Genomic DNA, 65,664 nt, shown 5'->3' with positions numbered 1-65,664 from the left:
TCAGTGCATGAAAAATTAATCCTTTATTGAATACATATTTTAAAGAAAATTATCTAGATAAATAATAGAATAGCAAAAACAAAATACTTTGGCATTTAAAATCTGAGTTGTAGGACTATCATTTGCCTTCTATGAGTACTCAAGGTTCTATGCGCACAATTATTAAACCCTTCTAATGTTTTAGAACTTCAAAATTTGCTTTCTTGATCACTCTTGAAGTATTGAAGCAACTGTTTGCCATTGTTTTTGCAAAATTAACAAGGCTACTTAATTGATCAGTTAGGCAAAGTTTTGTACATATAACTGTAGGGGTCATAATTGATCCCGAGTCTCAAGGAGTTAATCATGTCCATAGAGACTTTTAGGTAGGATGAGCTTAAGATTTTTTTTTTTTTTGGAAAGAAATGAGCTTAAGATATTTGAGTTTGGGTATTAAATGGGATTAATCTCAAAAATACCCAACACAAAATAGGAATACTTGGACATTAACTGTGATTCCCTTGGGACTGATAATCAAAGAAGTCAAGTAAACCTGGGTGGTATTTGGCTCTAGAGAAGTAGTCAAGTATCGCAATCAGGTGAATACAAATATTTCCACGCAATGATTTTAGGCATGCATGTTTTATAGAATGATGTATCTTTTGCCTTAATGTCTATGTCAAGTAAACTTGGCAAGAGTAGTTAAATTTAGGAGTTAAAATATATAAACTAAGGGCATAAGAGTGTTCTCCACGATTTATAGTGGTTGACCACCACAAAAATTATGGTTGATCCACAGGACAGTTAACTACAATGTGCTTACTCCAGTAATATTACCATCATCTTATATCCAAATTAGAAAAGTCTTCAACTAGAGATATTTCTAGGTTTATTGAAATAGTCAACAAATGATAGCCCAAATATATTTCAATCAGATGTATTTTCAACTGGGATCCAGTGTTGCTTTCACTTCTGATCAGCTGTATATATTTCAACAATTTTGCCACTTTTTTCCAAATAGATCAGGATAAAATGGTTGGAATTTTTGTGGAATTTTGGTATTGTAATAGATAGACAGAGATAGATCGTGCTTGGTTATCTAGGCAAAGATCAATGCCTGATAGGTTGCATTTTTGTCATTAATTTTATGATTATTTCCCTCTTTTATTTTACCAAATATCGTTTTAATTGTCGAATTCTACTTATATTTGATGTTTTATATTAATTGTAGGGCATTGGAGTAGAAAGTGCTAAAAATGGGTGATTTTCTTGGAGTTGATTGTCAAGCACAAGTTTTCCAAATCAAGATGGAGTCTACATGGAATATTGGTTGAAGATTTGGAAACTACCACTTTTTATTAGATGTCTTATTAGGAAGCAATTGACATTATTCTTGGAGTTACCTTAATCAATTAGAATTCTAGTCTCGATTGACCAAAAGAAACCGAATTGGTAGTACTTATAGTAGGAAAGCCAGCATCCCGCGTGATTGATACCTAGAAGGTTAATCTTTTGTTTCTCTAGTATTTCTCTTATCAAAGACTTCTGTGACTGGCTTTGGAATACTAGCGTGAATTGCTGTAATTGTCTATGCGTAACTAAGTTTCTTTTCTAGTCAAGGAGTTCTGAGGATTTGGTTCAGCTATCACTGTAAGATCTAATCGATTTTATTTATCTCTTCTATTCTTTGATATTTGTACGTTTTCTGCTTTATAGAGTATGATTATTGTGTGATTGAATAGGTGCACAATATTTAATTGTACACGTAATCTATCTACTAATTGGAATAGTTGAATCCGTAATTATTTGACTATTCTAATCCTAGTAGCAACTGGCATAATTGGATATGTGTCGGGGAAACGTATAGTCTAATTTAAATAAACCCTCGTAGCGTGTTTATTGATTAAAACAAGGTTTCTCTAGTTTCTAATGCAATTGGGGAATTAAATCCTATAGTCGTACCTAGGATTATTCCTAAATTAGGGCAATAGTCAATTGTCGTACCTTGATTATCGAAACAGTAAGGAGAAACTGACTGTCAGATCGTACCGGCAGTTAAAAACCTGTTTATTAATGAATATTGGAATTATAACTGTTGTAGACACCAAATTTTTATTTTTATTTTGTTATTATTTATTATTTATTATGTATTATTTTTATTTTTATTTTAGTTTTGCTTATTTTTATAAATTAGGTTCATAATTTTAAGGTATTTTACATTAAAATTTTGAAAAAGGAAAAATATGTTTTAATCATTTAAGATTCGATTTCTTTAAAATAAATGTAATTTCTATTAGCAATTAATTTTGTTTGTTTAACCTAAAAAAAACACTATTCTGAGCACGCGCGCCATTTTCTTCTTTCATACAAGAATGCTGCTCTTTACATGAGTAGTAGGTGCATCAATTTTAAAAAAAATAAATAAAATAAGAAATTTAAGTGCATGTTGTACTTTGGTAAGCCCCCTGTGCAGGTATTCATGGGTGAAATCGATGAAGAAGCATCTAGTGATGTGGAAGGCCGGTACCCAAAAAAAAGAAGAAAGAAGGAAAAAGGGTCCGACACTGGGGCAAATTATTTTTGAAAAGATTCTCTCAATAAAAAAATTCCAAAAATCAAAAGATCAAAAAAAATCAAAAATCAAAAAATTCCAAAATCAAAAAAAATCAAAAATCAAAAATCAAAAATCAAAAATAAAAAAAATCAAGTTTAAATTCTTGTGTTTTGGAAAATCAAATTTCATTTCTTGTAGGTAAACTCTCAACGGCCGCCGCGTACCCTTCTATCCCCCATTCTTGAAAAATCAAATTTAATTTCTTGTTGGTGACGTCTCAACGTCCGCCGTGCACCTTTCTACCCTCTTCTTGACAATCACATTTAATTTTTTTTTGACCAATTGAATGGCAGGTTCGGGTATTATCCCACTGACCAATGGAATGGCAGGTTCAGATATTATCCACTGGCTGATGCTATGACAGGCTCGGAAATTATCCCACTGATCAATGGTATGATTGGTTTGGGTATTATCCCACTGACCAATTGAATGGCAGGTTCGGGTATTATCCACTGGCCAATGCTATGACAGGCTCGGGAATTATCCCACCGATCAATGGTACGGTTGGTTCGGATATTATCCCACTGACCAATTGAATGGCAGGTTTGGGTATTATCCACTAGCCGACGCTATGACAGGCTCGGGAATTATTCCACTGATCAATGGTACAGTTGGTTCGGGTATTATCCCACTGACCAATGGAACGGCAGGCTTGGGTGTGTCCCACTGACTGTTCTATCATATTGTTCTATCATGTTAGAGTTGGGATCTCGACAGGTTTGGGTGTCCCACTGAACATTCTATCATGTTGAATTTGGAATCTTGGGAGGCTTGGGTTGTATCCCACTGATCGTTCTATCATTGGGTTTGGGTCTTATCCCACTAATATCGGCAGGACCGAGTTTTATCCTACTGACCTTTTCATGTTTCAGTTCAAGGCAAAATAACTGGAGGTAAGTATTTGATGTCTACGTCTTTGTCTCAAGTTTCTCTGAAATTCAGACAAAGAGGGGCAAGCTGTAAACGCCAAATTTTTCCCAGAATTTTGTAAATTTTATTATGTTTTGTTTATATCATCATTTAAATTATCATTTTTATTTTATATAGGAAAAACAGAAAAAACAGAAAAAAGAAAAGAAAAGAAAAATCATCAAAAATCTATTTTGTTATTAATTCAAAAAAAAAAGAGGAGGAAACCAAACATTTCCTTGGTTTTGTATTAGAAACCATACGCGAAGTACAGAAACGAAATGCAGCTCGATTCCATTTTCTTTTCCTCCATTTTTTCCACTGTTTTTCCTTCACCATTAGACCATGCTAATCCCTGCCCACCTGGCTTTCATCTAAGAACTAAGAAATATCTAGGAGGAAAACAATCCAACGGCCTGTGAGGTTAGTATCAGAAGTGAGATTCTATCGGAGCCCTTGAGCTGAGGGTTTTGGGAGTTTGATTTGCTATAAAAGGCTAGCAAAGGGAACCGAGAGAAAGGGGGGAGCAAAAAAAAAAAAAAAAGGTGACGGCAGAGGTTAGATAGAAAGTGAGGAAAGAAAAAGCTGAGAGAAAGTGAGCGAGAGAAGGCGAGTGAAAACGGGGGAGTAAATTTTTCTGCCAAAGAAACCAAAGGAGAAGAGCTCGAGAGCAAGAAAGATTGGATTTTGTGGGTTGAACGAAGGCCCTTTTGTCGATCATCCCAGCCCTTGTCTGGCCCTTGAAAGGGATAAAGGTAATATCTTCTACCTGTTCTTAGTTGCTTGACTTATGAAGCACTGAAGCTTTCTTTTTTTATACTCATTTCTGTGCGAATCTGGTTAGGGGGGGAAGGGTAGGAGATCTGATGAGTTGGACTGGGGTTTTGAGGTAGAAGCTTAGATCATCTATGAGGTTGTATTTAGATCATTTTGTTTAAGATTCATGGTTATAGAAAGTTATCACACAGTTTCGATGCTTCATCCGTTGCTATTATGTATGTTGCTTGTTTGCATTGGTTTCTTAGCAGTGATAAGTATAAGAGGTGCATATTTTGTTGACTCGGACTTGATTTGCATCATGATAATGAAATCCAGAGTTGAGAAATGAAGACACAAGTTGCAAAAGAAAATTTCCAGATTGGCATGCTCCTGTGTTTTGACCCTTTTATGTGTTTAAATCCCAGGTTTTTATGTTGAGAGTTGAAAACCTTGTTGGGGAAACCGGGTAATTTCCCACTCAAAAATACAACTAGTGAATAAACCGATTCAGTAATTTCCAAGAAAGATCGTCGAAACAATCTCCTTAGACAGAATTATCATTCCAAGTAAATTTCCAGGAAAGGCTGGAGGGGTCACAAGCGGTCCCACTTAAAACCCAGTCTCCTAGACAGAATTTACGTGTACGGTGTATTATCACAACTAGACCCGTGTATACATAAATAATACGTACACACGAATAATAAATAAATACACCCAAATGAATCGTATAAAACACTACAAATAAACCCGACAAATATATTGAATACTATACTACTACAGAAAAGAAACTACTAAATAAATGCGGAATAAATAAAAGAGATATGGAAAGAACGCACCCGAAATATTGATAACGGAGTTCGGCCAATTTTGCCTAATCTCCGAGCACCGCTCAAGCGACCTGCTTTTATAATTTAGGAGAGAAGAAAGAATACAAAGAATTACAAAATCCTTATGCGTAATTCTTTGTTGTTCTTGGTACAATTCAATTTGAAGGCTTGAGAGCTATTTATAGCTCTCAAGCAATCCTACAACTCCTAAAACAACCGATGTGGGATTAAGAATTAAGCCACCTATTTCAACAATTGTTGGCTTGTAAAAGTAAACAATTGAGGCTTTGAATTCAAGACTTTGAATTCAACAAATCTCCACCTTGGCATAATTTTTAGTCCCACCCAAAAAAAAAAAAACAAACGGTCCTTGCGGTACTTCCAAATTTTGGGCCCTCAGGCGCCAATTCAAATGTGCAGGATGTTGACCAAGTCTAAACAATGTTCAAACTTGGACCTTGTAACCACCTTGGTCAGCATATCTGCAGGATTCTCCGTAGTCCGAATCTTCTGGAGAAAAATCTCCTCTTCTTCGAGAATTTCCCGCACAAAGTGATAGCGAACATCAATGTGCTTCGTTCTTGCATGAAAGACCTGGTTTTTTGCTAAGTGAATAGCACTCTGACTGTCACAAAACACGTCAATGTGTTTTTGACTAACTCCCAAGTCTTCAAGCAATCCTTGAAGCCAAATTGCCTCCTTCACAGCTTCTGTAATCGCCATATACTCTGCCTCCGTTGTAGACAAAGCCACCGTTGACTGCAAAGTAGACTTCCAACTAACTGGCGCCTTAGTAAATGTGAACAAGTAGCCAGTCGTAGAACGTCGCTTATCCAAATCACCTGCATAGTCAGAATCACAATATCCAACTACACATTGACCAAGTGATTTATCCTGCTCAAATACTAATCCAACATCTACGGTATTTTAAATATACCGTAGAATCCATTTCACAGCTTGCCAATGACCCTTACCCCGATCATGCATAAACCTGCTTACCACACTAACTGCTTGTGAAATGTCGGGTCTCGTACATACCATTGCATACATCAAGCTACCAACTGCATTAGCATACGGGACTTTTGCCATGTATGCTCGCTCTTCATCCGTCTTTGGAGATAATAAGCTGCTAACTTTCAAATGAGGAGCAAGTGGAGTACTTACAAGTTTTGAATTTTCATTCATGCCAAAACGTTGTAGTACTTTCTTCAAATACTGCTTCTGTGTCAGACAAAGCTTGCCTCTCGTTCTATCCCTGCTTATCTCCATGCCGAGAATCTTCTTGGCTTCTCCCAAATCCTTCATCTCGAACTCTTTATTCAACTGAGCCTTCAATTTGTCAATTTCAACTTGGCTCTTTGATGCTATCAGCATATCATCAACATACAAGAGTAAGTAGACGTAGGACTCATCTCGTAACTTGCGCAAATACACACAGTGATCGTATTTGCTTCTTGTGTACTTCTGGCTCATCATGAACTGGTCAAATCGTTTGTACCATTGTCTCGGTGATTGTTTCAATCCGTACAACGATTTGCTCAGCTTACAAACCCAATTTTCTTTACCAGCAACCTTGAATCCATCTGGCTGAGCCATATAGATTTCCTCCTTCAAGTCACCGTGAAGGAACGCGGTCTTCACATCAAGTTGAGCTAGCTCCAAATTCAACTGTGCTACCAAGGCCAACAAAATTCTAATAGAGGAATGTTTAACAACTGGAGAAAATATCTCATTATAATCAACTCCCTCCTTCTGAGCGTAGCCTTTAGCCACCAATCTTACCTTGTAGCGAACATCAATCTTGTCAGGAAATCCTTCTTTCTTTGCAAATAGCCATTTGCATCCAATTACCTTCTTGCCCTTCGGTAGTTGTGTCAACTTCCACGTCTTGTTCTTCTGAAGAGATTGCATCTCTTCTTCCATAGCATCTTTCCATCTATCATTTTCTGTACTTCGAACTGCTTCAGAAAATGTGGATGGAACATCGTCAATAACCGGAAGTGCATAAGCCACCATGTCAACAAAACGAACAGATTTATGAATTTCTCGTCTTGCCCTATTGACGGCAATTGACTCTTGCTGCTGTTGAGGTTCTTGGGTTGAAACCTCTTCCTCATCTGACTCTTCTTCTGTCATGGGAGAGTCACTGAAGGTGCTGTTTGTTGGATTCACCATTATCTGCTCAAACTCCACCTGTTTCGGCGTACACTCCACCTGCTGCGGAGTACCACTGGTCCCATCTTGTGTTACCTTATTCAACATGACAGATTCGTCAAAGGTAACATCCCTGCTGATAATGGTCTTCTTTGCTTCTAGACACCACAAACGGTATCCCTTAACTCCAGCACTAAGGCCCATAAAGAGAGCCATCTTTGCACGTGGATCCAATTTTGATTCATTTACATGATAATATGCAGTAGAATCAAAAATACGCAAAGAATCATAATCTGTTGCAGGTTTTCCAGACCATACCTCTAATGGAGTCTTGTCACCGATTGCAGATGATGGAAAGCAATTAACGAGATGTTGAGCGTATGTCACAGCCTCAGCCCAAAACTTTCTGTCTAACTCAGCATTAGACAGCATGCAACATACTTTCTCCACTAGTGTTTTGTTCATACGCTCTGACACCCCATTCTGCTGCGGTATTTTTCTAACTGTGAAGTGCCGAACTATGCCACATTCTTGGCACATCTTCTGGAAGGGATCACTCTTGTATTCTTCACAGTTGTCTGTTCGGAGGATCTTGATCTTTCTTCCCGTCTGGTTTTCAACCTGAGCTTTCCATTTAAGGAAAATCCCTAGCACCTCATCCTTGCTCTTTAAAGTAAACACCCAAACTCTTCTGGAAAAATCATCAATAAAAGTGACAAAATAATACCTGCCACCAAGGAATGGAGTCTTGGCAGGTCCCCACACATCTGAGTGCACATAATCCAAGATACCCTTGGTATTATGGATACCAGTGCCAAATTTCACTCTTATTTGTTTTCCAGAACACAATGCTCACAAAATTCTAATTTGCAAACTTTCGTACCTTTCAATAATCCTTGTTTGGCAAGATTTTGCAAGGATTTTTCACCAGCATGTCCCAATCGCATGTGCCACAACTTTGTTGCCTCTGCATCCTTCTTGCTACTGGAAGATGTTGCTGCTGCTGCTGTCCCAACAACTGTACTACCTTGGTAGTAATACAGATTATTCTTCCTCATACCTTTCAACATCACAAGTACTCCCGAAGTTACTTTAAGAATTCCATCTCGCATCTTCACTTCCAGGCCTTTTGACTCCAAGAGTCCCAAGGAGATGAGATTCCTCTTCAAATTCGACACGTACCGAACATCCTTCAGGATTCTGGTGGATCCATCATGATTACGCAGCTTGATTGAACCTATCCCACATGTTTTACATGGATTGTCATTTCCCATGTACACAACTCCACCATCAAGTTCTTCAAATTCAAAGAACCACTCCCGCATGGGAGACATATGGTATGTACAAGTTGAATCCAAAATCCACTCATCTGGATGGGATGTTAAAGGTGATACAGCCAAAGAGAAATCTGATTCCGCATCACTTTTGTATTCTGCAATATTTACGTCTTGCGGAGCTTTCCCTTTCTTTTTAAATTTTGGACAGTCTTTCTTCCAGTGCCCTTTCTCATGACAGAAAGCACACTCATCTTTGGCAACTCTACTTTTCGATTTGGATCTTCCTCTTCTCCCCTTTGATTGGCTTTGTTGACGACCTCTTACCACTAACGCTTCATCTGCTGCAGCTACTTCCTTTTTCATTTTATCCTGCTTTCTCAATTCACGACTATATAAAGCAGAACATACAACATCTAAAGACACATTTTCCTTCCCATGAAGTAACGTAGTTTCCAAATGTTCAAATTCATCAGGAAGGGATGACAATAACATCAAAGCCAAATCTTCATCTTCAAAATTTATATCTAAGTTTAACAGGTCTGCTACTAACTGATTAAACATAGTGATATGTTCATTCATAGTAGTACCTGATTGGTAATCGAATCGGAACAATCTTTTCTTCATTAGGAGTTTATTCTGACCACTCTTCTTCAGAAATTTCTCCTCCAATGCCCTCCACAATTTCCATGCAGAAGTCTCGTTTTTGAAAGCATATTTTTGCTCTTTGGACAAACACGATCGAATAATTCCGCATGCCAACCGATTTATGGTACTCTACTCATTCTCTTCTATGTCATCTGATTTCTTTTCTTCAATGACAATGTCAAGACCCTGTTGGAAAAGGGAGTCCATGACTTCGCCTTGCCACATGCCGAAATGGCCAGTACCGTCAAATGTCTCCACCGCCACCTTCAAATTTGACATTGGAATTCTCGACCATGTGGACGAGGAAGCTGATGCCCCAGATATAATTCTTGACGTGAAATTGTCAGATGTCATTACAGACTCAAATGATAGTATTCAATATAACAAATTACAAACAAGCCAAAGGATGAACCTTCGGCTCTGATACCACTTGTTGGGGAAACCGGATAATTTCCCACTCAAAAATACAACTAGTGATTAAACCGATTCAGTAATTTCCAAGAAAGATCGTCGAAACAATCTCCTTAGACAGAATTATCATTCCAAGTAAATTTCCAGGAAAGGCTGGAGGGGTCACAAGCGGTCCCACTTAAAACCCAGTCTCCTAGACAGAATTTACGTGTACGGTGTATTATCACAACTAGACCCGTGTATACATAAATAATACGTACACACGAATAATAAATAAATACACCCAAATGAATCGTATAAAACACTACAAATAAACCCGACAAATATATTGAATATTATACTACTACAGAAAAGAAACTACTAAATAAATGCGGAATAAATAAAAGAGATATGGAAAGAACGCACCCGAAATATTGATAACGGAGTTCGGCCAATTTTGTCTAATCTCCGAGCACCGCTCAAGCGACCTGCTTTTATAATTTAGGAGAGAAGAAAGAATACAAAGAATTATAAAATCCTTATGCGTAATTCTTTGTTGTTCTTGGTACAATTCAATTTGAAGGCTTGAGAGCTAATTTATAGCTCTTCAAATCAAGCTAATTCCAATAACCCACCCGATGTGGGATTAAAATTGTGCCCCAAGAAGTCAACAATGTTGCTTTTCCCCAATTCAAGAATTGAAGGCAGCCACATTTTGTTGAAGTATTCAACAATTATCGCAAAGTCAAAAGAGAATTTCCATTTCCAAGAGTGTAGACTCTGGGCAAGTAGCATGCTCTCAATTCTTTTGCACAAACTTTAGCATAATTTGAATGAGAAGGGGAAAGAACCCAAAACAAAAAGCCGACAGATGCATTCTGCCAAAACGATCAATTTCTGGTTTGAACAAAGTGTTTTGGCAACAAACAGTAACCCGTTTACCATTTATCGATCGAAGGGGGGACGTAAGAAAGAGCAGCATTCTCGCTTCGAAGTTATTTGGAAAGCAAGTATGTTAGACGCAGAAGGGTCCAGGCTTTGCAACTGAAGTTTGTTGTAAAAGACAGTAAGTTTGGTTCAATAGTGGGCGATTGTTAGCTCAAACATTTGTGGTGGGCAAATTGGTGAGCTGTGTTTGTTGCTGTGAGGAAATGTAAGTGGGGGAAAAGGAGAAAGTTCCAAGACGGAATAATGGGGAGAGAGAGAAGGAGTTGGGCTTACCACCCACGTCCCCACGACCTCTTTGCTCACCACGGGAGCTAGTGCCAGAGCAGAATTTTTGGCGTTTAGCGATTGTGAGTGATATAAAAAAGTAGGTGGCGTTGTGGGTTTAAAAACCTGGGTTGGAAGAGGCCCATGTTGTCTGCAGAATTTTGCTTAGAGAATTTATCAAACAGATGGTGGGTTCTAGACTTTTGGATGTAGGAGTGAAAGACAGACAAGGTAAGAAAAGGATGAAGTTTGGGTGGTCTTAGAATTAATCTGGGGATGGTTCAGGGATGGCCATTGCTTTCGAATTAATCTGGATGTGGGCTACTACTTTCTTTATTTGCTCTCCGAACGCAATGAAAAACCAAGGATGAACATATTGGACAGGCGAGATAGCTCTAGGGGTGGCAATCGGGTCCAAATCGGGTTGGCGGGTTGGGTTGAGACCCAGATATAACAGAAAACCCGCTGACCTAAACCTGGCCTGCCAACCCAAAATGGGTCAGGATACCTGACCCGAATCCGAAAATTTCGAGTTGGCGTGTCGACCCTAAATAACCTGAAACTTAATTTTAATTTATTAATTTACCACTGTAATTTCTAAGAAAACCAATTTCGCACTAGACTAATTACATAATCAAGTAATAAAAATTTAAATAAATAATCCCAAACCAAATCTAAAATAAATTAAAACACCATAAAAGTGTTTTATCTCAAGCCAAATATAAAATAAATTAAAACAGTATAAAAGTAAAAAATAATATAATATATTATATGTCCAAATATAATAATTTCAACTTCACACGAGTTAAATAAATTCATTTAGGATTAAGTGATTAATGCCTTTGGAAAAAAAGAATAACTTAATTTAGTTAGATAAAATTATTTTTATATTTATTAAATTATTTTTAATTCGTAAACGGGTTATGGGTCATATCGGCTCACCCACGGGTTGACACGAATTCGACCCGTTTTCTTTTCGTGTTCATCGGGTTCCACCGGATTCTGACCTGAACCTGCGAAATTTCAACCCAAACCCATTAATTTCGTATTAGATTCGTATTGTGCTTTTAGATCGTGTCGGAAATTGCCACCCCTAAATAGCTCAATCAAAACAAATACTTAAAAAAGCTCGTGGAGTTGTCACTATAAGTTGTTCAACTGCACACTTCCGTTTTTTTTTTTTAATCAAATGTAAACAATCTACACCTACACCTACTCTTGGCTAATTTCTCAGATTATAGCCAAAAAAATAAAAAGTCCGTGAATTGTTGCTCTAACAGAGTCCGTGTGCTAAACTACGCACGGCAGTATAGTTAATTTTTTTTAGAATGGCTAAGCTACCGTATTTACTAAGCACGGCAACCAATAATTAAGGCACAATGCCTTCCGTGCTTAGTAATGGCAGTACTAATGGTAGTTGAAGAAGTAGAGCGAGAGTTAATGGCAGTACTAATAGTAGCACCACTAGTATTGAGATGATAAGAGAAGAACCTTTGGGATTTGGTGAAGATTGAAGATGTTGCTGCTAGGGGTGTGCATCGAATTCGAATTCGGTAATTCGGAAGTTTGAATTCGGAATTTTTCGAAATTTTGGTACCTGGTAATTCGACCGAATTCGATTTCGAATTCACCAATTCCGAATTCGAATTCATACCGAATTCAATTCGGAATTCGGTAAATTCCGATTTCACCGATTTCACCGAATTCGGAAAAATTTATATATTATTATATAATATAAAATTTATAATATTATAAAATTTTATATTATATTATATATATTTATAAATTTTATATAATATTATATAGTATAAATTTTATATTACATGTATAAAAAATATATTTATATATTAAAAACGAATTTGAAATCGAAATCGGAATTCGAATTCCGATTTCGAATTGTGAATTCGAAATCGGAAATTCCGATTTGAAAAACTCCATTACCGAATTCGAACCAAATTCGAAATATATGAATTCGGAAAATCCGAATTCGATTCCGATTTCCGATTTACCGATTTCGAAAATTCCGAATTCAATTCGAATTCGGTCGGTAAATCGGAATTTTTCGATTTTGCACACCCCTAGTTGCTGCTGTTGTGGAGATGGAGTCGGGCATGCCTCCTTTCTTCAAACCGCACAACGAATTTACTCTGGCATTCTGTTCCTTCCTCCTTTTGGGTTGTAATTAGGGATAATTTTAGAAACCTCAATTTGTGATAATTTCACTTGACTTCGTTTAAAGTTATAAAAATTACACCTCCCTCCCTTGCCAATTTAAAATGACGATACTAGTTTTAATATTTTAATAAAACTCCATTTTTTGATAACTTTTAATATCGTCCAATTTTTTTTATAACTTTTAATTCCTAATATCTATCCAAATCAAATGTTAAACTAGTAATTTTTTTGATAACTTTTAATATCATCCAATTTTTTGTAACTCATTTTTTTTTGTATCAAAATTAAGAATAAATCAACAATAATTAAAACTAAATGGCCCAAAATTATTACCAAACTATGGTAGTTCCATCATTAAAATAGTCCATAAAATTTTATTAAAAAAAGTCCATAAACTTAAAAAAAAAATGATAACACTTTCTTCTCTATTTAAAAAAAAATCTATATCCCCAATAAAGCACTATAAAAAAAGTCTATTATAGCAAAAAATTTATTGTTATAGTTAACTATTAAATAATAAATATTGGCGTGAAAAATTTGAGACTTTTTTTCTTTTACAATTGTGCCAAATGACTTTACAATTGTTTAGAAGAATAAATTTAAACTTTATAAGATAAGGGTATTTATTACATTTTTTATCCTATTTTAAGGTTTGGTTATTAAAGTATCAAATTAAAGGAGGTAAGTATAATTTTTAAAACTTCAAGAAAACTAAAAAAATAATAAAAAATTTTCAGGGAAGGCTTCTGAAATTATGCATTGTAATTACTTGATCCTGTCTTCACGGCTTTGCTGCCTAGTACTGCCAGACTGGACTAGACCGGAATTCAATATTCTTTACTGTTTCAACGGCCTAAAGCCACGGCTTCCTGGCTTCCTTTTTTGGTCTCCTGGCTTCCTGCTTGCGTCCCTTTCTGCATCCACAGAAAAAAAAAAATGGTTGGCTCCCATTATTGCATGCCGTGCTAACTAAGCACGCTAGCTTTTGTCATTAAAAAAAAATTTAGAGTACCCTGCCATATTGGGTCAACACGGCAGGTATAGTTCAAGTACATGGACTCTGTCAGAGCAAGAATTCATGGACATTTTATTTTTTTGGCTATAATCTAAGAAATTAGTCGATTTGAACACTAAATTTGATAGTATGAAGATTCTAAAAGTCCATGCCTGACCACTAGATCGAATGTAAATAGGCTAGTGCTTCTGCTTAAGTTGGTGAAAGTACAAAGACTGTTAATTGAGTGCTCGTGTATTAGGTTGCCACAAGAATCATGCACAACGCAATCAATCACTGCTCTCTTCATTGTCTATTATTGGAAAGATCGAGAGGCTGCGTTAAAGACAACAAGAGGTAGATTTGCAGCCATTGTGAGAAACGTGTAGAGTAGCTTTTTGATCGTGAAACTTGATTTTATTATTACTACGTAAAAGTGAACCAGAACAAGTGGCTTCACGAAATGATAGTAAAGAAGACTTCAAAAGTTCTTGCTTGACTACTAGATCGAATCTAAACAGGCTAGTGCTTCTGCTTGAGTCACTGCTCTCTTCATTTTCTATGACCCGAATGATCGAGGAGGGTGCATTAAATACAACAGGAGGTAGATTTGCAGCCAATGTGAGAAACGTGTAGAGTAGTTTTTTTATTGTTAGCGAGATTTGGATTGTTAGCAATGTTTTGAAACTCGAACTGTTAATTGAACCAGTGAAACATTCGAGTCAAGGTTCAATCAGTCGGATCGATTCAATCCTGATTCAATGAATTTTTTTAAAAATAATTTATATGAATATATACGCACACAATAAGATATGCAATGGACTAATTTAAAACTTTATGTGATAAAAAGTTAACAATGCACGATTAGAACATTACAAATTTACAATAATTTTGTGTCCACTTGAATTTAAATAATTCTTGTCCCTAATTTTGGTCACCCTTTTCCCCCGATAAAAGACAAATGCAAGATTAGAGCATTACAATAATTTTGAGCCCAATTCAATATATATATATATATATATATTGTTTTTCTAACCTTTCCATCCTTCTTTATATTCTTCTCATCTTTAACTAAGTATAGGATTCGAATACTAAATCTAACAATAGAGAAGATTTTAAAAGTGGCTGCTTGGCCGCTGGATCGAATCTAAACAGGCTAGTGCTTAGTGCTTCTGCTTGAGTTGGTGAAAATACATTATTCCAAATAATATTTCGCTTGCATCATAAACACATTTTTCAACCTATTTTTTTTTATTCCCAACCACCTTTTTATCTCACATACATCACATCACAAAGAGTGCTACAGTAATTATTTCAAATAAAATGTAAAATAATACTCTATCCAAACAAACCCAAAGACTGTTAATTGAGTGCTCATTTATTGGGTTGCCACAAGAATCATGCACTACCCAATCAATCACTGCCATCCTCATTGTATATTATTGGAAAGATCGAGGAGGGTGCGTTAAAGAGAACAAGAGGTTGACTTGCAGCCATTGTGAGAAACGCGTAGAGTAGCTTTTTGATCGTTAGCCTTGATTTTATTATTACAAGGTAAAAGTGAACTAGAACAGGTGGCTGGATTGTTCCAAGAAATTCAGAAACTTTAATCAAGAAGATACGTGTAATTAACAACACAATAAAATGAGAGTTTATTCGCGAGATAGTAATAGCATATCTGGTGCAATATAAATTGGCTTACATTTATTTCCACTGATTTAGTTATGGGAAATTTGCCAAATTGGTCCCTAACATTTACCAAAAACACTTTTTTAGTCCTTTACATATAAAATCAGCCAAAATGGTCCTTCACATTTAAATTGTGAGCCAATGTGGTCCTATTGCTCGTTTTTGCTCATTTCTCCGGCTAAAAATAGCACACCTCTCTCACGTAGTCATATTTTTAGGGGCAAAACCGAAAACACATTTCATTACCTGTTAAAAGTAAAAAGTGTGGACAACCACCAAAATACACATTTCACCTTTGGCCCTCAAAGTTTCAAGAAACCTGAATTGCATCCCCGAATGGTGGCGAAAATTATTTTGTAATTCTCCTGTATAAGTGATGTGCTTGATGAATCCATAGATCTAGTTCTTGTTTACTTATATCCGAAAGTCCTAACCTTTCCATTCTAAGTGAGAGTCTAACAAGTCCAGGACATTTGTGCAACATCGATCCCACGAATCCAATTTGGGCCTTAGCTGGAACCCTAAGCCTCAGCTCCTCCGCCGCCCGCCAAAGCCGCTTACTCGTGTCCCTCCATCCTTTGCAAACCCTGGCCGTCGACAACAGTGTTGGAGGCGGGAGCCTCCTCAACACCTCCCACAGACAACTCATCGGCAGCTTCCCGGACCCGGCAAGATCCGATTCGGGGCTCCAGCTCGAGAAGCTCCTCCTCGTCCTCCTGGTGCTCTTCCTCATCCTCTCCCTCGTCTTGCGAGTCCCTCGCATCAATATCATCGTCGAAGGAGAGAGCTTGCCGGAGGTTGGAGAAATGCTGGCGATGAGGAGGGGGAGGGGAAGGACGGACAGTGGAGAGAGGAGAAGGGATAGCGAGGGAGGAGGCGGCTGAGTCAGTTGAGGGCGTGGCGGTGGGATGCAATTTAGGGTTTCTTGAAACTTTGAGGGCCAAAGGTGAAATGTGTATTTTGGTGGTTGTCCACACCTTTTATTTTTAACAGGTAATGAAATGTGTTTCCGGTTTTGCCCCTAAAAATATGACCACGTGAGAGAGGCGTGCTATTTTTAGCCGGAGAAATGAGCAAAAACGAGCAATAGGACCACATTGGCTCACAATTTAAATGTGAAGGACCATTTTGGCTGATTTTATATGTAAAGGACTAAAAAAGTGTTTTTGGTAAATGTTAGGGACCAATTTGGCAAATTTCCCTTTAGTTATTACATCCAATTCCATAACTGTCAAAGCCAAAACAGATTGAATCTTATCCTTCGAGGAACTTTTTGTACCACAGCCCTGATTTCTTAGGGGTTCTGGTTAGGTTATTGTTGTAATCCACAAAGGTGATGCCGAATCTCTGTGTAAAACCTGAGCCCCATTCAAATGTGTCAATAAACGTCCACGGAAAGAATCCTTTTACCCTCACGCCATTGCTGAAAAGAAATGAAAAGTTTAATTAGAAACTAATTTTTTTTTAAAGACATAATAGTACCTTATACTACGTCGATTACTTCTTTTTTTTCATATGATTAATGCATAAAAACATCTCTAATGCAAGAACAATCAAATGGCTCAAAGAGCAATTAAGTATTGCGCTATTGAATATATTTAGGTTAGATAAGTGTTTTAAAAGGCGAAAGCGTTGGGTAAGGCGTTTTGCTTTCACCTAAACGGAGCGAAAGTCCTGAGATGTGGGGCATAAGCCCCACAAATTTTAAATTTTTAATATATAAAAAATATATAAATTGCAAAATATGTTATAAAATTGCAAATAAACATTATTAAAATACAAATAAATGCACCAAAATCATAGAGAAACTATATAGTGATAATAATAGTATTAGAAAACATTGTAAAAATTCATGATACAGTAGTTGTAGGTATAAAATATGATTAAATTTAATAAAGGACAATGATATTAAAAGTAAGTTTAGATATTTGAATATTATGGCATGTAATAGTACTATATAAAATGGTGAAAATAAAAATAAAATAATTTTTTTTGGGTTAAAGACAATTAAGATCACATGTGAGCTAAAGTTTAAAAGTGAGCCAAAACATAAGTGCCAAAATAATAATGACTAAAAATCTAATGGGTCAAAGTGCAAATCTCAAGACTTGTCATCTTCTCCAATCCCTTGGGGCTTAAATAAAGCCTAACAAATCTTGCGCCTCACACCCACTGCTTGAGGCATTTTACTTAACCCCCGCCCCAGGGCGAGTCTCAAGGCGCGCCCCATGCCCCCATTAACGCCTTTCAAGACGGTGGGTTAACTTTGAAATCAACTAGAATTAAGAAATAGGTATCTTGGGATAAAGAACAAAGTACATCAAATTATGCATAAAAGCTACAAGCAACTCTCTCTCAAGTCCATAAAGTATCCACCAGCATTCGGCTCTTCATTGGTTGAATGATGGAATTGATTATAACAAATTGCAATTAATTAGTTAACAAAAAAAAATCCAGATAAGGGACTAGATGAACCTTGAAACAACAGTACCTCATTACAATTTCCCTAAAGCAAGTTAAATACTTTATTTTTGCATCCCTCTAAATCATGATAAACAAAGAGAAAGAAAAGAGTGGATTTGAAAGCTAGCAAAACAGTAATGCGTGTTACCACATAAGATATTAAACTTTATGGTGCAAAAGTTACATAGTTTTACCAAAGTTTTTTTATTGAATTTTTGTAACATTGAATATGTAAAAAGAAAAGGCCATTTTAATATATATTGATTTAGTTTTCCTAAAGGTGGCCAAAAGTTGGTCCAAAATGAAAGATTTGACTTTAGGATGACAACGGGGGCACAGGGGCAAGGGAGGGGTCCAAAATGAAAGATTTGACTTAAGGATGGCAACCCTGCCCCGCTCCGCTTTCCCGTGGTACTAATAAAATTTTGTTATATAATTTTATTATAATTAAATTTTAGCAAATAATCAAGTACTAAAATATCAACACATCACCAAGTTATTATTCATTGTAAAACCACAATTGAAACTCATAAAAATAATCAAACAAAAGTTATTTGAATACAATCCAATATAATGAAATAAATACAACTAAAATAGTCAAATTTTCGTTTTTGACACAAATACAATCACTAATTCATTATTGTGCTTGTGTTTTTTTTTTTTTGAGAAAAAGTGTTATTGTATTAAGTGTAATTAGGAATTTAGTATAAATGTATTAGTAAATTTAGTATAACCAATTAATAATTTCTATTAGTAAACATATATAATTATTAGTATAATTGATAATATCTATTATATTACATATACTATTATACATTGTATAATACATATAATTAATAATATCATTATCATAAGTTTATAACTAATTAAATTAAATATTATATATAATTATATACATATATATTTATTTATATATTTACCCCGCCCCATTTCTAAACAGGGGGAAAAAATTCCCTCTGCCTCAACCCTGGCCCCATTAGCCCCCAGTGGGACGGGTGCCCGCCACCCACCCTATTGCCATCCCTAATTTGACTCACTCTATTGCGGATGGATTTCACAGCCAAAAGCCAAAAGGTGGCGATGATTTTGTGGAAAAATTGCATGTGGGCTCGAATTCATGAATTTAAGCATTTCCAATGGTTTTAGCCCACAAGGAATTGGTGGTAACTTTTTCAAATGATAATTAGTTTTTAAATGAGCATATGAAGTACATAATTACTATTCCTAATAAATATTAAGGATTAATTTTTCTTACATCCAATCAGTGTAAAGGTTTTCTAATAATAGTAAGTTTGGATGCATAATACATAATTTTCATTCAAATTTTATTTTGTGTATATCTCAAATATGGGTGCACTCATTTATATCTATAAAATTTGTGTTAATTTTACAAATTCATTTTATAAATAAAATTAATATGTATATATATGATTTTGCATCCAAGTGCCAAATATATTAGATTGACTTTTAACATTTTACAAATGGGATTTAAAAGACCATTTTGTCTATGGTAAGACAGATGGAGAAATTGAAAATTAGTAGCCATTAGAAGTCTAAACTTGTAATGGAAGATCAGGGGTAGTTGAGGAATTTAAGCTTGAATGACCTCTAATGAATTATTTGATCAGTTAATAATTCATTATAATAACTTATAGTGAAGTTGGTATGGACTAATTAAATCACATAAAATTTAAAGAAGTTTTCTTACCACACTCCAAGATATTTATGACAGGATTATTGTACTTGTGCTTTGTGTACACAAGAATCTCTCGAAGCCCTCTTGGATAGACATAGAAAACATTTACACCCGTCTGCAAAAACCATTTTTAATGAACAATGATGGTTAAAGTACTTGAGAAACTTCGGTCTAATTCCAAGGGGAGACTTTGTTTTGTCTTTTGCCCTTAATTAAGATCAATGAAATTTCCATTGCTGGTGCGCCAATAAAATGCCCATTCCTGTCGGCTGCAAAAACCCAAGAAAAAAAATATAAAAAGGGGTAAATCAGCTGGACATTAACAAGAAAACAAATCTATTTTTTCACATCTCTAATTGATGAAAAACCTTGCAAAAAAAGATCTTACGTGGCAAACTCTAGGCCAAGAGATGGAGAGTCTGAAAGCATCCAAGCCATAGAATTTCATAAGTTGAATGTCCTCCTACATTTCAAGTTGAATTTCATTTGCATATGAAATTAAAAAAAAAAAATCTTCTATCATTGGAGCAAAAAAAAAAAGGAAAAAACAAAATCGTTTTCACTAATTTGTAAAGTTTTCTAGGATAATTGTTTTCAGTTTGGATTGCTGAATAATTCATTTGTAAAGTGTTTGGATAATCGTTTTCTAGGATAATTTGTAAAGTGTTTGGATTGCTGAATTATCCCAAATAATATTCCGCTTGTGTCATGAACATATTTTTCAAACCACCTTTTTATATTTTCAACTACTTTTTTATTTCACATACATCACATCACAAAAAGTGTTACAGTAATTATTCCAAATAATATTTCAAATAATACTCTATCCAAACACATTCCAGCAAATGATATTTTTGAGTCTTTTTTAGTTTCTCAATTTAATTGTCAATTAAAACAAGTTTATTGATCTAGATTTGAGGTTCACGTCTCCTTTTATTATAATATTTCTCCAATTTTTCATTAACGAACGAGTATGGTTTTTCATGCGAGACCCCATATTACCACAGAGGGTATCTTTTTATCTCGATAAAAAGGTTTATGAATATACTACCTTATGACGGTAGTAAAAGTCATCCCCAACATCCCCATCCGATCCATCAGTAATTTTACGTGCAATGAAGTAAGAAAACCACGAAATTCCTTGTCTACCTTCCAACTAAATCCCACTTTATGTTCCTCAGACTTAGGAATTCATTAACAAAAGAACACAATTGTTAATTTTGAAGGCTTACATTTTTTGCAGACAATATCTTTTACTGTATTTTAGTATATCTTGTTCTGATTGCATAATAATGAACTTGTCATGTTATCAGTTGACAAACATTTTGGATAATATATAAATCTAATGCATTATGGAGTAAGTTCATACCATTTTGATCTGTATACAATCCATTTATACAGAGGTTCTAATACTTTTCATGGCATGACAATATAATGAAACGAAAAAAATTGAAAAGATTAAGTTGCTGTTTCTATTACTATCAAGCAAACGATGAGGCTGAAAGACTTCTTAGTGCTGAACCCACATCTGCAAAACAGGTTCCAGACAGATAATGGCCGACATTTTCTAGCCAGGTACTCTGATTATTATATGGTTACACATCCACTTCCCCATACTTGGCATGCAATAGACTGCTTTATATGGAATTTGGTATCAGGTCCATTCCTGTTTACAATGGCCGACGCATTACAAACATTCTGCCATGGCACCAAGTTGAGCATGGTCGTGTGGAATGTAAGTGATGGCATCACAAACCAATTGTTTATGCTGGCTAAAGGCTGCGGGCTTCATTGCCCAATGCAGACTAGTTCTAAGGAATTGCAAAGCAGTTGTATCCTCTTTAAATTCAAGTAGCATTCTTTTCGGTTCCTGTGGACAAGTCCAAATTTGAAATTTTGAATGGACCAGCATGGAATACTTGATTTTATGCAAGACAAATATTGGATTCAAGTTCTTAGGGGAATTTCATCAAGCACTTCATAAACATAATAAGCATAGTGCTAGAAACAACGCCTTCATGAATAGCTAAACAAATTAGTCTTGTTTAATGAATCCCGACCCCAAATAGATTAATGATCACTAATTCATGTAAATTATTCTTATGATGCTGGACCTGTGCTTTTTTACCTGCTGATTAGAGGTACAATTTTTTTGTATGATGTCGTAAGTGAGAAGTTGCGTGAAGAATGCCACTGAGATTGAGCTTGAGCGTCTTCTGCTGCCAAATAGGGGTTTCCGCTGCAGGCCTTAGTATTGGATCAATAATTAATCAGTTCTCGAGGGTTGACATGAGATGGGGTGGTAGTTTCGTTGTTGTGTGATAGCACGGAGGAAGTTCAGGAACGTCTGGCAAATGAAGTTCTACTAGTCTTAAATTGTCAGATGAGCTTTCACCTAAATTTTTCTTGATAAAACAGAGGTTAATGGCCGTAGAACATAAGTATATTGGAAATTCTTTTGGGTCAGTTTTTTGGAGAGTTGCAAGAAGGGAGAGGTGCCCATGAGCTAACCATGGATTTAATATAAATGGATATATGTGATTTTTGTGGATAATTCATATAAATCCATTTAATTTAATGGTTTTATTTTGATCAACCATTTAAAACCAATACTATAAATGGATAATCCAAATTCATTTAATTATGAATTATATGGATGGATAAATGGATCTCAATCCAAATTGCCACCTCTACTATCAATCATCTTCAGAAACCCCCAACAAAAAAAAAAAAAAAAAAACGGTGAAAGAGAGAAAGGTAGAGGCCTGGATATTTGTGCGTGTAGGTATCCCAAATACTGAGACCTTTTCCATCAGCAAATGCTGCGCCTTCATTCTGAACAAAAATGGCACAAAAAGAATTTATTAATTTTGTCGAATACTGTACATTTCCATATTGCATGGTTTGTTGGATTTTGTACATGTAGTATTGTTGGCATGTTTCTTGAATTTGAGTTAATTACTTATCGGACGTAAAATGTCTTCGGATCAAAATTGTATGAAACTAGTGATGGTTTAAACAATTTTTTTGGTGTTCGAATCACAATCTAAAGCTTGATGGCTCTACCATGGTCGCAAGTTGCCCCATAATAGAAACAGTTGGTAACTTATCTGGCCCTTGGAAACAGATTACAAGAACACACGTAGGAAGTGAAAAAACCATATTAAAGTAGTGGATACATGACTGGTGGACTTGATGTGGCTTAGATTTGGACCATTAATTTTGTAGATATGAACAATACATTTATTATCTAAGCATTTTATTATTATCTTCAACCAATGCCACTTTCCAATTTAGAAACCAAATAATCACATCAAACATCGATTTGCTGTAGTGATATTAGACGTGAAAGAGTACACTGGTTTTTTCACCTTTAGCTGTAATCGACAACTTTTTGCTCATAGTTTTGGTCTTTGGCAAAGTTTGCATAGCATATGAGGAAATATTGCTATGCATATAATTATTTTTCATATGGAAAATCAAGTACATCACAGGAGCTTGTCAAAGCTTTCGATTCCTAGCTATTGAGGACATTATTTTGCAATTATTGGCAAATATATATATATACACACACAATCATCTCACAAAGCATAAGCGATCTGTGTTACTTGAGGAATTGCTTCAACCAAAGGGCTGAATGCTTGGGGTACCTCTTGAGTTTATTCTTGAAGTCAACATAAGTGATGCCAAACTTCATTGTGTAACCTGAGCCCCATTCATAAGTGTCTAAAAACGTCCATGCGAAGAATCCTCTCACATCCACGCCCTTCCTGCAAAAGAGTAACAAAGTGTTTGAGGAGATCTCTTTCACAATTTAATTTGATTCCTTGACGGATGGTAACCAAATTTCTGTGTTCATTTAAGGGTCCTCTTTATTATTATTATTATTATTATTATTATTGAGTGTGCTTCGATAGAGTATTATTTGAAATATTATTATTTGGAATAATTACTATAGCACTTTTTGTGATATGATGTATGTGAGATAAAAAGTAGTTGGGAATATAAAAAAGTGGATTGAGAAATATGTTTATGATGCAAGCAAAATATTAATTGGGACAACTTAGCCTTAGAATGTGTGTGCCTCTAGACCAAGTACTAAATGTTAGAATATTAGATGTTAAGAAAGTTGACCAAGTGCGAAGGAAACTGTTATCTATCCCGTTTGGATAGCTATTTTGTGGAGTTTTTTGTTGTAAAAAATATACTGTAGCAGTTTAATATTTGTGAAATAAAGTGGCGATTAAAAAAATATAGTCATAGAAAATGTAAAATTTTCTTTTTTGGAAAACTACAATCCAAACAAGACATAATTCACCAAAACTTAAACATGGTTCACAAAATCAAGTGTGGCAACTTGAGAGAAAAATTAATGAAACAAACTATTAGCTAACTATAATAGGTTACCTTAGTATCTGCTTACTGAAGAAAAAAAAAAAAGGAAACTTTACCATCTCAAATCTACTATTCCACCTATATACATTAAGAAAAAAATCAAAATAGCGATATTTATCTAAAAAAGCATCGATGACTTATGGCGTCATCTAATGGGGTGCCTGTCAAATAAAAGGACTACATGTATTCTGAACTTAATTTATTAGTGAAAACAAGTGAAAATTTTTTAGATAAATATCGAAATACATAATTGTATTCATGCAAGTTAAGAATCAACTGATGTCATAAATTTCAGGAAGCCTGAAGAAAACAACGAAATTTTTAAGCTGTATCATGGACTTCTGATTGCATTAGACCTTGACTGAAGATTGACATAATCGAGAAACATTCTATACATTTATAGACTCTAATTTGTAGGAAAGCGTGATAAACGACTCTACAGTTAATGTGGAAACAAGAAGAGTACTCACTCAATGGCTGCCTTCAAGGCCTTGAAATGACCACTGTAGAATTTTATCCTATTTGTATCATGGATCGCTTGCTCAATACTATTGATATTGGTTTCAGCAAGTCCTGGTCATTGTGCAAACGAATTTGAGTTATTTAAGTGAAAAAGTGAACATGAATCTTGCGCTAGAAAGTACTAATTATTGTCTATTTAGTTTTCTTCCTCACCATTCTCAGTAATATAGATTGTTGGATTGTGGTAGTTTTTCTTCAAATAGACAAGAATCTCAGTAAGCCCTTTTGGATAAACATATAAAAACCCTGCTCCTGTCTAGAAATCACCACAAACGAATGAAGGAAATATAAACACAAAAGTAAATTGGGTTAACGTCAAGAAAAGAAGAGTTTTCTTGCTAGTCTTATAATATATATAAAATGGCATTATTTCTCTGATAGTTTCAAATAATCGTAGCATAAATTAAACTTACCGGCGCACCAATAGGCTTGCCGTTTCGTATTGCTGTCAAACAAGAAATAGAGGTTATGTAGGTAAAATTATATAAATTGCACTTATAGTCCCCTATATTTGGGTTAGTTTTAGGTTGATCCCATTAAAGTATAATTATTTTTGAATTTGACCCCCCCCCCACACACACACACACACAAACACACCCACACCCCAATATACTATTTTGATTCATTTGGTATATTCTCTGTGTCAACAGAAAGCTACAACTGCAAGTTGATGGACATAAAAAGACCCTAAATTTATGAAAAGTCAACAACAAGCGACTAATAGTAGAAATCAGCATATTTTAAGAAACCAGCCGCGTTAGAATTAAATTTTAAAATTAGAAACGAACAATGATAATGTTGATTTTCTAGGGACTTACATGTTATATTAACTTGAAAGTCTGATGTGTAGCTAATATTAACGGTAGTAGCATGGGAAATATCCTCAGCATAACTTGAACTATAGTAGTTCAATCCCAAGAAATCTAAGGAGCCCCTGATTAACTTTGATTGCTGTTGAGTGAACTTTGGTAAGCGTCCCCCTAGTTTGTCACGCATGCTTTTTGGATAGTCACCAGAAGTTAGTGGATCTAGAAACCTGTCAAAACCATAGAATTGTCAAAGCTATATTTTGTCTTACATACACTACTCAACATGTAATAAACTGAATGTTTTAGCTCAATGATATAGTTATTTTATACAAGTGCATTTGCAGCACCTAAAATTGTACTCACCATCCCAGGAAAAAGTCTAGGACTCGTTGGGCAGCTATTGCATCAGACTTGGCATTGGAATAAGGCAACATCCAATTAGTTACAAGCACTATTCCTATTTGCCCCTTTTGAGATGGCTTCAGAAAAAAAAAATGCCAAATGTAGATTTATTATTGTTTCACGTGGGAAACATAAGTGATATTATTGTTGTCAACATATTCAGTAGTAAGAAGTACTTTATTTAAATTGTAAAGACAGTTAACTTTTTTTAGTGTAGTAACCTTGTATTTCTCCCTGTATAGTTTAGCTGCTGCTGCATGGCTAAGGATGATGTGGTGGGCAACCAAATAAGGCTCAGTCGAAGAATCCCCAGCAGGGCATCCTTTGTTCATCCATGCCGAACATCGTCCAGGGGCTAATGAACCTATAAAGGTGGTAGAGTCATAACCACCTGTGGAAAATGTCCATGGCTCGTTGAATGTGCTCCAATACTTTACTCTGTCACCAAATTCTTTGAAACAAAGCTCTGCGAAATCTCGAAAATCATCCCTGTCAATTAAATTAAATTTGTGACAATCGACCTAATAGAAGAAAGTTGATCTAGATTATGATGTGGATGCTCTCACTCACCATTCTACCCTAAAAAAAATAACGTATCTTTCAAAGAAGCTCCTTTATTGGCTTCAAGATGTACCCTTTTTTTTTTAAGGAAAAAAAATCATTAAATTCTCCATCTTTCCATCGTTCCAAACATGCCGTCCAATGTTCAGGTAGATTGCACTTACACTATACTAATGTTTAGAAAGCCGCCATATTCATCTTCTAGGGCTTGAGGAGGATCCCAATGAAAGAGTGTCACAAAAGGTGTTATGCCTGTTTTAATTTCATAATCAGTGTTAGTTTGAGATAGAGAAAGAAATAAATGGCTAATTCTTTGAGTTCCTTCTTTGCTATGACTCCGTATTCCTTCTAAATTTGCCTAACCCTCACTTATTTTCGAACATTAAAGAGTAGACACATGCCTCAAATAGACAAGAGAATTGATAATCAAAGTGGTTCAAAAGATCGGAAGTTGATGGAAAAATTGAAATCCTAGTTTTTGATTATTTTTATGACTTTTTTTGGCATGCAGCAGTAGAAGGTATCGGACAAAGCTAAATAGTATCATCACAAAGAATGATTCCTTATACTAAGGGACACGGCTAGAAGGTATCATCAAAAAATTGATTCCTTATACTAACGGACCAAATTATTCCACATCCAAACTACCAAAGTCTCCTCATCCAAATTGTCGGATTTGAGATAGGTACGGTTATACTTTCCTTTGATTTTTTTAATAATGAATATATTGTTACATTATTTGATTACAATTATATTATATTGCTACATTCATGAAAATGTTAGTGTATATGAACAAAGTATTCCACATTTATTTGTTACATTAATGAAATGTGATTATGTACTAAACATCGTAGTAACCACAACAATCAGATAAAACTGGACATAAAAAAGCAGTATATGCCCCAGGTTCGAAATTGACTCCCAATTTATGTCCTGTATGCAAAACTAATCTGCAATTTGTTACAACCTCAACTATAATGCACTTTCGGAAAGCAGTTGGTAGCATAGGAGTTCTAAAATGTTGAGAGCAGAATTTCAATTGGCTGGAGTTATAATCAAATCCTAATACTACAATTAAATATTGCATTGCAGAATAGGATGTCGAAGTAAATATTATTTTGCGTTTGAGAGAGGATACTGGCCCTTTGATATTAAATCATTGATGAGATTGTTGTAAAAGGCTATGCCTAGCTTGTTCACTCCTTTGCTTAGCTTTCCATCTGATCAATAGAATTACATGTTAATCATACTAAGTATCTGCATAAATTACACTGACAATAAAGCACTTACTATTATATAATTCTGGAAATAAAAATATGAAATAAATAACTTGAAAGAAATTGGTGAATATGGAGAAATAATATTACGCTGATATGCATAAGGGAGCTGAGGGAGGATTGGATTGGATGATAAGGCGGAAGAAGTTATAAGTAGGAGATTTTGGATTTAAAACCTTCCATTTTAAAAAAGAAAAAAACATCCCAATTTTTTTTAAAAAAAGGGATACTGTAGCTTATTTTCCTGTGAAGCTCATATATATGTCCCTTGGTTTTTTTTTTTTCCCCTACCCTTGCTTTCCGTTCTGGATTTTCTGTAGTTATGCCATATGGATGAAAAGACAAATAGCAGAACATTTTTCTTGATGAAGTTAGAATACTGCCTTTAAAGGATTGATTAGAAGATGAAGAAAGACTAAACTAAATACTCACGATATAAATGTTAGATGCATGAGTGGATAATAGATATATAAATAATTATCGTGTAATATGTTTCTGAGTAATAAATAAAAAAGAATCATCTTACGAGGCAATACTCTGGACCACGAGATGGAAAATCTGAAACCATTTAAGCCTATGTATTTCATTAATTGTACATCTTCCTGCATGTCACATTGTCTTCATCAATCATAGAAAAAAAAAATCTTTAAAAATAGTTTTTAACAAATAAACAAATTGAATTCAATTGTCAGTAGGATTCACCAATTGAATATGGTCAGTTGGTGTACTACAATTAATTAACTTTTAAAGGTTAGGACATCTGATTGGGCAACAAACCTTGTAAAGATGATAGAAATCATCTGCTACATCTCCATTGCTGCGATCTATCGCTTTCTCTGCAGAAATCACAAAAGAACCAGCTTCATCATGTGATTGACAAAATTTGTCGTCATTCTTTTAATGCATCATTTAATATGAGCTACTTTTAGTTTATATTTTATGAAGTTTAGCGTTGCTATTTAACAATCCTAGAGGGTGGTATGGTGCAGAGGGAGGTAGAGACCTGGATATTTGTGGGTGAAAGTATCACATATACTTGGTCCTTTTCCATCTTCGAATGCTGCTCCTTCGTACTGCATGGAATAGCTTAAAGGCATGAGTATTTCAGGTAGGGATATAGCAATTTGAGTGCTTATTCTATAATAAGCTCTTGGAGCCTAAGGTCTATCTGGGGTTGCAGTGTTTTTGGTAAGGGTAAAATACATAAAACCCCCTTGTGGTTAAGGAAATTGACACGAAACCTCCTCATTGTTTAGAAACTCCCACTTAACCCTCCTGTGCTTTGGACTTGTTTGGATTTTACCTGCTAACCGGCTGGGGAGCTAGCGAGTGATATTTACGCGACTTAATGGTAACTTGTGTCTAGCAGAAACTCATTTCATTCCAATTTTGTCCTCCATGACTCTTCCAAGCTTGCACCCACCATAGTTGTAGATCTGCAAATGAAAAATTTCGACAGAGATGCAAAACGAAGACCCAAAAACCCCTTTTCCTCCAACACCTCAACATATTTCCCCAAATACTCCAAATCCCACTTGTATTTCTTAAGGAATGGCTGCTGCTGGCTTGTGCTACTTTCCCATTTAGCTGCCTGCAGACGCTGTTCTGTGTGTCAAAGTAAAGTAAAGGGAAGAAGTGGGAAGGTGATCGATGTTGGTTGCGTTAATTGCACCGCTGGTCACGGAATTTATGGATATCGCTGATTTAACTTTCCAACGCATTTAAGAGTGGAAATGATCTGAGAAATTCCTAGTGCTGACTTCTCTACGGCACTGACGACTCTCTTTTTTTTTCTTTTTTTTTTTCTCTTTACTGCACTGACGACTGGTGGGAAATGATACTGGTGGCCTCTGAGTTTTGTTGGGACTTGGTGGTGAGACTGCGCGGACTAATGACAGAATTTCCAGTCTTGCGGAGGGGAGTAGAATATTACAACTAACAATTAAATTCACGCGCGGCCATCCTGCCCATTAAATAGGTGTTATGTGACAGTAGTGTAACTTGAGCAATTAAATTCGTCCACAAAACTAGTGGCTAAGTGCTTAATCAAGGACGGCCCAGGTAGGGCTGAGAGGGTTGCTAAAAAGGGTTTCGGCTTTGGGGTTCTGGGTTTTTTCTTCATGGTGGAATTTGGACCGTGGGGTTTTGAAAGATATGGATCTGGGAATTGGGAGGTAGAAGGGTTGAGGTAGTTAGAGTGGCTCCGAATTGTACTGTACTCGTGGATGCAGCAGTAGAATGGTGTCGGAAAAAGGCTCCGATAAGAGGTGGATCATGACGGGTGTGTATGGAAGAAAGAATCCGAAGGAAAGAAGGCGACTTTGGAGGAGGGAATTGGAGAGGATGGCATCCAATTTTTATGAACCATGGATAGTCGCTGGTGATTCTAATGCAGTTAGCAGCAGTGAAGATAAATTGGGAGGTCTGAGACCCCCTCGAGTCCCAACCTTGGAATTCAGGACAATGATCAGTGACTTCCATTTCATGGAGCTTCACAAAGGAAAGAGGAATTTACCAACCTTGCTTCTCTCATGGTACAATCCTCTTCTCGCTGAGCCCCTCTGCCTTCATCTTCGGGAGATAGATCAGATGCGGAAAACCTTCTAGAACGAGATTCTATCTCAGAGGGCCCTCGCTACCATCACATCTTGGTCTTGGAGAGGGAAATTCATCAGCGAAAGATTTTCAATCTGTGAAATTCATTCTCAAGTGAAAACATTCTTCCAGCCCCCAAGAGACAGGGAAAGTCAATCACAGTTGATGGATCCAAGCTGACATTCTTCAAAGGCTTTCCCGGACTTAAAGAATTGACTCATTGCATTTGTAACTTTTCACATATTATATATGAGGGTATTTTTGGTATTTCATATTATTACCGGCTCATCAGCCGGTTAGCAGGTAAAATCCAAACAAGTCCAAAGCACAGGGGGGTTAAGTGGGAGTTTCTAAACAATGAGGAGGTTTCGTTTCAATTTCCTTAACCACAAGGGGGTTTTATGTATTTTACCCTTTTGGTAAAAATGTACTTTTAGGTGTAAAAAGTACTTTTAAAGCGTTTGATAAAATCATTCCATAAAATTAGGAGTAGAACTTTTAGTGTGAAAAGTGCTTTTAGCAAAAGCTCAAATTTGGTGCTTTTGGAATAACTTTTATAATTTAAAAAAATAAAACATTAAATTTAATCATTTTATCCCATATTATAAACTAAATAAAGAGATAAATACATTTAAAAATTTTTAAATTACACATTATCCAATATAATAAACACTTATTGAACTATGTCTTCAAATAGTATATTTAAAAGTAGTTAAACATTTAATAAGTATTTTTATTAAAAACTCTATTGAGGAAATATCTTTCAATAAGCTACCGCAACTCCAAACGTACCCTAAATCAGCCTGAAATGTCCAGACTCAACTTGCTAGTGGAAACAAAATCAAGGACATATATACATGAGTCATATGCCTAATATGTACAAATTGCAAATTAAATATGACGAAGCCTCATCAAAGAACTTAATGTAACAAAACTGTTAGTGTGAAATAGCAGACAAAACTAGTTTGGCAAATTCACGCGTAAAAGATTGACTTATGCATGCACATTTGCTATTTTTTTTTACTGTGCTACATGGAAATTTTCTTTCTTGCTTTTAATCTGAAGTCCGCATTATTATTATTTGCATGTACAAAAACAAAATGATTGTTCACACAAGAGATTGAATTCAAGAATTGGAGGAATTATGTTGTGAACCGAGTCTCATGGATGGTGATGGAGCTAATCATCTGATTAGCTACAATGATGATCAAATGAAAAGCAGGTGTAAGTTAGTTACTGCCAGCAAGCAAGAAGTTAACAGTTTGTTAGAATAATAATATGTTAATTAATAGAGGGAATTGAGCAGTGTTTATTGCTACATCTTCAGCCCACTTTCTATATATAAATAGAGTATTGATTGCATCTGAGGTAGTGATGATTTGAGCTGTAATAACTTTTCCTCTCTGAAATAATAAAATCTTCCCATTCTCCCTCAACTTCTTCTCTGATTCTTTCCTCTTTCTCAGTTCTCACCTCTTCTACTTTCTCCCTAAAATCTCTTTTCTGAACCAAATCATTACAATTGGTATCAGAGCTTCCGATCCTTGGACGGAAACTTTTGGAACCCAGCAATTGCAAGATCTTTCTTGGTCTCCATTTCTTTCTTCCCTTCCCCTCCCTCTATTCTATCTCTGCTCCTTGCTGATTCTTTCTTCTCTCTCCTGTTCAATTCTTCCTCCTAATCCTCCTAATTCTTTCTCCGATTCCTTCTATGAAATTCTTTAACTGACACCATTAATCCACCAACATTTTGGATTGATTTCCAGATTACGGACTTGTCAGATTTTACCAATGGATGATAACATCATCTATCAACTCTTGGAAGATCAAATCCAGAGAGGTGATCTAAATATGGATGAATTGGAGGGACAAATTGAATTACAAGCTCAAGGATTCCATGATCAGTTGGCTGCAAAAGGAAATTAAGGCTATCACGAATTGGATGTGTCAATGTACAAATGCAGATGTACTTTCAATGTTATGTTTCGGGTACTCAGTCATAAACAGGGGTTCACACTAGAAGAGCATCAAAAGATTATTGGGAAAATGGGACAGCATCCTTCATCCAATCAAGGCAGGGAAATAGTTGAAGAATCTGTAGTAGGCATTGAAGGGGCTTTTGAGAATCAAATTCTTGAAGAAACAGAGGAATCAAATTCCAAGGAGGTCCATCTTTCAACATCTACCCCAATCAAGAAGTGGACTGATGCACATTCGACAACGGTAAAAACAAAAAGTTTGAAGTCCTCCATGGTGAAATGGAAGAAAATTTGGAAGGTGACTATGGTTTTGCAATTGAAGAACACCACCTGTTTGGTGAAAGGTCAAAACTTAATTCTTCAGCCATTTCAATTCAAGGGGAGTTGGAACATTCAACGTTGAGCAATGAAAGATAATTAGAATTCAAGAATCAACTTCTTGAAATTGAGATCAGTAATTTCAATTAGATGTTAATTGAGGAAAAAGTTGGTATGATTTCTTTCCCGCAATTTTCAAGTACTGACTTGGTTATGTCTTCTAAGGGAAATTCTAGAAAAGCTAGAAAACATGATGAATCATATCTAGTTTGTCAAGTAATAGTCAGATTTTGGTAAATGATGAAATGTCTGTAGAAGAGAACGGTGACTATGGTGGGCTCCAAGCCTCGCACATGGTTCATGGGAAAATAAATGGGACAAAGTTCTGTGATGGCCCAAATAGTAGTTTTGAATTAGATGTTGAGAAGTCCCAACTTGAAGCCAGCTTTGGTGACATTAAGATGTTTGGCAATGAAACTTTTCATGAGGTCAAAAGAGAATGATATGATTCAAACTCAAGGATTGCATAAACTGATTCATTTGTTGTTATTGAATCTGATACGGGCTTCACTCCATTATCTGATGTTGGTGTTGGAATGATAGAAGATTTTGGAGTGAAATTGTGTCTGGATTCAAGGGAAGTACTCTAGCAGAAAGTTTCATTCTTGAATTTGTTGATCCCAATAGAAACCGAATCAAGATGAGAAAGATCCAATCATTGGATTTTGTTGATACTAATTCCAGAGGAATCAATCTTAGGAAAGTAATGGAAATATCATCATGTGAGCGGGAACTTTCTGGCTTGCAAAAATGGGGACAAGACATTCTTATTGAAGTTTATGGGTTGCCAAAGATCTTGATAGTTGCAAGAACTTGGCCTGCAGTAGGAAGTTCAATCCAGGGTTACAAACTTTTGGAACAGAATTTTCCGTGGGATCCAGGAGGCCAGGATTTTCTACTAGACTGCAACTTCCCAAATTGACTACAAGCCTTTTTAAAAAATTATGCAGGCTGCTCCCTTGGTCATATTCTTTTAGGCCAAGCCATTTAGTATCATTACTGATCTCAATCCTTGAGGACAAGGATTCTTATAAGGGGGAACTATTGTTATGAACCGAGTCTCATGGATGGTGATAGAGCTAATCATCTGATTAGCTACAATGATGATCAAATGAAAAGCAGTTGAAAGTTGGTTACTGCCAGCAAGCAAGAAGTTAGCAGTTTGTTAGAATAATAATGTTAGTTAATAGAGGGAATTGAGCAGTGCTTATTGCTAAATCTTCAACCCACTTTCTGTATATAAATAGAGTATTGATTGTATCTGAGGTAGCGATGATTTGAGCTGTAATAACTTTTCCTCTCTGAAATAATAAAATCTTGCCATTCTCCCTCAACTTCTTCTTTGATTCTTTCCTCTTTCTCAGTTCTCACCTCTTCTACTTTCTCCCTAAAATCTCTTTTCTGAACCAAATCATTACAAATTAAGAAGAAATTGCCATGAGATCACCAAAAAAGTGAAAAGGTAGCATACCTGATAGGCAGAAGAAGCAGTACCAAATATAAAATTAGGTGGAAAAGTGCAACGGTTGAATGGAACAGCTATATTATGAATTGGTGCTTGTGCAGTAGAAATCTCTCTAAAGAACAAGAAATTCAGCAAGACTAAGAGGCCTAGGGAAAGAGAAACTTGAACTGCCATAGCTGACTACTGTTAAGATTTCCTCTGTCAATCCTTTAAATAGAATGTGAAGCACTTGAACAGGCATGTCTATTTTACTAAGCTATTTTAATAGAACATTTAATTGAGTCCTTATCTACCTAGAGGTTAGCGGGTTGCTATCACGAATTGAATTCATCAATTAATGCCAGAAGTGCACTAAAGAATACGATCAAGTAAAGTACTTAGATTATTCTCACTAGTAAACTGAGAAGAATACTGTTTTAGTAGCTAATTATTTGGGGTAGATGGATGGTTGTTGTTACACATTAATGGAGGATTTTTTTGACCAAAAATTATGGGGGAGCATATAATGCAATATGAATACGAATCAGACAACAAGAAAACTACAAATTGAGGTAAAATAAATCAACTTATGTAGCCAAACAAATTTATAGTATTACATGTCAAACGTCAAATTTAACTTTTTTCTTTAATTTGGAAGCTAAATTTATTTGAATTAAACGGACATCTTCTCAAGAAGAAAAATAGCTGATTTTAGATGGAATTTGTACTTAGTGAAATTTTCTCAGTTGTATCTGGTAGAAGTTTTTCTTTTTGTTTTTTCCCTCTTTCATGTTAAATATACTCAAACTTCAATTTCAATCGTTTTCTAAATCTCTCAAACCACCTTAAACAATTAAAACATCTCTAATATTAGCAGGGTTTCATGTTCCAATGAACTGTTTTTGATAATTAGTAGCATTTCTTGAACAAAACTTGTGAAGCATGTGAAAATGAAGGAATTTAGACGTGCGTTGGAGTCATAAACCAGCTTCTTCTAGGGTTTTGTAGAAATGGAGGGAAAAAGGAGAAATTGTTCCCCTTTTGCTTAGAAAATGCGGACGAAAATGCCCTTTGAAGAAGCACACAGGCATTCGTGTGAATTAGCCTTCCGGTTGCAAAACCGGAGAAACTGGCTAAAAGGGTCGCGGGTGTCCAATTTTACAAGTTCGAGGGTTTAAAGTCAGCAAAAAATAGATGAGGGGCTTATTTTTATTTAGACAAAAAGTTCAAGGGCCAATTGGATAATTTGCCCTTTTTAATATAAAGATAGCCTTACGTGTTAAGGATCTGCACCAAGTTTATTTATTTTTGCCAAGAAGATCTGGATTTAGTAGTTACAATTGAAGTCTCAAGAATTAGAGTTCTTGAGTTCTAATTCTCCTGTCCTCTTTGTGTTTCTTGAATTCCATCCCTTCCCTACTGAAAAAATTAAAAGTAAATTTTTGATATTGGAACGAGAAAATACTGATAGACGGAGTGACTTATAGAGTTTGTATAAGATGGATTGATTTATCTCCCACTAAAAGCAACGCAAAACAATAGACAATCAGTTTTAGAATTTGCAAAATTTTCCTCACATAAAATTGAAAATAAAATGGAACAAGTTCATCAAAATCCTCTTGCTGATTTGATCAAATGGTTGAAATTAAGAGTTAATTTATTAGTTAAACTATCTCTTATGAAATGATAATCGTTCCTCATACTAACTATGCCCTCGAAGTATTTTCTCTTAAGAAGTGATTTGCACAAAAGTATTATTATAAATTTGAAATTTAAAAACACCTGATGCATAGTTATTTATCTTTTTAATTATTATGTGCGTATGTGTTTATTGATCATCCACTATTGGAAGACCAATTTTAATTAATTCAGATCGTAAATTTCTTTGGCAAATGATTAGTTTTGTACTTGCGTCTCCCAATCGTTTCGTATTAGTTAATTACTGAAAATGACCCAATTGTTAAATAAAAGAATAAATAGTTAAAGTTTTTCTTTAAAAAAAAATTGGAGTTCTTGTCACTCACTTTAAGACTATTAACTATTAAGTACTGAAAAATGCACCAATTTTTGGCTTCATAAATCAAAGTTCAAATACATAAAATTTGGCTACCACATTATTGGTTATGATTATCTAAGAGTGCGTTTAATAAAACTAAAGTTTAAAATTTGAATCAATTAAATTATTAAATTATTAAGTATCAAATATGATACATTTAATTATATATCATATTAAATATTAAGTGAATAACTTGTCACTTATTTTTAGAACAGATTTTATCTAGAAAACTCAATAATGCTATTTAATTAATTCACATGTACTATTTTTTATTATCAAACGCATTTAAACATGATAATATCTAAATTCATTAAATTTAAATATTAAATAGGATAATCAAAAAAGGTCTAAGAATATCATGTAAACTCCCTTGAGAACTAGGAATTCCAGTGACAACATTGCGCTTCACGATTTCAAACCAGCCTACCCCATCAAACATCAACAACTCAACTGAATTTAATTACTAAACTACTATTACTTTCATTTGGGAGCTGACAGAATTTCAAGCCTCTCAAGTAGTAATACAAAACTTCTAGCATAAAGTTTACATAGCTTGTAACTATGCATAATTATTTTCGATACGTACAACTAAGTAACACGAGCCTGTCTGTCGAAGCCTTACTACTTGCTAGGGACATTATTTTGGAATGAAAAGTAGGGTTCAATTTTTGCAACTGATTATATTACTCGAGGAATTGCTTGAACCAAAGAGCTGAATGCTTGGGGTGCCTTTTAAGTCCATTCTTAAAGTCAACATAAATTAAGCCATACTTCTCAGTGAAACCTGCATTCCATTCAAATCCGTCCAACAACGACCATACTAAGAATCCTCTTACATCAACTCCCTTCCTGCCAAAAAAAAAAAAAAAAATTGTAAGCATATTTAAGATATATATATTCTCTTTGTCCTCACCTACTAAATTTTGCTAGGCATATTTATCTAATTCCTAAAAATTAAAAGATATTATACTAAGAACAATAGTTCTGTTATAGATGCGTTAAGTTACAAATGTCAGTAGCAACGGATGGTAGTAAATTTTTTTTAAAAAAAAAAAAAAGAATAAATATTATATATACTGTATATTATTACCGTTAGACTCATAGTACATGTACAAAAGTTAAATTTCAGATTCAAAATTTGTTGTTATATTCATCCAAAAGTGACACTATACACATATCAGAAGATTAATCCAAACAACCAAAAAAGTAAAAATAAAAGGACATCAAATAAGACATGGAAATGACAAAATGGAGTTGGTTAAGGCGACTTTACAGTGCAACCCAAACCTTTCTATTACAGCAATATGACATGAAAGGGCCCGCTGTTTTAAAGAACGAGAATTGAGTGGTCTTTTTCTTTTGGCAATATTGTCATGCAACCAGATAAAAAAAAAATTGCAGATTAGCTAACTTTGGCAACTTGTGGCCAAATTTTTGGGGGTTAAGAATTACCATCATCAGTTTTCCTTTCACTAGATAAGGCCATGAGCTTTCTTTCTTTCTTTCTCTTTATGAGCTTTCTTTCATTATATTAGTCACTTGAAGTTTCTATTTGGTAAAGGGTCGTCCCTTTTGTATCAACTATCAAGCCATTTTAGTCTTCACAATAGGTCCTTGTGTCAAGTGGCAATGTTAATTAATCGGTCCAAACAATATTATGTAAAAGATTAACCTTCTCCAAAGTTACTTATGAAAAGTTAAACATAGTTCACAAAATCAAGTGTAGCAATTGAAAACAAAGATTAAAGAAACAAACGACGGATTGACCATAAAAGAATACTTTACTATCTCAAATCAACTATTCCTCAACACAAGATATAGCGTCTTCTATGAATATATGCAATCTCTTCAACAAAAGAAATTGTTCATAACTTTCTTAGGTTATCGATCTGTTTATTAAGAAAAAGAAGATGAAAGCCTTTTTTTTTTTTTTTTGGGTTTCTGTGAATGCAACTAAAGTACCCACTTGACCTGTTATAGAATTTGAGCAAGCTTGATAAAAACATGGAACCTTTGGAACGATTTCAGGAACTTCTTAATTAGAGATTTAGCCCTTGAAATTTAATGTAGACATGGGCAAAAAGATTCTTTAATTAATTCTGCAAACAAGAAGTGCACTTACTCAAGGGCTGCCTTCACTGCCTCGAGATGGTCGATATAAAATTTGATCCTCTTTGTATCATGGGTCGCTTGCTCAAGACTATTTATATGGCTTTCAGCATATCCTGGTCGTTGTGCAAATCAATTTGAGCTATTTGAGTAAAGTGAATTTAGGTGATCATATGCTAGAAAGTAATATAGTAATATTCTATTTGTTCTCCTTCTCACCATTCTCGGTAACATAGATTGTTGGATTCTGGTAGTTTTTCTTCAAATAGACAAGCAGCTTAGCAAGCCCTTCTGGATAAACAAACAAATATTCTGCTCCGCTCTACAAATCAACAGAAATTAATTGGGGAAAAAAATAAGGATATAGGTTTTTTTTTTTAAAAACCAAACTGTCACTTTCCATCGATTGAGTAAAAATGTTAGCACAAGAGATGAGAGTCAGCTACAAAAATCTATACTATTTACATAGTTACAAACAAATTCAATAAAGATATAGGTTAATTCAGCGTTCGTAGGTTAAAAACAGAAAAGGACTTTCCTTCCTTAAAATGCCATCTCTTTTGACATTTTTAGCTCATATAGGTGCAAAATGAACTTACCGGTTCCCCAATAAGTCTTCCATCCCGTATTACTGTCAAACAAGAAATAGAGGGTCATTTAGGCATAATCAAATTGAATTGAAAATCTAGTCCGTACTGAAAATCACTTTTGCTCCCTTTGTTTAAGTTTTACCACATTTGATCTATTAACAAATGTTCCTCTCTTCATTCCCCACATTTATATTTTGGCAAGTTCATTTCTTTATATGTCTCAAACAATACATTTTCGAGACTACTCTAGAGATGCAAATTTGATAAACATAAATAGTCATGTTAATGGATAGTGTTTAGATTGGATTCCTTTGATCCAGATCTAAACTCATTAAATTTAGCTAAATCAAGGCTCTTATGGGAACCCTAATGGATTTGAGTATCCAATGGGTATCCGTGGATTTTTTTTTTAACATAATATGAAAAACTAAAGTAAAAATATTTTGAAAATAAATAGAATTCAAAGATAACATAAATATCATCCAATTTTTATTTTCAAATAATAAAATTAACATTCAAAATGTTAAATGCAATATTATAAACTCAAAGAAAGAACTACTATCAACTAAAACTATTTATTTTCAAAACTTCATCTGCATTTATATTCAATATTTTATTTGTTTGCTTTTACTTTTCTCCTCTTCGTGAAAAGGTTTATACCAATTATGCTAACATAAAATATTAGATTATTTTATAAATAAATAAATATACATACATACACACACACAAACACAATGAGTTTGGTAGTCTAGTATGGATTTGAATTTGGATTTGGATCATGAAAAACCAGACAAGACCCTATTCAAACTCGTAAGATTTAGGTCTGGATAGGGTTCATGTATGATTAGTTAAATCTAAATCCTATCCAAATATATAGGGTTTGGGTTAGATTTGGGTAAGATCCGACCTACTGATATGCCTAAACATAAGGGACTAAATCTACGAAAGTTGAAAGGTGAGGGACAAAAATTGGAATTGTTCATAACTTAAGGAACCATATGCATAGAAATGAAGCATGAGGGATCAGCTCAAAAAGTCCTTCAAGATGGGAACCAAATACTTAATTACTATTAACTCTCGCACTTATTTCTTTTTTTTTTGTCCACAATTAGTTATAATGATAATATTAATTCCAAAAGAGCAAGGCTTCTCTTCCCACTCTAGTAATCTTTGAATGTCTAAATAAACAGGGTGAGGTCTATACCCAACCTCACCACTTTAAAAAAAATATTAATTTGAGCTATTTACCAGTGATATTAAAAAGGATATTATTAATTTGAGCTATGTACCTGTGATATTAACTTGCATGTCGGTTGAATAGCTCATATGAACACTATTATCCTGGGGGGCATCATAAGCAAACATGGAAGTATAGTAGTTCAATCCCAGGAAGTCTAAGGACCCTTTGATCAACAATTTCTGTTCTTCAGTAAATTTTGGTAAGCGTTCCCCCACTGAGCTACGCATGCTTTTTGGATAGTCACCAAAAGTGAGTGGATCAAGAAACCTATCAAAACCATAAGACTCGTGTTAAAAATTTTGAAGGTTAGTACATTATGCAAGCAAGATACTAATTGAAGAGTTCATGTTAATAAATATAGTCTTGTATATCATATCAATATTATTCATTTCAACTCTCAAGGGAATAATAATACTAGTTGGGAGAACAAATTAGCTCCTAAAATGGTACTCACCATCCAAGGAAAAAGTCCTGGGTTCTTTGGGCCGCAATTGCATCAGCCTTCGAATCGGAGTAAGGTACCCACCAATTTGCTATCAGCACTATTCCTATCTGCCCCTTTTGAGATGGCTTCAGAGTAGAAAATCCAACTAAATATTTAATATCTCTCATTGAAAAACCAAAAATGTTTTTCTTGCGGAGAAATTATAGTGTAAGAAGCATAATAAATACAAACACTAATCAATTAATGGTTGTAGTTACCTTGTACTTCTCTCTGTACAGTTTAGCAGCTGTTGCATGACAGAGGATAATATGGTGGCCAACCAAATATGGCTCAGTTGAAGAATCCCCTTCAGGGCATCCTCTGTTCATCCATGCCGAACACCTTCCTGGAGCTATGGCGCTTGGAAAGGTGCTACCGTCATAACCAATTGTGGCAAAAGACCATGGTTCGTTGAAGGTCAACCAGTGCTTGACCCTATCACCGAATTCTTTGAAACAAAGCTCAGCAAAATCTCGAAAATCATCCCTGCCAGTTAAATTACAAATGTTAATGGAATCGAACTCTGTAAAATAAATTTGATTTGATTACGATTATCCATTTGTAACTTTCTTCGTTTATTTTTAAAAAAAAAAAAGAAAAGGAATCTTGACTTACACAATGTTAATATTTAGAAAACCACCATATTCATCCTCTAGGGCTTGTGGAGTATCCCAACTAGATAGTGTCACAAAAGGTGTTATGCCTGTTTTAACACAAAATCAATGGTATCAGTAAATGAAGAAAGAATTGTCATGGTCCCCTCTGTTTTAGTTTGGCGAAATTCTTGCTTAACTAGAACTTTAAAAGAGTGGACACTAAACACAACATCAAGGTATTGAAAAGAAAACGGAACGTAAAAAAGTGGTCTAGAGCATCCATAGTTAAGAAAAATAAAGAGGAAAAATTAAAAGTAAAGTTATGCCCCCTGTGAAAATTAATCTTTAATATCATCCAATTGCCCTGTTGCAACTTTGGCAACGTTGCAGCTTCAAATGCAGTAATTGCGTGAGACTGTTTAGGGACAATTTGGAGAAGGGGAATAAGAAGATTCAAAATTCATAACAAGGGTGTAAGTTTTGAGAAATTTGTGAATGGGGTACGGATAACTATTCAAGAATTAAAATAACTAAAAAATTTATTACTAAATGACTAGTTATCCTCATAATAATATGCACTCCATTAAATAGAAAAATTCACAGTAACAAATGAAAATGCGTACTTCGGTCAATATAAGTGTATATTCAAATAAACACGGTTATATATACGCGCATACTAGTATGTGCACATCGGAGTAACTAATACCCCTATTACAAATTTTCCAAAACTTGTACCAGTCTCATGAATTTTGAATCATTCTATTCTCTTTGTTCATGTTCACCCCCCCTCCCCCCCCAAAAAAAAACCCCTCAACACCCCCAATTTTAATTACCATGTAGAACTCAATTTGTCTTTGTTTGGAGTTTTGGTTAAACCACATGATTCGTACCTTCATAAACTTATTAGTTTGTTTCCTATGATAGGATAACACATAATAAGAGACTTCTCTTAGTTATCAGAGAATAAGAGATTATGTAGAATACAATTATGCAGAACACATTGAGAAAGCATCCTAACCCTTTGATATTAACTCATTGATGAGGCTGTTGTAAAAGGCAATGCCTAGCTCGTTCACTCCTCCACTCAGCTTCCCATCTGAAATCAAGAAGCGTGGTAAGCATACAAATTATCAAAGGACTGATTGAAAAAAGCAATTACTATTGCACATATATGCTGCTAACCAAATGTATAGTAAATATGACTAGAAAGAAATCTGATGAATAACTACTATAATTGGATATTTGACAGATGATAATTAGCCTTTTGACTAATACATAAAAAAAAAAAAAAAAAAAAATCATCTTACGAGGCAAAACTCTGGACCACGAGATGGTAAATCTGAAACCAGTTATGCCTATGTAGTCCATCAGTTGTACGTCTTCCTGTCAACATAAATCATATGCAGTGAGGATTCCAAGAGCAGTATTCACAAAAAAAAATAATAATAATAAAAAGTTTTACATCAATTGAAATTCTAAAGATTGAATATAGCCCACTGATCTAATGCATTAATTATTGTATACCAAACCTTGTAACGATGATAGAAATCATTAGCCACATCTCCGTTGCTGCGATCTTTTAGATTCTCTGCAGCAAGCACCGGTGGAATGTGATTCAAAACTTTGTCATTCTTTTAACATCATTGGAATTTTTGGTTATTTCTTTGAGTTGTAGACTAGTTATTGAGAGACAGAGAGAGGGAGAGAGAAGAGACCTGGATATTTGTGGAAAAAAGTATCCAGTATACTTGGTCCTTTTCCATCTTCGAACGCTGCTCCTTCATACTGCAGGCCATGGCTTCATGACATGAGTGTATATTTCAGCTAAGAAAGTAGCATTTCGGGTGTTTTATCTTTCAACTGATGGGTAGAGATGAAAAATGATGGTTCACACAGGAAATTAAGTCCAAGAATTTTGAGGGATTAGAAAGACACAGCCGAAAGATTAGGAAAAAAAAAATATGGAAGGTGGCTTACCTGATAGCCAGAAGAAGAAGCACCAAATATGAAACCAGGCGGAAAACTACTGCGATTGAATGGAGCGGTTACAATATGACTTGGTTTTTGCGACTGATGAACAAAAAGCTGAATAAAGATTGCCAAGATTAAGAAGCCAAGCCCAAGATAAACTCGAGATGGCATAGCTCAGTACTATGAGAAGAATCTGGAAAAGCTCAGGAGTGGGTTGATGGACTGTCCCGGAACAATACCGTCACGAGACTCAATAAAGAGGCTGAAATAGAGCCACGTCGCCAAGCACCACAAGGGAGGTAAAACGTGCTTGTTCCAATTGGTAAAGATATTTTTAAAAAATAATAATTTTTGACTTGTCTCATCCTAATGGATTGCGCTTTCAACCAAATTCAACTTTCAAAAGTTTGAATTTTGAATTTGGTAGTAAACTTCAAATTAAAATTGGGAAAATCGATTATTCAACACACAACATTCAACATTGGCGGTGATTGTTCAACACTGGTGGAGAGAACTAGGGACTGCACTAAAATTATTGCCGGGTAAAAAACAAAAAATAGCTTAGAACATCGATGGAAAAAAAGCCACGCGAATGTTGATCTGACGACAACATATAATTTTCTAACTTCCGTTAGAAAAGGTCAGGAGAGTGAGCACGGCATTGGGAGTTTTTTCTAACCTTTAAATTGTAGGCTGTTGGGTTGATGTAGCCTGGCATCCATTTGCCAAAAGCAAACGTAAGCACAGCAGGCACTTGGAAATTTTTTCTTTTAAACTAAACTAAATGTCTTTTTTGTGTTTGGATAGTAAATTATTTAAGATAATTTTGTAAAAAAAAAATATTATATCATTTTTTTGATGTGATGTATATAAAATAAAAAGTGATTGAAAAATGTGTTAATGATACAAGCAAATCAGTGGGAGTGTTTGGATAGCACTATTAACTCAAATAATATTTCGCTTGTATTATAAACACATTTCCCAACCCGGCCTTTTATATTCCTAACCACCTTTTTATCTCACATACATCACATCACAAAAAGTGTTACAGTAATTATTCTAAATAATATTTCAAACAATATCCTATCCTAGTATGTGTAAATAAGATGAAAATAATATATAATCCAAACACTAGTAGGAGTCAATAGGGATGGCAATGGGGGCGGATGCCCGCGGGCAACCGCCCCGCAGGGGGCTCTCGGGGCAGGGGCGGGGGGGGGGGGAATTTTTTCGCCCCGCAAAATACTCCCCCGCCCCGTCACCCGCAAAAAAAAAGTATATATATATAAATAAATATATATAATATGTAATTTAATTAGTTATAAACTTATGATAATGATATTATTAGTTAGATGTATTATATAATGTATATTAGTGTATGTAATATAATTGATATTATCAATTATATGAATAATTAGACATGTCTACTAATAGAATTTATTAATTAGTTATACTAAATTTACTAATACATTTATACTAAATTTCTAATTACACTTAATAGAATAACACTTTTTTTTCAAAAAAAAAGCACAAACACAATAATGAATTAGTGATTGTATTTGTACCAAAAGTGAAAACTTGACTATTTTAGTTGTATTTATTTCATCATGTTGGATTGTATTCAAATAACTTTTGTTTGATTGTTTTTATGAGTTTCAATTGTAAAATTACAATGAATAATAACTTGATGATGTGTTGATATTTTAGTACTTGATTATTTATTAAAATTTAACTATAATAAAATTTTATTAACCCCGCGAGGACAATTTTATTAACCCCGCAGAGGAAGCGGGACGAGATAGGAGGAGTGGGAGGCGGGGGACGGGGCAGGGGTCGGGGGGAATTAATAGGCAATGGGGCGGGAGGTGGGGGAGGGGTCCCCGCCCCAACCCGGCCCGTTGCCATCCCTAGGAGTCAAATTATTGTGGTGCCACTGTTTGGTAGGGACCAAGTTTGACAACAAAGGAGGCACAAAGGTGACAGCGGGTAGACCTGGACCATACACTAGTATCACCAAATAAAATAGAGATTACACTAGTATCATAAAACATAAAATATCAAATAAGTTAACTATTAGACTTGCCAGCCTTTGAATTGAATTGTCTTTGGAATGCTCAAAGGTTTGCTCGAGCTATTCAAGCTCTACTCAAGTGCTAATTGCACTCACAAGTTGACTCGATTTGTTTGTAGTGATCCAATAAGTTCAACTGCCAATGTATTCAAGGCTAGATTAGTCTAAAAAAAAATTAGCCTCAAAATTTAAATTGTAAAAAATATATGATACAAACAACACGATATGCATTATTTTTCTCATAAAAGCACACTCAATAATAAGATTTTGTGCAAAATTATTTACCATAATAAACTTACAATATTAAATAAATTAACTACAAAAAATTTTATACATGGTCCAAGAAATTCTATATCTTTACAACGTTTCATCCCTTCCTCTTATGACATACTACAAAAGGGGAAATGAAGCAAAATCATTTTTTAATTTTAAAACTATATGATGTATACGTGTTTTAATCATACCATAGCATGTTCTTTTCGGATTAATGATTAAGAAAAGAAAAAACACCAATCAAGAAAATTTAAAAACAAAAGAAATAAAAGAAAAGCAGTTAAACCTAAATAGGACAACGAGCAAAAAATTGCCAAAATGTGAACATAAAGGAGGTATAACAGCCACGCTAATTAATACCAGCCAAATACATTACAAGTGATGATTACATGTGGCACGTGAAGGGCAAGCCATACGAGGAGCAAGATTCTCGCCATACAAGATTCTGCAACAAAAAAATTGTGGCAGGCGTACTTTTTGTCGTTTAGAAAAAAGTATCACCACTGCTGTGCTTAGTTAGCCTGGCAGGATACCGCTTTCTCGAAAAAAAAAAAAAAAAAAAAGCTTAAAGTACCTTTTTTTTGGGCCTGATCCTGAGTTAGCCAGACAGTGTACGAGATTAAAAAAAATTTTCAGGGCTACCGTGCTTAGGCATAGTTCGAGACCAACATTTGCACCACTTTTTTTTTCATTGATATTTTGAGCAATTAGCCATGGGTCTTTTTAAGAAATTAAAGTAAGAATTTTGAAACTTTTTTTTTTTTGTGTAAGTGAAGGAAAATTTTGCAAAATAGTTGCTTATATTTTTCTCAAACTTTCGAGTGGGCAGCAGAACTAGACCCTACGATACCAGTACAAGATTTGTGAATGTTCACAAAAAGTAAAATTAAAAATTATGTAGATAAAAAAGTCATCAAAAGGGATGTTGCACTTTGCGTGTACAATGGATGATTATGGATATTTTTTGTGATTTGGGTGTTATCCCATATATAGATATTAATCAAACCAAAACAACCGTTTTATGCGTGAAAGGGATGATATTATATTTTTTGAAGCCACAATGGACTTTTTTGTAAGTTGACTTAATCACGGGCTTTCTGCATTTTATCCTTCTATATATATATATATATATCATTTCATCTATTCAAATTAGTTTTGACGATTTTCGTCACATTTTCAATTTAATTCAAATTACGAGACGTCGGATTATATGTTTGGAAACCACGTGGAACTTTTTTGTATATTCACTTAACCACAATTGGCTTTTTCATTTTTAACCCAAACATTGTGCTTCGCATTTTCAAAACAACTACCACATCAAACATCAACAACTTAACTGAATTTGATTGCTAAACTGTTATTTTCATTTGAGAGTTAGACAGAATTTCAAACCTCTCAAGTAGCAATACAGAACTTTTGGCACAAAGTTTTAATTTATCACAAAGTTTACATAGCTTATAACTGTGCATAATCATTTTCGACTTGGACAACCAAGTAAATAACACGAGCCTGTCGAAGCCTTGCTACATGAAGGGGACATTATTTTGGAATGGCAAACAGGGTTCAATTTTTGCAATTGATTATTACTTGAGGAATTGCTTCAACCAATGAGCTGAATGCTTGGGATACCTTTTGAGTCCATTCTTAAAGTCAACATAAATTATCCCAAACTTCTCAGTGAAACCTGCAGTCCATTCGAATGTGTCCAAGAAGGTCCATGCCAAGAATCCTCTTACATCAACTCCCTTCCTGCAAAAAAAAAAAAAAAAGATAAGAAGAAATAGATACGTATTATATTTTCTCTTTGTTTTTCATCTACGGTATTTTGCTGCGCATATTTATCCAATTTGTAAAAATGAAAAGATATTATATTAACAACAATAGTTCCATTATAGCTACCGTAAGTTACAGAAGCCTGTAGAAACCGATAGTAGTATATTAGTACTGTATTTTTTTGAAAAAATAAAAGGAAAATAAAAAAGTTGAAGGGCATCAAATAAGACAAGGAAACGACAAAATGGAATTGGTGAAGGCTATTTTAAAGTGCAACCCATCACTTTCGCTATTACCACGATATGACTGATCAGCAAATTGCAATTAACTTTCTTGTCTTGTTCAACCACGTACTTTCACTAGGGATTTTGTCGTGTTCAACCAGATTCCCCATTTCTTTAAAGCTACTTTTTTCCGAAATCGGAATGAAACACACACACCCAAATAATATCAGACACGCAGCAGGCATCAGCAAACCAACCCAAAGGCAGCCTAAGCGGGACCCACGTAGCACACACGTGACAGGACTTCTTTAAAGCTACTTGTTCAACCAGATTCCCCATTTTGTCTTCTTTCTTTCATGAGCTTTCTGTCATAGTTTTAAGGGATAATTTCAGAAACCTCTCCTGAGATTTCTAACAATTTCACTAAACTCTCATAAAGTTTAAAAAATTACACTTATCTTCTTTAATTTGATAGTTTTAATAATAAAATATTAAAATAATATTGACTTTGTCAATTTTTACCCAAAAATACCCTTGTATAATGATTTTTAATTTATTTTTCTATACAATTATAAGATTATTTAGTATAATTATAAGGCAAAAGTGTCAAATTTTTCATGTCCATATATACTATTTGATAAAAAATTATAATAATAATTTTATTACTATGATATGATACTTTTGATGGTATTTAATTATAGATTTAGATTTATAAGATAGAAAAGAAAATGTTGAAATAATTTATTTAGAGTTTATGAATTTTTCAAGTAGTGAGATTATCATAATTTAATAGTGATTTTGGGCCATTTCTTTTTGATTTATTGTTAATTTTAATATCAAAAAATAGAAAATAAAGATCGGGAAAAATATTGGATTGCATATAAAATTAACTCGTCAAAAAAATAACTAGTTTAACATTCGGTTATAATAAAAACTAGAAGTAATAGTGATAGTTCCATAGTTTTATTGGCAAAAAATTAAAAAAAAGGAAAAAGAATGAAAGAATAATTTTAAAACTCATTCTAAATATAAGCATACTAAATAAGGGAATTTCATTAAAATATTTAAGAATACAATTGTCATTTTAAATGTAATTTTTAAATCTCAGGGGAGCTCAGTGAAATTGTTAATATGCACTCCGGGGAGGTTTCTTAAATTATCCCTAGTTTTAATCACTTAAAGTTTCTATTTGGTAAAGGGTATATCAACTATCAAGCCATTTTAGTCTTCAGAATAAGTCTTTATATCAAGCGACAATGTTAATTAATTGGTGCAAACAACATTTATGTAAAAGATTGACTTTCTCCAAAGTTAATTATGAAAAGTTAAACATAGTTCACAAAATCAAGTGTAGCAATTGAAAACAAAGATTAAAGAAACAAACAACGGATTAACCATAAAAGAATACTTAATTACAATCTCAAATCCATTATTGCTCAACACAAGATTTAGAGTCATCTATGACTATATGCAATCTCTTAAACAAAAGAAATTATGCGTAACTTTTGTAGGTTATCAATCCGTTAATTAAGAAAAAGAAGATCAAAGCCTTTCTTTTTTCTTTGTTTTTTTGGTGAATGCAACTAAAGTACCAAAATTGACCTGTAGTAGAATTTGAGCAAACTTGATAAAAACATGGAACCTTTGGAACAATTTCAGGGACTTCTTAATTTAGAGATTTAGCCCTTGAAATTTCATGTACACATAGATAAAAAGCTTCTCCAATTAATTCGATCTGCAAAGAAGAAGAAGTGCACTTACTCAATGGCTGCCTTCACTGCCTTGAAATGGCCGATATAAAATTTGATCCTCTTTGTATCACGGATCGCTTGCTCAAGACTATTTATATTGCTTTCATCATACCCTGGTCATTGTGCAAATCAATTTGAGTAAAGCGAATGTAGATGATCAATTTGAGTTATTTGTTCAATTTCTCACCATTCTCAGTAATATAGATTGTTGGATTCTTGTAGTTTTTCTTCACATGGACAAGCAGCTCGGTAAGCCCTTTTGGATAAACATAAAAAAAACCTGCTCCGGTCTACAAATCAACAGAAATTGATTGGGGGGGAAAAAAATAAAGATATAGGTTAATTGAGCGTTTGTAGGGGGAAAAAATTAGGACTTTCCTTACTTAAAAAGTTCTCTCTTTGATAATTTTAGCTCATCTAGATATCTAATGAACGAACTTACCGGTGCCCCAATAGGTCTTCCATTACGTATTCCTGTCAAACAAGAAATATATGGACATTTAGGCATAATCAAATCGAATTGAAGATCTAGTCCCTAATGAAAATCACTTTTGCTCCCTTTGTTTAATTTTTACCACATTTGATCTCTTAATAAATGTTCCTCCCTTCATTCCCCACATCCATATTTTGACAAGTTCGCTTCTTTATGTGTCTCAAACAATACATTCTCCGGACTACTCAAAAGCTGTAAATTTGATGAACATGAGGGACTAAATCAACGAAAGTTGAAAGGTGAGGGACAAATATTAGAATTGTTCACAACTCAAGGAACCATACATGAGGGATCAACTCAAATTGGCCTTGAAGATGGGAACCAAATACTTACTATTAACTCTTACAGATTTTTTTTTTGTCCACAATTAGTTATAATCATAATATTAATTCGAGCTATTATACCTGTGAAATTAACTTGCAGGTCGGTCGAATAGCTGATGTTAACACTATTAGCATAGGGGGCATTAAAAACATAACTTGAAGTATAGTAGTTCAATCCCAGGAAGTCTAAGGACCCTTTGATCAACAATTTCTGTTCTTCAGTAAATTTTGGTAAGCGTTTCCCCACAAAGCTACGCATGCTTTTTGGGTAGTCACCAAAAGTGAGTGGATCAAGAAACCTATCAAAACCATAAGACTCGCGTTAAAAATTTGTAGGTTAGTACATCATGCTAGCTAGTAAGATGCTAATTGAAGAGTTCATGTTAATAAATTAATATGGTCTTATATATAATATCAATATTATTAATTTCAATTCTCAAGGGAATAATGATACTAGTTGGGGGAACAAATTAGCACCTAAATTGGGACTCACCATCCAAGGAAAAAGTCTAGGATTCTTTGGGCCGCAAGTGCATCAGCCTTCGAATTGGAGTATGCTATCCACCAATTTGTTATAAGCACTATCCCTATCTGCCCCTTTTGAGATGGCTTCAGAGTAGAATATCCAACTATAAATATTTAATATTTCTCTTTGAAAAACCAAAAAAAAAAATGTTTTGCTTGTGGAGAAATTATAGTGTAATAAGCATATGAAATACAAACACTAATTAATTAATTAATGATTGCAGTTACCTTGTACTTCTCCCTATACAGTTTAGCAGCTGTTGCATGGCAAAGGATAATATGGTGAGCAACCAAATATGGCTCAGTTGAAGAATCCCCAGCAGGGCATCCTTTGTTCAACCATGCCGAACATCTTCCAGGTGCTATAGTGCCTCCAAAGGTGCTGGAATCATAACCACCAACGGAAAAAGACCACGGTTCGTTGAAGGTCAACCAGTGCTTGACCCTATCACCGAATTCTTTAAAACAAAGCTCAGCGAAATCTCGAAAATCATCCCTGCCAATTAAATTACAATGTTAATGAATTTTAACTCCGTAGAATATATATTATTAAGCTTATCTATTTGTAAATTTCTTTGTTTATTTAAAAAAAAAAAGAATCTTGACTCACACAATATTAATATTTAGAAAACCACCATATTCATCATCTAGGGCTTGTGGAGGATCCCAATGAGAGAGTGTCACAAAAGGTGTTACGCCTGTTTTAACACAAAATTTCAAACAAAATCAATGGTATCAGTAAATGAAGAAAGAAAGAAAGGGAAGGGCTATTAATTTTTTAGTTTGTATACACAGACAGCGTTTACACTATCAAGGTTTGATGGATGACACATAAACAAATTTTGAATTTCAAAATTTACACGTGTCATATATCTAATGGTGATAATGTATATATAGACAGTGTATATAAAATTAATTCTTCGCTATGTTCCCTTTGATATTAAGAGAATAAGAGATTTCATTTTTGAGAAAGCAACTTAACCCTTTGATATTAACTCATTGATGAGGTTGTTGTAAAAGGCAATGCCTTGCTTGTTCACTCCTTTACTCAGCTTCCCATCTGAAATTAAGAAGCGTGGTAAGCATACATATTATCAAAAAACTGATTAAGAAAATCATTTACTATTGCACATATATGCTGCTAGCCAAACATATAGTAAATATGAATAGAAAGAAATCTGATGAATAACTACTATAACTTGATATCTGACAGAAAATTATTATCACTTTGACTAATACATAAAAAAAAAAAAACATCTTACGAGGCAAAACTCTGGGCCACGAGACGGTAAACCTGAAACCAGTTATGCCTATGTAGTTCATTAGTTGTACGTCTTCCTGCATGTGACATTGTCAGCATAAATCATACGCAGTGAGGATTCCAAAATTTTGCATTTAATTGCCTGTGATATTTTAACAATCGAATATAGTCCATTGATCTGATGCATTAATTATTGTATACCCAGACCTTGTAACGATGATAAAAATCATCGGCCACATCTCCATTGCTGCGATCTCTTATTCTCTCTGCAGCAAGCACAAGTGGTATGTGATCATGAATGTGATTGAAAACTTTGTCATTCTTTTAATATCATTGGAATTTTGGGTTCTTTTTGGTTATTTTTTTGAGTTGTAGAATTGTTATTGAGAGAGAGAGAAGAGAGACCTGGATATTTGTGGATATAAGTATCGCATATACTCGGTCCTTTTCCATCTTCGAATGCTGCTCCTTCGTACTGCAGGCCATAACTTAAAGACTTGAGTATATATTTCAGCTAAGAATGTGGCATTTCGGTAGAGATGAAAACCCTGGAAGAAGTTTCTCTTCATCTATATGTGTTCAATGCCTATCAAACTGATCATATTCCCTAATGGTTGTATATAATTTAACCATCATGGCTTCTGTCATTGACGTTGCCAATGTGTTTCCAATGTTTGACTGAAACTGCAAACTGTCCATGATTCTTCCAAATTGACTAGCTACAAGATTATGTTTTTCCTAAAATGAGAGGGTCTAATTAGGATCATATCCCAAATATTAGCGACCAAAATTGTATTTTTTTTCTGAGTGTGAAATAGTAGACAAAACTGTACAACAGAATTAGGAGTGTATATAATTACCCTTGTCCATTGTTTAATGATACATGGCTGCTAATGTTCATCAATAAAATGATGGTTAAAGCTAGAAATTAAGTTCAAGGAATTTTGAGGGATTAGAAAGACACTGCTGAAAGATTAGAAAAAGAAAAAACATTGGAAGATGGCTTACCTGATAGGCAGAAGAAGAAGCACCAAATATAAAATTAGGTGGAAAACTACTGCGGTTGAATGGAATGGTTACATTATGACTTGGTTCCTGCGCAGCAGAAAGCTCTCTAAAGAACAAGAAATTGGCCAAGATTAGGAGGCCAAGCCAAAGAGAAACTTGAAATGCCATAGCTCAGTATTGGCAAGATTTATTTTGTAAGTCCTTTAAATAGAGCGCAAAGCAATCTCACATGCTTGTCTACATTTTAAAGCAATTTCAGTAGAATAATTGTGCACTTATCTGCTCAGTTGGCAGTTGGGTGCTTTCACATGCCAGAAGTATGCAAAAATTTGCAATCAAGTAAAACATTGATTATTCTCGTTACAGTTTGTCTAACGGGTGCCCTTTGAGCATTTGTTAAGATGTATTTTCTATATTATAATTTTAAAATTATAAGATTAATTAGAAAAAATAAATAAATACAAGGGATGGTAGGTAAGAATAAATAAGGAAAGTATATAAATATAAAAGATAATAATAATCATTAGTATATATATATATGGCTAGTTTTTGGTCGGTGGAGTGTCCCATCTTTAAGTTATTTTGTTCCGCATATCAATTGCATACTTATTTGGAAAGACTTTTCCGATATGGTAGCGTATCTTGCTATATGATATTTTCGAATTATACAAAGCAAAAAATCTACAGATTGAGGTAACTAAATCCACTTATTTAGTCAGTCAATCAAACTAATTGTATAGCATGTCAAACATCAACTTTACTTTACCGATCTCTTCTGAAAAAGAGATATTACTGATTCTAGATGAAATTTCTAATTAAAAATTTGCCAACTTGCATTTGGTCAGAGCACTTTATTTTTCTTTGAGATCAGTATTTACTCAAATTTGATTTCATTTAATTTCAATAGTTCTCAATTCATTGTTTAGTTTACGTGTGAAACAACTACATATACAATACTTTTTTTTTTGTCCAAAAAAAGGACCTGGTCTCACTTCAGCCCCAACCCCTATTTGGGTTGTTGGGTTATTCCCCATTTTTGTTACAAGGGTCAAACTCTGGTGGATGCCCTGACTAGGGATTACACCACCAGGTCGGCTACCTTGGAGGGCAACTACATATACAATACAATGATGAAATATACCTATATACGTTTCCAATCTTAGCAAGTTTCTTGTTCCAATAAACAATTTTTATCAATTAGTAGCACTGCTATAACGGAGGAAGGCTCCATCGGAGAATTGCAAGTGAATCACGCGGACAAGTAGGAACCTAGCCGTGATCGGGAGTCATAAAGCTTCCGAGTCTGAAATGGAAGGTGGCTTATTGATAGCCAAACAAACTAATTCATTACATGTCAAACATAACATTTATTTTAGTAAACTAATATAAGAGAAATAATTGATTGTATATGAAATTTCTACTTAATAAAATTCGATTTTCTAACAAGTGCGTAATGGGCACTCATTAATGTATCTAAATCACACTAACATACCATGTAAATGCACACATTACTAAATATTAGAAGTGGTAAAATGGATTCATATCCACCAATCCATCCATATAAACCAACCTTAAATGGATTTGGATGATCCATATAAATTCAATTGTTTTAAATGGATAACCATTTAAATCCAATTATGTTGGTGGATGGATTTAAATGGATTATCCATGTCATCCATATACATCCACTTAACTTAAAAAACAGAAAACACACATAGTAATTGCAAATATTTATAAAAAAGTGGGATAGAATCTTGTGGGACCATCTATTCTTTTCTTCATAACTTCCTCATATGTCAAATTAATTTTGTGAGACCACCTATTCTTTCCTTCATAACTTTCTCATATGCCAAGTTGCCAATAACATTAATTGCATTTTATTTGCTTCTAGTTCCTAGATTTCTTCCATCCTTTTTAAAATTATATTTTAGTCTCTACTCTTGTTTTTTTTAATTAAACTCTCATGTAATAATGATTGCAAACATTTACATTCTTAAGTAAAGAAAAAGCGAGAATGGATCATGCAGTGTCAAAATAATTTTTTATTTATAAAAAGAATTTTTCTAACGAGTGTCCCCACAACATTGGTTGAGATACGTAAATGACACCTTCTTTTTTTTTTTTTAATAAGTGAAAGGTTTTGAATCCAAATCCTCATACTTACAATCCCTCTCCCCTTATCACCCAACCCAACTATCTAAAAAAAAAGGACACCTAATTTACTAAATAATATAAGGTAGCTTGTATATCAATGGTATAATAAGGAGTTTCATACATTTTTAGGTACTACGTGCACATGTGATGAAAATATTTTACTTGTCAAATAACATAAAATTTCTTATTAGAACTCCACTTTTATTCAAGGCATCCCTCTTGAATAGGAGTGCAAAAAATTGGAAACGTAAACTTCTTTTCACTGTAAAGCCGTATTCAATTCACCCAAAAGTTATAAAAATGTAGCAAAGTTCTTAATTGTCCATTACTTTACAAAATGATACTTAAAGCAATGACGAAAGGCTAAATTGACCACAGCAGTTAAATTTTTTTGGAATTAAACTAATTTTATGAAGAACTGAAATAGAGTAGTAGTACAAGCATTTGTTATTACCAAAAGGCTTTAGGTGATTTAAGGATAGAATTTTGGGGATCTGTATTTTTTGGAAAAAAATATTTGGATCTTAAATTTAGGATTTGGCAGAGTAAATGGATAAATGGATGGATCATGGTTTACACTATCCATTTAAATGACATCCATTTAGATCCATTTATTAAATGGTTTTAATTGGATTGGATCAATTTGATCCACTATCCATTTAACTAAAACCATTTATCAATCATATATCCATTTTGCCACTTTTACTAAATATTATTCTCTCTTGTATTTATACACTTTTTCTAGTTAACTTTACTTTTAAAAAAATTTCACACCTGAATTACATTTTAATGATTGCTCTGTCCTCATTTGACAGACCCTTAAAAGTTTTCAAGTTGTATTTGGTTAAATTTTTTATTTTGGAGACAAAAAATCACTCAAAGTTAATTATATCCAATTTTTAAAATTCTGAAATAACTTTCTAGCTTACAAGTGAATCACCTGCACAATCAGTGAGCAGATATACCTATAAATTGAAGTCATTAATGCATTTTAAAGCTTAGCAAGGTTTCTTGTTCCAATAGTCTATTTTTATCAATTAATTCTATTTGCTGCAGTAGAGGATGGCTTCATTGGTAAATACATGTGAATCATGCGAATTACGGAAGAAGGTCGACGTGACATGGAGTCATAAACCTTCTTGTAGTTCTTTTTTTTTCCTGTTAAAACATGCACTGAATCATTAATAGAGATTTGCTGAAGAGACAGCCGAAGGGATTTAGCTCTTGATATATATGCAACAAATTCTGCCTTTTTGATGGGTATAAAGTGTAGCACATTCATGTGTAAATTGTTAGCTAAGGGTGATTTTTGAACTCTACTTGAATAGAAACTACTTAATTTTGATCATATGTTATTCTAACAGGTGAATAGCTTAATTTGAGAGAAAATGAACCAATCTTGATAAGATGTATTGAGTGAAGGAGCGACAGAGCAAGAAGAAATGAAGAAGAAACGAAGGCTGCTGATTTATTGAAGATCCGTGGATGGATCCTTGTGGATTCATGCACGCATCCATGTCTGTTGTCGAAGTAAATGTTGGACACTGCAACGGTGTTTGTCTACCAAACTGGAGTAATCAATGACCCGCGCTGGACTTGTCATTGGAATTAGCGCCGCACTTTGCGCAAACTCATTTTTCTTCAGTTTTAAGAATCCTATTCTTCCGGGGATTCAACTGGGACTTTAGTAAACTATGCATAGTACTTGGGACATTTTTAAGAGGAAACACTTGTCTACCATTAGTTTTAGGGCTTGCTTTAGAGATTCAAGATTCAAACTTAGAGATCAAGGCATGGGATTTAGAGATGCCATCAATTGAGAAATTCTATTCTAAGTTTTGTATTATCTAATCTTGAATTCTTGTTTACTCTTACAATTATGATGAACTAATTTATATCCAGGGTTAGAATTTTGTGAAAGAGTATTGATTATTTATTTTAGTTAAATAATTGATGTTGCCTTGATTTATCTGATTTGATATAATTACAAGTTTGTGTTTGGTCACCATAGATATGCACTTAAGCCTTCTACTAAACTGAGAAGGGATATATAACCATGTACTAGTCTAATCATGAGAGTAGGTTAGAATTTGTATGACATAATTATATGACCTTAGATCTTAAAGGGTTCAATTAAATACCTGTAATCTTAAGAGAGATGTGAAATATATTTGGGCATAATTTAGATATATTTAGAGATAATCTAAAATACCTTTGTGAGATACGTTCTCGGCATGATAAGAAAATAACTAGATAATTAACTCAAAATCTAAATAAAAATTTGAACCTTAATCTCTTGCCAACTGTTTTCTCAACTTTATTTAATTTGCGCTGATTATTTACTTATATTTTTTTAGTTATATATTAAAGGGTTAAAAACAAAAAAGCCCCCTGTGGTAAGCCTAATACACAGAAAAGCCCCCTTATAGTTTCAAAATATACAATACGACATCTCATGCTTTGAACTAAATTGTAAAAGTGACGGAATCCGTTAAACTTAACGGAAATGACTTATTGGAACCTAAAAAAAAAATTTTATACCTATTTTTTATCAAATATACCAATTCTACCCCTTAACCCTCAATTCTCTCTATTTAGAAAATAAAACAAATGATTTTTTTGAGTTGTCTTTTGCTTAATTATATCAGGGTATTTTGGTCATTTTGACCATTTCCGTTAAGTTTAACGGATTCCGTCACCTTTACAATTTAGTTCAAAGTATGAGGAGTCGTGTTGTATATTTTGAAACCACGGGGGGCTTTTCTGTGTATTAGGTTTACCACAGGGGGCTTTTGTATTTTTTACCCTATATTAAAACCTCTTTGAATTTGAGTTTTATTATTTTCTGGAATAAGTAAATTTGAGAAAATTGACTCGTCCCATGGGTTCGACCCTAGAATACTTCAAGTGAATTATTATTATGATTGACTCTACGCACTTGTAGAAATAGTCGATCATGTTTTTGGTGCTATTGCCGAGACGACGCTTAATTTTTCTACTTTAGTTATTTTTATTTTTTCATTTTTAGTTCTTTACTTTTATTTTTGATTTTTTTTGCTTTGGTACCTAGTTGATAACACTGTTCCAACACCGTGGCTGGGTGTTTGATTCTGAAGTTGAGAAAACTGCAAAGCATTTGAGGAAACAAACTCATTTGTAGAAATAAGCTTTGTAGCAATTGTCACTTGGGATTCTTGTTACCGTAGGGTTCAGTGAACCGGGTAGTTCAGACAAATCCGAAATGGCAAAAAAGAATAGGAATAATGGTAGTAATCAACAGCAAGTAGTGCCACTACCTATTAGATTTTGTTTCAGGGAAATCCAACGTTCTGTGATAGTAGCATCTCCTCATTGCATTCGCCTGAGTGATAGGATGAGGAACTATGAGCTAAAAATGGTTCATTTTAACATGCTGCTTGTCATCAATGGCTTGGTTAATAAGGATCCACTCTTTCATCAGGGAATTTTACTTGGTGGTCCAAACCTTCGTTTTGAATGGCGTTTTAGAGGTAATTTAAGGATATTGTGCTTTCCATATTGTCTCAAAGATCGTGCAAAGTCTTGACTATTTAATCTACTTGAAGGCTGTTCGAGAACATATGAAGATGTTCACAACAATTTTATGACCAATTGTTATTCATCTCAGAAGACCATCAATTTAAAGAATAAGATTCGCACATTAAAGAATAAGATTCGCACATTAAAGAATAAGATTTGCACATTTTCACGGATAGAAGAAAAGTCAATGCAAGGAGCCTGGGAGCATTTCAAACTATTACTTGACCGGTGCACCCCCCTTCTTACACCAATACTCTCTGACCTAGCAAGTGTCATTTTCTATAATTGGTTGACTTTAACAACTCAAAATGTGGTGGATATAGCAGCTGGAGATTACATTGGAGACAAGACCCTGAAACAAAAGGAAATTCGGGGCAAGAGAGTGGATATCTATGAGTTGTTATATAATAACTCTCAACATATACTTGGCCTTTTTCCATCTTCAAATCTTGTTCTTTCGTACTGCAAGGAATAGCTTAAAGGCATGAGTATTTAAGGTAGGGATACAGCAATTTGAGTGCTTATTCTATAATAAACTCTTGGAGTCTAAATTAGCCTGAAATGTCCAAACTCAACTTGCTAGTGGAAGCAAAATCAAGAACATATATATGAATCATATACCTAATATGTACAAATTAAAAATTAAATATGGCGAAGCCCCATCAAAGAACTTAACGTGATAAAACTTTTAGTGTGAAGTGTTACACAAAACTAGTTTGGCAAGTTGACACGTAAAAAATTGACATACGCATGCGCAATTGCTATCTTTTTACTGTGCTGTGGAAATTTTCTTTTTTACTGTTAATCTGATGTCTACATTATTATTATTATTATTAGTATTTGCATGTACAAAAACAAAATGATTGTTCACACAAGGGATTAGATTCATGCGTTGGAGGGTTTACAACGACATTGGCAAGATACTACCAACAATGTGGAAGGTAGCATACCTGATAGGCAGAAGAAGCAGTACCAAATATAAAATTTGGTGGAAAACTACTACTATTGAAGTGAACAGTTATATTATGAATTAGTGCTTGTGCATCAGAAAGCTCTCTAAAGAACAAATAAATTCAGCAAGACTAAGAGTCCGGGAGAAAGAGAAACTTACTGTCAAGATTTCCTTTGTTAATCCTTTAAATAGAATGTGAAGCAATTACACAGGCATGTCTAAGCTATTTTAGTAGAACATTTAATTGAGTACTTACCTGCCTAGAGGTTAGCTGGTTGCTATCACGAATTAAATTCATCAAATGATGGCAGAAGTACGCTAAAGATTACGATCAAGTATAGATTATTCTCATTAATATGCTGAGAAGAATACTATTTTAATAGCTTATTATTTGGTTTAGATGGATGGTTGTTGTTACACGTATTAATGGCGGATTTATCTGACCAAAAATTTTACTGGTGTGTATAATGCAATATGAACACGAATCAGACAATAAGAAATCTACAAATTGAGGTAAACCAAATCAACTTATGTAGCCAAACAAATTTATAGTATTACATGTCAAACGTCAAAATCTACTTTTTTTTTTTTTAATTCGTAAGCTAAATTTACTTGAATTAAACTGATATCTTCTCACAAAGAAAAGTAGTTGATGATACTCATTCACCATTAAAGGTAGTATATGCAGAAGCTAGCATTGGTTAAGTTCTTGTGATTTACTTGCAACAAAACTAAGTTACTAAGCTACTAAGCTAGAACTAGTAAGGAAAAATTCAGTAAAAGCTAGAGTGCCGGATTACATCATGTATTAAAAAATAAGAACAGATCAGTGTTTTCATGCCAGTCCAAAGAAATGATGAATGGAGAAACTCAAGAGTCCAAGACAGAAGGAGAGACCTGGATGCTGGTGGCTTCATACATCCCATATACTTGGCCCTTTTCCATCTTCAAATGCCGCCCGTTCATAATACAAAGAGCATTACACATTTAGCAATATATGACAATTGTACTAAGCACCCTTTTTGAGCCTAAATTACTTCCGCAAAATGATTGTATATTTGACTAGCTGGTACGTTATATCTGATAAGTGAATATTTAACATACATTTTGTACAAGTTTGGCATGAACTTTGGTATGTTTTGAGAAGATTAAAGCCATATTTGAACTCTTTTGGTGATACTTGCTTAAATATTGTTTAAGTGTTCAAAACTTGATTAATGAGTGAATTAATGCGTTAATTTTGTGAAATTGTGAAGGATATTGATATATGAAATTCATGCACGAGATGAAAGAAATATAAGGATCGTCCAGAGGATAAAGTACAAAAGAAACTAGGAGCAAAAATGAAGAAAAAAGTAAAGAAGTGAAAAACTGAAAATTGACCAGCACGGATCCGAGCTCGGATCCGTGTGAACAAAGGGCGATCCGAGCTCTCGTCTGTACTTCTGGAGCAGTGCATCCGAGGCCAGACGATCCGAGCTCGGATCATTAAGAGAAAGGCCTCGGATCAGCATTGATCCGAGCTCGGATTTTTCTGCATCCCTCGGATCTGCCTCTCTCTTCTGCAAGTGGCACAACCGTTTTTCTCACCTTTCACACAACTTTCCAGCTATCTTGGGAGAGAGAATTCGGTGGCACATGCTTCTGCAACAAAAGGAAAGACAAAATAAGTTATTGACAAGTCAAAACAACATCTCTTTTGACTTCCTTTACAAAATCTGAGTGGTTGAAATCATGAAGGAGAAAAAAAGTGCCTTTCTATCACTTTTTATGCAGAAACACAAGGGAGAAGCCAGCCATCACCATACGTAGCTAGTTTTTCTTCTGGCAACAAGTTTCTCTCTAGTTAGGAGTTCTTGGGGAAGCATTTGGAGTTTTTACTTGTAATCATCTTGTACAAGAACATAGCAGAAAATTGAGGGGTTCACCATCAATTGGCTAAGCTTTCCTTTATCTTTCTTGTACTTGTACTTTATGATGTTTTGCATTAATAAACTTGTGAATTTGATTGATAAATCATTCATGAGTAGCTAAACTTCTTAATCTAGGGAGTAGATGAAACTTATGGCTAAATGATATGAATTGAACGTGATTTACACTTGTTATATTTTGTATTAACTTGTCTATTTGTACAGTTGTGATTACTTGTTATTGATTGATCACCAATAGCATGTTTATAGTTGTTATTGTTCAATGATAATTTGTAGTAACAATGGAAACACATGAGTAGAGTTTCAGTTGTATGTTCATGAAAATAGAGATACACTTAAGTGGATTATTTAGCATTTCAGGAAAAGAGACAGAGTAGAACTAGAATTTCACCATGAAAAAAGGGAAAACTGAACTACTCTTGGCCACTTTATCATGAAAATGAGTCTTGGTAAAATTGAAAATTATTCCTTGGTTAAACAAGAATAATAACAAGAAATAAATCTGTTCAGTTGCATTATTTATGCCATAAGTGGAATTTACATCCCTAGATTTATCCTTGAGTGAAAATTCTCCATTTGCATTTCGCATTTGTTAAACTAGATTTGTAAATCAGATTTGTAAACAATAGTAATATACTTTCTCTGCTCAAATTCATTCATAAATCTAAATAATAGAGAAAACAAGGACCTAATAATTGGTTAATTTACTCCTTGTGAGATCGACCCGATACATACCCTACATTACAATTTTGGCCTGTATACTTGCAGTTTAACGGGTATAAGATCATATTTAAACTTGTGTTGATAAAAAAATCCCGTCAAGTTTTTGGCGCCGTTGCCAGGGAACGGCAATATTAAGGCCTAATCATATCTATTAATTTAGATATTTCCATTGCTTTTATTCAAGTTGTTTATAGTTAATTTTAATAATTAAAACTGCAAAAAATTTTCTCTTGTTTTTATTTGTAGTGTATGCACCGATCAAATCGAGAAGTTGCACTTTTTGATCCTGAAATTGTGAGGACACTACGAAGACAAAGGAGGAATACACTGCATCAAGAGGAACAAGAGGTTTGGCAGCCGATAGAAGAAATCTTGATAGAATTACCATTTGAGGAAGAAATGACGAAAAATGAACCAAATAGGCAAATTTTATGAGATTTGGTGTTACCGGGAACACAAGGTTCTCAAATTAGCATTGCAAGGCCAACGGTAAATGCTAATAATTTTGAAATTAAACCATTACTGATTCAAATGGTACAACAATCTCAATACGGAGGTAATGCTACCGAAGATCTAAATTCTCACTTGTCAACATTTTTTGAAATCTGTGATACAATTAAGTTCGATGGTGTTAGTGATGATGCAATTAAATTTCGATTGTTTCCATTCTCGCTAAGGGACAAAGCCAAGATTTGGCTATAATCTCATCCTTCAAACATTTTTACTACTTGGGGCTAAATTAGCTAAGGTGTTTCTCAATAAATTCTTTTCACCTGAAAAAACTGCTAAATTCAGAATGGATATAATTAGTTTCTCTCAACAGGAATGAGAGACATTGTATGAAGCTTGGGAGCGCTATCGGGAACTGCAACGAAGATGTCCTCATCATGGTTTACCAGATTGGCTAGTAGTCCAAACATTTTACAATGGTCTCACATATCCAACAAAGACGCATGTAGATGCTGTGAGGCCCCAGTCCGTTCGTAAGTTAATATTAGGGTTATTCATTATTTTGTACGGTTAAATTAAGGTTTTAGGGCTAAGGAGAAACCCTAATCTCGGCTAAGATTGAAAACCCTAACTTGCTTATGATAAAACCCTAGTTTATGTATTATTCGTAAGCTCGAGCTATAGTTTATATGCGGTATTCTAGTGTGTGTTTTGGCACAAGTAAAAATAGGATTCGTTATAGTTTACAGAGGTTTAACAAGTTTGAAAATGGTTGGCAAACTCTGGATTAGCAAACCTCTAGTGTTACAATATTAGAAAGCTTAAGTGGAGTTTTATTTATCGCCCGCCTTTTCCACATTTTCTTTCTTAGAAAAATTCCCCAGATAATTTTTATGAGTAAATATAGATTTTAGATTATTTTTCTAGTATCGGTTAGTTTTTGAGAAATTAAGAACGTATATCGGACGTGGGACCCACTAGTGCGGTAAGTTCGGAAAAATTCGGCCGATTAGGTTAAGTTTCGGATACTGGGTTTAATTTATCGGGTGCTAAGAGATAATAAGAGGATACTTTATGGATTAGAGTGAGAGGGAACAAAGTGATAGACTTGCATTAATGAAGGTGACAAGTGTCACCCTTGGATTAGTCCTTAAGTAAGACTACTATTCCTTGTCTTACCATTTGGTTAAAATATCTCAAAAATTACCAAAAATTCACTCTTTTCTTCTCCATCTTGGCCGGCCTTCTCTAGCAAAGGAAGAAAGAAAACTCTTCAAAGTTTTGGCTTCCATCTAGCTCAAATCCTCCAAAACAATCACTTAAACTTGTTTCTACTCCATAAAACCTCTTCATTAGGTGTTAGTGAGTTGTTTGGTGAAGTGTTTGGGGAAGCTAAGGTGACAAGCAACTCTCCCTCTCTTGTTTTACTAGGTGAGTAGTGAATGAACCTTCTCCTTCACCTAATGAAGCTTAATTTGTGCTTAGTGGTAGTTAAAATGTTGAATTTTGTGGTTTATTTCTTGATTTTGGATGAAGTGGTGAAGTTTTCCATTTATTGGTGATTTTTCTGTTTATATATGAATTTGATGGTGTGGCCTTGTATGATGATTGGCAATGGCCTAAAATGAGGCTAGTAGGTGTAAATGATTGTTAATTGCAAGCACTTTTTGGTTTGGAGGGAAATTTGGAAGACTAGGGTTTCATACCCTTCAATTCTGTCCGGTTTTGTATCTCCTGGTTAGAGGCCGAATTGGCCTTAGATTAAAACATGAAAGTTGTAGGGAATGACATTTTAGAGGTGCCTACAAAATTTCAGGTCAATCGGAGTAGCGTAGAATGAGAAAAGTCGAAATTACCCTTGCTGTCCTGGTTTTACCCGAATGTAAGAATTGCGCCTGTAATTGGTTATTTTGGTTTGGAATTTTAGAATTGGTTGTTGAGGCCTTCTTATATAATTTAGCCCTGTTTCTTAGCTTTCAGTATGGCTTTGGAATTTCTGGATTTGGACTTATGTAGGCTGTTTTATGATGTTTGTACTAGAATACGGTTTGTGAACCTGTTTTGCGATTCTGGTGTAGTATGTTACATTTTTGACGTAGTTACACTCGCAATTGGACTGAGTGGCCTTCTTCAACATTGTAGCCTCTTAAGTCCTGAATATTCCTGTAAAATTTCAGGTCAAACGGATTAGTGTATCATGAGTTATAGATGAAATACTCAAGCCTGTTTTGAACATCAGGTTCTGTGCGTTTTTAGTTTAGCTTCTGCCCGTGACTTTTTCGGTTTTGATACCGTACGATCTGGGTGTTTGACTCCTTCATAAGAAATGTAGATCTTGGTTTTGGCTTCGAAACGGTATAAAGTGCGTCGAAATCCGAGTTCCGTAGCTCCGTTATGACCAAAACAAGATCGATCGTCAGAACTGCCTTTGAATCTGGACAGTTCTGACGGGTACTTTGACACTCAAATTTCGTTCTGTTCTGAGTGGATTCAGGTCTTGGCCAAAACATCAAAGTTTTAGCCTTATGTCTCAGCTTTCTAATGCCTTTGGAATTTCCTGATTTGGATTTGTGAGCTGGGAGTTATAGTCCAGCAAACATACCCTGTCCGTTTTTTGGAGTGCGAATTCCTGGAACGGTTTTCTGCACTTTCGACCCATCTCTGTTCAGATCCGGAGCTAGGGGTCTTCATGAAAATTATAGACTTTTCTCTTAGCTTCGCAACAGTACCTCATGTACCTTGATCCGACACTCATAGCTTCGATTAGGCTCAAAATAGTTTTGACGGCAAAATGGCTAGGCCGCCATTCCCGTTTCCGTGTGCCGTTTCCGCACTCATATGTGCCGATTTTGCCGTTTTGCTTGTTTTAGGCATATTAGTAGCCGTTTATGATATTATGTGACGTAATCTTCTATTTCAGACGGTGGTGAGATAGGTGGTAGGTGGAGTCGGTGGGGCCTACTAGCTACTCCTCGCGACACAAATTTCGAACTTTTGCTCTTT

The 65,664-nt window shown here is 34.5% G+C and overlaps 3 protein-coding genes and 1 non-coding gene across 4 annotated transcripts; all 4 read right to left on the bottom strand.

The window, feature by feature from the left end:
* Positions 1-23,338: 23,338 nt before the first annotated feature.
* Positions 23,339-34,340, bottom strand: LOC113755450 (beta-glucosidase 24-like). The gene is made up of 13 exons (XM_027299454.1): positions 34,173-34,340; positions 28,753-28,822; positions 28,527-28,585; positions 28,276-28,351; positions 27,615-27,692; positions 26,637-26,724; positions 26,133-26,400; positions 25,873-25,988; positions 25,519-25,736; positions 25,114-25,145; positions 24,854-24,956; positions 24,649-24,751; positions 23,339-23,553 (listed from the first exon to the last, which is right to left on the bottom strand). The coding sequence occupies exons 1-13, from the start codon at positions 34,338-34,340 to the stop codon at positions 23,388-23,390; spliced, it is 1,545 nt and encodes a 514-aa protein (XP_027155255.1). The 3' UTR covers positions 23,339-23,387.
* Positions 34,341-36,634: 2,294 nt separating this feature from the next.
* LOC113755448 (furcatin hydrolase-like) lies at positions 36,635-43,428 on the bottom strand. Its single transcript, XM_027299452.1, has 13 exons — positions 43,198-43,428; positions 42,936-43,005; positions 42,750-42,808; positions 42,528-42,603; positions 42,239-42,316; positions 41,240-41,327; positions 40,843-41,110; positions 40,595-40,710; positions 40,190-40,407; positions 38,910-38,941; positions 38,530-38,632; positions 38,324-38,426; positions 36,635-37,050 (listed from the first exon to the last, which is right to left on the bottom strand). Exons 1-13 carry the CDS (start codon positions 43,360-43,362, stop codon positions 36,885-36,887), a joined length of 1,542 nt encoding a protein of 513 aa, XP_027155253.1. The 5' UTR covers positions 43,363-43,428; the 3' UTR covers positions 36,635-36,884.
* Positions 43,429-47,118: 3,690 nt separating this feature from the next.
* Positions 47,119-53,061, bottom strand: LOC113755449 (beta-glucosidase 24-like). The gene is made up of 13 exons (XM_027299453.1): positions 52,894-53,061; positions 52,291-52,360; positions 52,093-52,151; positions 51,887-51,962; positions 51,607-51,684; positions 51,235-51,322; positions 50,853-51,120; positions 50,593-50,708; positions 50,181-50,398; positions 49,726-49,757; positions 49,471-49,573; positions 49,294-49,396; positions 47,119-47,284 (listed from the first exon to the last, which is right to left on the bottom strand). The coding sequence occupies exons 1-13, from the start codon at positions 53,059-53,061 to the stop codon at positions 47,119-47,121; spliced, it is 1,545 nt and encodes a 514-aa protein (XP_027155254.1).
* Positions 53,062-62,998: 9,937 nt separating this feature from the next.
* On the bottom strand, positions 62,999-63,105 carry LOC113755451. The gene has a single exon (XR_003465649.1). It is a non-coding gene; the product is annotated as a small nucleolar RNA R71 (small nucleolar RNA).
* Positions 63,106-65,664: the final 2,559 nt, after the last annotated feature.

The sequence above is a fragment of the Coffea eugenioides genome, unplaced genomic scaffold (genome assembly GCF_003713205.1).
Source record: "Coffea eugenioides isolate CCC68of unplaced genomic scaffold, Ceug_1.0 ScVebR1_1495;HRSCAF=2356, whole genome shotgun sequence".
In the NCBI taxonomy this organism is placed as follows: domain Eukaryota; kingdom Viridiplantae; phylum Streptophyta; class Magnoliopsida; order Gentianales; family Rubiaceae; genus Coffea; species Coffea eugenioides.
The sequence above is the reverse complement of the archived record's forward strand: the minus strand, read 5'-3'. Positions and strand labels throughout refer to the sequence as shown.

Bases quoted from the DNA above. Each gene is read 5' to 3' on its own strand.
- LOC113755449 (XM_027299453.1), bottom strand. From the start codon at position 53,061: ATGGCATTTCAAGTTTCTCTTTGGCTTGGCCTCCTAATCTTGGCCAAT. The intron at 51,685-51,886 runs GTAAGATGTTTT...TCTTAATTTCAG, and splicing joins GTGGCCCAGAGTTTTGCCTC to ATGGGAAGCTGAGTAAAGGA. The intron at 50,399-50,592 runs GTGAGTCCCAAT...TGGTTTTGATAG, and splicing joins CTAGACTTTTTCCTTGGATG to GTTTCTTGATCCACTCACTT.
- LOC113755448 (XM_027299452.1), bottom strand. From the start codon at position 43,362: ATGCCATCTCGAGTTTATCTTGGGCTTGGCTTCTTAATCTTGGCAATC. The intron at 42,604-42,749 runs GTTTGGTATACA...TTATGTTGACAG, and splicing joins ATTTCTATCATCGTTACAAG to GAAGACGTACAACTGATGGA. The intron at 38,427-38,529 runs GTGAGAAGGAGA...CACAACGACCAG, and splicing joins AATCTATGTTACCGAGAATG to GATATGCTGAAAGCCATATA.
- LOC113755450 (XM_027299454.1), bottom strand. From the start codon at position 34,340: ATGGCAGTTCAAGTTTCTCTTTCCCTAGGCCTCTTAGTCTTGCTGAAT. The intron at 28,823-34,172 runs GTATGCTACCTT...TATTCCATGCAG, and splicing joins CTGCTTCTTCTGCCTATCAG to TACGAAGGAGCAGCATTCGA. The intron at 24,752-24,853 runs GTGAGGAAGAAA...CACAATGACCAG, and splicing joins AATCTATATTACTGAGAATG to GACTTGCTGAAACCAATATC.